General features: G+C 46.0%; 1 long non-coding RNA gene across 1 annotated transcript; it reads left to right on the plus strand.

The window, feature by feature from the left end:
• Window positions 1–21,631: 21,631 nt before the first annotated feature.
• On the plus strand, window positions 21,632–37,445 carry LOC118238795. Its single transcript, XR_004769946.1, has 4 exons — window positions 21,632–21,763; window positions 27,586–27,755; window positions 28,947–29,042; window positions 31,378–37,445. It is a non-coding gene; the product is annotated as an uncharacterized LOC118238795 (long non-coding RNA).
• The last annotated feature ends 34,644 nt before the right edge of the window (window positions 37,446–72,089 follow it).

The raw sequence follows: 72,089 nt of genomic DNA on the forward strand, positions 1-72,089 counted from the left end.
GACATTGACAATGAAGAGCAGTGGGAGAGCTGTCAAAGCTCACAGCTGTGTGGATATTTCCTTGATGAGGTGGAATACTGCAGTCTGCCAAGTGCATAAAGAAAGGGTCATGGGCAGCGTGAGGATGACCATAGCCATGGCCTGGCTAGACTCCAAGTTAAATGGGGGAGGGGAGGCTTTCCCTGGTGTGGGGTGCCAAGGAAGCCCTGAGCAAATGTGTACTGAGCAAATAAAGTCCTGAGGGCATGTATATTGTTGACATGGGATGGCCATGTCAAGGACCAAGGCTCCATGGGAAACTGGCAAAGCTTTTCCGAGGGTCAGGCTTAGAAAGACAAAGCCTTCTTTTGGTATGAGTGTGAGTGTTTGAGATCAATCAGTGTGGTACAAACTAGCAACTGTGGCTGTTAACAGCCTGAGACTGCTGCCTACAGAACCCTCCTACGGGACTAACTAACTCATAATAAACATGCTGAGGTTCTGAGTTGATGCATAGTTGGTGCCACTCCCACCGAACCCAGCTTTTCTGTCTCTACATCTTTGTGTTTGTCCTTTCTTCATTCCCTTGTCACACCTTGTCAGGGTTCCAGGACCAATCCACAAGGAATAAGGCATCCTGGATCCTGTCTCAAATAATGCTCTGTTCTCTTGACTTGGGATAGGACCGAAGTGAGGTCAAATGTCTTTAGGAATAAGGTATTAGGACTGAATAAAACCAAAGACCAAGGGAAATTTGAAATGAGTTTAAAATTAGAGTAGAGGCCCTCTGACATGGCAGACAGAGTAAAGTCAAGTTGGAACGGAGATGGCAGTAAGATTGATCAAAAGAATCCAGTCCTCTTCAGGTCACTGGAGTAGAGGTTTGGGTGTGTGTGTGTTAATTTTTAAAATATTACTATTTTATGAGTGTTTTGCTTACATGTATGTATGTGTACTACATACCTGCCTGATTCCCCTGGAGGTCAGAACATGGCATCAGATCCACTGGACCTGAAGTTAGGATGATAGGGTGATAAGCTACCAAAATGGATGCTGGGAATCAAACCCATGTCTTCTGGAAGAGCAGCAAGTATTCTTAACCACTGAGCCAACACTCCAGCCCAGATTTTCATTTATTTTTATTTTGAGTGTTTTTATTTTTATTTGAGTGTTTTTATTTGAGTGTTTTGCCCATGTGCATGTATGTACACCACATATGTGCCTGGTACCCTGGAGGCCAGAAGAAAGCACTGGATCTCCTGGAACTGGGGTTACACTTGTGAACCACCTTGTGGGTACTGGGAACCAAAACTGAGTTCTCTGCAAGAACAGCAAGTGCTCTTAACTGCTGAGTTGTCTCTCCAGCCCCAATGGATTAGGTATTCTTTTTTTAAAGTGCTATTGAATGCTGTTGAAAATGTTCATTTTGTCCTGAGCTTTGTTTATGACAAGTACCCGGAAATCTTTTGTCCTGTGAAGGAGTGAAATCATGTGAGAACTCCATTCAAACCCTTCCCTTTCTTTGACAACCCAAGTGGAGACCTGTCAGCTGAGCACCCCCTCCTGGGGCACGTGGTAGCCACTGAGACCACTCCAACCACTGCAGCTGGGACATTACAGACAGGACTCCTGTTCCAAGATGTCTCTCCTTAATTATGACCACTCTAGACCACCAGTGCCAGCAGTGGAGGGCCTCTCCAGCTGAGACAGGTCTCCCTGACCTTTAGATGCTCAGCACCCAGCAAGAAGCTAGCAGAACTTGACATTGACCTGTGCAAGGCCTGCCATTGGTCCATACAGTCTGCGATTAGAGGAGCTGCCAAGGGTCAGTAGTGGCTGTCTTTCCAGAATTCGATGTGGGAAGCCACCTCTGTACTCAAAGGCATGGGTAGCTTTCTTCTGTCAGAGACTCCTCCCTCTTGTCTTTTAGGTGTCACTTGGTCTCACTAACTCCAGGAAGCCTTCCTTCACTCAAGTGTCAACACCTCTTCAACACGCTAAATTAATTCTTTGTTCAGCACCCCTGCTGTACCCTTTGTTTCTCCATTGCACTGGCTAGCACACCTGTAATTACCCGTTCAATATCAGTTTGTATTTCTCACAGGTCCATAAACACCAAGAAGTCCAGGACTGTCTCCGGTACCACTTGAGACACTAAACACAGTACCTGACACAGAACACGTGCTGACCCAAAATGTGTTAAAGTAAATTGATCCATTTGGGGGAAAACAGTGTTATGGTTTGAACACGTGACTTCAAAAATCCAAGTATTTCATTTTCATGGGTAAGGAGGCAGAATTAAGGCACATGGCCTTTGCGAGATGGTTAGAGCCACGGGGGCTCTTAACCTTGTGGATAGAACTAAGATCCTAAGGGGTTTGACTGTCTGCCCCTCCAACCTTTACCATGTGATGACATGCGTATCTCTTCTCTAGAGGGTGACAGTCACGAGGCACTATCTTGAAGCAGGGGGCAGCCATCTTCAGACAACTGAACCTTTCAGTAGCTTGATCTTGGATTTCCCAGCCTCTCTGAGAAGTTAAAGAGTATGTGTGTTTGCACGAGTATGATACGTGTTCATGTGTGTGTACAGGTACAAACACCTGTGCATGCTCAGAAGCAGGGGAGAATGCTGTGTGTCCTCTATCATTCTCTGCCTTATTCCCTTGACACAGCCTCTTACTGAACCTAGAGCTAAGCTGGTGATCCGTGAACCCCGGTGACCCTCCTGGCTCTGTCCCCAAGCCCTTTCCCACCCCCCATCCCCACCCCCCGCCACAGAACTGGGCTTACAAGAATGTGTGCAATCATATTCAGATTTTGACGTGGATTTAGATTTGAACTCAGGTCCTCACACTTGTGCAGCCGGTACTCCTACCTGCTGAGCTGTCTCTCCAGCTTGAGAAATCAATTTTTGTTCTTTGCAGTGTTAGACCCCCCAGAAAACTCAGGTATCCGGGGTCCCAGGCCACGACCGTGGTCACCCCAATCACCAGGCGGATTCGAGAGCTTGATGCAAACTGCATGAGGATTTATTGTAATTTAACGAGCTAACCCCATGTTAGCTCCGGTCTTTCACCCACCCGCCATGGTGGATGGCTAGCAAAGACTCTGAGAAGCCACAGGACCGAGATCTTATAGGGCAGCATAAGGGGAGTGTCTAGGGGTATGCACAGGCTCAGGATTGGTGTGCCTCCAGCCTTGGAGGGATTGCCCCTGTGTTGATTGGCCAACTGGTTGTTATGGCCCATAGGCCCTCCCAGGGTGGTTGCTATGCTTTGCATCATTGCTGTGTGCTTGTCCGTAAGTACACCCAGGGTCATAAAGCATAGCGCCACCAGCTAACTACTGATTGGTTCCTTGTCACGAGGCAGGCATCTGACTTTCTAGTGTCCAGGACAAGGTCATACAAGCATGTGTTCGGCCGCTATGACTGCTGAAAGGGGAGCTGGTCCCTTCACCAGAGTATCCAGTCTCTGAAACTTTGCTATGGCAACACAAACAGACTGGGCAAATGAATTGGTGGATCACAAAGCATTTGGGGACCAGTGAACACACTGTGGGGCAGCACGGTGGTGGATGGATGTCACTATACATTTTTCTAAATCTGTAGACTATATAATGCCAGGCATGAGCCCTAATGGACTCTGAGTGACAATCATGTCATGGAAGGTTGTCTTTTCCACAAATCCAGCTCTCTGGTCGAGGAGGTTGGGAATGAGGAAGCTGTGCGCACATGAAGGATGGGAGTGTGTGCACAATCTCTCTACCTTCAACTCGGTTTCACTGCAAACTTAGAATTGCTCAAAAATTAAATCACTGATTAAGAATGAGATGTACAACCCTTATTTTCACAGACAGGGCATTAGATGCCCAGAGAAACTAGAGACTCAGGGCAGGGAGGCCATGGAAGTTGACTGACAAGATGGGGTGCGTGTGCAGTCCATGACACCCCACCACTCTCTAAAACAGCTGTGTTGGCCGCCTGCCCCCCACCCCTGACTGTCCTTGTGCAGAAAACCTGGCATGGAGAGGCAGTCAAAGCAGAGGTGCATCAGCCACACTCCCCTGATGGCCTCCGGTTTACTCTGCCCCATGGTCTCATTAGGGAGTCTTTGCTGACACTGTTCATTAAAGGTTAAAACCACGCTACATCACAATGTCCAGACCCAAGCCAAAGTGTCTGGCTGGCCTCTCTGGGGTCTGGGTTACCGATGAGCTACACAAGCTGTAGCCAGTTCAAAGTCTTCAGAGAAGCCGGGGCGCTCAGTGCATATTCACAGCACCCTTGATGGTAACCCCTGGTTTTATGTACAATGAATTCATACTACAGAATTACCATAGTGAAGATTTAGTGGAGACAGAAAGAAACTGAGTTTCGTGAAAAATAACTACTGCCATCAAGTTGATATAATTACCTGCGCTGGTTTGTTGAGGCTGCGATCTCATTTTATTTATAGGCAATTTTTTGATATGGTTTAAACTACACTGAGAATAAAAGGCCTGTTTTAATTTATTTCCATGTTGCCCTTTTAGTCCTGACTGGAACTGCAGACCAGTGAACTGTGTGGCTACTGTTGGGCCTGGCTCTCGCTGCAGGACCAGCCACTGCCCAATGTCCCTTTCCCTGGAGAAAGGAATAAATTCAGGTCTTTACCGTCAGGATTCCACTCTGATTATCTTTCTCTTTGATAAATCACTGCTCTCTGGTACACAGAATCTAAGAGAGAAATTGACTTTAAAGATTTTGCAAGGAGAAATGGGGAGACAGAGTAGGAAGAAAGTAAGGGTAGACTTTCTTTTAAAGATTTATTTGTGTCTCTATGTATGTATGTGCATTTGTACATATATGGCAGGTGTATGTGTGTGCTCACAGAGGCTAGAAGAGGGAATCAGATTCTAAGCCACCTAATATGAGTTCTGGGAAACAGATGGGTCCTGTGGAAGAGCTACGGGTGTTCTTTATACCTGCGCTTCTCCAGCTTGTATTCTAATGAAAATAGCCCGAGAACCACACACACACACACCTATGTTCTAACTCCAGGTCTCCTGCTAATTGGCCAGATGTCATAACTCACTGTATTTCAGATTCTGTTTGTGGAAGAGGCAATATCTAACTCAGAGAAAACTCAAGAGAATTCCATGGGGTCCATGTGAGCCCAGTTGTGAATCTGACACTAGAGGGTGGTTGATTAAGTGTTACTAGAAGGTGGAAGATGGATTAAGAATGGCTCTCCTCCTTAAGTGCCAAAGGGTGGGTCCCCAGGGGACAGAATGGCTACTAACAGTTCTAAGAGAAAGCAGTCCCTTATGGTGTGAGGGGTGGGGCCTGGACACACTCTGTCAAATGTTCTTCAAAGATCATAGCTGAGAGGCCACATTGACACCTCACCCAAGGGCAAGCCTTTTGTAGGTTGAGCATTTAGCATTCAATGAGATGGCTTAGCCCCAAAGGCTAGTTCAAACTAGATAGATGGATGCTTGCTTAGATGAGCCAAGTAAACTCTTCTTGTTTGATCCATAAGCACCAGTAAGAAGCAGCCATCCAAAGAGGAATAGAAATGTACACACACACACACACACACACACACACACACACACACACACACACCTTTGTTGTGGCAAAAGTGAGAGTGGCATACTAGAACTCTCAAGGCTGCAGCAGGTGGATAGGTATTTTATAAGGGGTTTCTTGGACTTGAAATGACTTTCCAGGTACAAAATTCATTTTCTGGGTCCATGGGGCAGGCCATATGGATTCCCTCTTTTTTTCTCTCCACCTCCCAAGTACTTGGATAACAGGCATAGATCACCAGGCCTGGCTCAATGCATAGTCTTACAGGCCTATAGGATTGTTTCAAAATCCCTAACAGGTATAACTCTGAGATTTAGAAATACAAAATTAGAAATCCAGGCAATCTTACGAATTATAAAAATTAGAAATAATTTTGAAACTTCTTAACATTCTTTATGCTTATTACTCATTATTATGAGTAATCTACATTTTTGTTCAATAATATGTTTGGTAGCCTTTACAATAACATTTCTAAAGTATTTATATTTTGGTAGCATTAGTTTAAAAAACCAATCTAAAGCTTAATAGCAAATATTTAAATACTGGAAATCACTAATGAACACCAGGGATGGATTTAAATAACTTAGCATAAGGTCTTCTAGCATGGGTAACAGCATCTGCAAGAATCATCTATGGAAATTGTCCATTTAAGGGCTTTTTTCTAAAGCAAGTTCAACCTTATCACAGGTGATATCTGCTACTCATATGTATGTATTAGCATCACTGTATTTGGAGGGACAGGTCTATGTCAGCAGAAGAAGGTGCAGGCACACAGGTTTCTAGGAAGGGAATAGGCACCAGCAAGAAATGAGCAGTGAGACTGCAGCCATGGGTCTCCTACGCTCCTGTCCTTGCTCCCAGCAACACTGACACAAGCCCTCGGCTCCATGGAACAATGCTTTTGCCCTTGTTTCTGACTTGCCATTGGTGGGTAGCCTTGGTCAGCAACATTGCTGTGTTAATTAACTTAAATTCTCATCTAATATGAGAGAATTATTTCCTATTTTTTCATTTTCTTGATGTTTGGAGTTTAGAAAGCATGACTTTCCTGAAAAACCATAGAGAACAAATTCCTTTATGAAAACATTAACATTAGGCATGTTGTTAATTAGTCATAGTTAGAATTAACTGAACAGCTGTGGGGAATTCTAATTCCTGGGCTGGAAGTCTGTGATCGGCTTAGCATTGGTTGGAGTTTGAGGATGCCTGAGGGTTAAGCTTGCTTGTGTTTTGCTTTTTTCTTTGAGACAGGGTCTTGTAATATGGTCTAGGCTGGCCTTGAACTGAAGATCTTCCTGCCTTGGGCTCCCAAGTGCCAGAGTTTAGGCATTGCTCCATTACTCAACCAACATTAGTTTTCTAACCAGTAAATCTACCTCAGTGTTTTATGGTTACTTATGTTAGTTTGGGATTGCATATTGTTATCATGATACCAAATGCGTTGCCTTGAGGTTATATGAGTTGTTTTGAAGGTAAATGTGTTTGTAAAGCTATTAGCACAGTACCTGGTACATAACATTTATATACATTCATACATAATGCATCTATAAATATCCATATGCACACACACAGAGTGAGAAATGTGTGATTTGTCCCATAGAAAGATGCAGATTAAATTTAAATTTTAAGGCAGCTACATTAAGGAAAATATAAATAAATAAAATTAGTTTTAATAATACATTTTAGACAATATATTCAAAATACGTGTTATTCTACAGGTACTCAATATATGTTACTAGTGGAGTATATATGAGTTTGGGGTCTTTTGGTTTTTGTTGTTGTTTTGGTACCAAGTCATCAAAATCCAGCATGTATTTTATACTTATACTCAACTGGGTACAAACTTTTCACTGAAAATGTCTCATCTGCATTTAGATTTCATGAAATTTACAGATATTACAGAGATTCATATGTTCAAGCTGTTTAAAAAAACTTTTAAGTTTCCCAGTAATGGATTATTGAAAAGCCATTTTTCTCTAACAATCATATTCACTTCAACAAAACAAGTTCATCTTTTTCTAAAGAGTAAGTACAACTTGGAAGGAAAAATATTGGCTTCAAAATTTTCTCTTCAAGTTAAGTAAGTGGACCGTAACTCCTCAATCAGTTTAGTTCAGGCATGTGGCATAAATTGAAAAGAAACTCTTAAGTTTGCAAAAATCAACAAAACAGACTTCAAATTTTCTTTTTTGAAACAAAGTCTCACTGTGTAGCCCTGGCTGGTCTGGGACCCACTCTGTAGACCAGGCTAGCCTGGAACTCAGAGGCCTGCCTGCCTCTGCCTTCTGAGTATGCACCACCATGCCCAGCCAAGTTTTCTTTTTGTATCCGGTGTCAGTGGGCTGCTCCAGTCAAGATCTTCTGCATACTGACTCATGATAGAAACATCCACAGTCATCATTACTGACTTTCAGTATAAAGGGTTTCAGTTCTAATGTAAATCTTCATACACTACTAGGCAGGTCATAAATAGGCTTTTCTAGTCTTGGGAATTTGAGGTTTAACTCATTCATGTATGGTGTGATAGTGCTGTATTTTGTTTGATTATTTAATAAGTGATCCTTTGTTTGGGGAATTTTTATTTATTCGTATTTCAATTAACTAATTATTTTTTAAAGACAAGCAGTTTTGACTGGCCTGAACTTGCTGTGTAGTTCAGGCTAGCCTCAAACTATGATAACTTCCTGCCTCAGCTTCTCAAGTGCTGGGATTAAAAATGCATGTCATCATGCCTGATTAAGACAATCTTTAGAACTAAGGGAACAAGCTTCGTAAAAATTTTCTGCTGGTCACCAATAAACACTGACAAAGAACTCAAGATAGTTCTTCATGTCCATAAACTGGCAATAATTCACCCTTGTGTGTACTGCATGAAGAGAATAGCCTATCTGTAACACTTTACAAGAACTCTTGTTAGAAAGCTAATCAGAAATACATTCATAAATGGAATTAGAATTCCAATCATGATTAAAACATAGATTTTAATTTAATATAACTGGCCCCTCTGACATGATAGGTGAAATTCTTATGTGATAGATATCAAGGAGAAAAGTTTTTTTTTTCTATCAGTCTATAAATAGGCATTTTTTTTGGTAAATTTGAAACTTTAAAAATGAGATTATCTATTTATATGAGTGTTTGCCTGCATGTATATATATGTGACACGATGTGTGCCTTGTGCTTACACAGGCCAGAAGAAGGTCCCAGATCTCTTAGAACAGGAATTACAGATGGTATGAGCTACCATGTGGGTGCTGGGAACCCAGCTTGGATAATCTGTAAGAACAAGAGCTCTTAACGGCCAATTCATCTCTCCAGCCCTTAAATTTGTAAATTTTGAGGTGAAATGTACAGAAATAATTAACAAGGATTGTACCTTTTATATTCCACAACTCATCTAAATGAAAGAAAATATTTGCTAAGTAGTGGAGAAACAGCGATTCTAATACCCTAGGGTAAAAGAGCAGGGTTTAAGGTAAATTCCTCCCTTACTTTCTTTTATTTTTTTTGCCCTTTTTGTCTTCTCGTTCCCCAGCTAATTGATTGTATCCATCCATGTTTGAGAACAGACATCCCCCAGTCAACCTGCCCACTCCCATGCCAGCCTTGACAAACACCATCATGTTTGCCAGTGTGCTGGCTAGTTTTGTCAACTTGACACAAACCTAGATATAACTTGGAAAAAGAATCTCAGTTGAAAAAAAATGCCTCTATAAGATTGGCCCATAAGCAAGGCTTCAGGTATTTTCTTGATTAATGATTAACATGGTAGGACCCAGCTACTGTGGTGGTGCCAGCCCTGGACAGGTGGCCCTGGCAAGAGCAAGGACAACGGCTGGACCTGAGCTCAAGAAGTAAGTCAGTGAGCAGCACTCTTCTCTTCTGTGGCCTCTGCTTCAGCTCCTGCCTTAGAATCCTGCCCAACTTGAGTTCTTGCCTTGGCTTCCCTTAGTGATGGACTGTGACTCAGGATATTCGAGCAAATAACATTTTCTCCCCCAAGATGCTTTTGGTCATGGTGTTAATCACAGCAATAGAAACCTAACTAAGGCAGCCAGCTAAGTATCCCTTAATCCAGTCAATTGACACCAAACTAACCATCACACATACTCCATCTCCCAAAGCTTGTAGGTTCTTCTCTTTCCCCATTGTTCTGAAATTCCACAGCAATTTCAGAACTGGTGCCTGGTATGAGCCTGGTTGAGTTATTTTTATGGGCATTTTAGCCTAGACATTTAGTGTTCTAAGTGTTCTAAGTGTCTAAGTGTTCTAAGTGTCTTAGTGTTCTAAGAAAATGCCCTCAACCTTTCCTTTGATACTACTTTACTCTCTGTCTTTCTGAAATTCTTATTATCTATGTAGTAGGTCTCACAGATTGATATCTTTCTTCACAAAATATGTATTTTTTTAGCTGGGTGTGGTGGCACATGCCTTTCATCCCACTACTTGGACAGTACAGGCAGGGAGTTTTAGGCCTGCCTGGTCTACATAGTAAGTCAGGTTAGCCAGGCCTATATATATATATAGCAAGACCCTAGCTCAAAAAAAATAAAAAAATACATATTTATGTATACATAATATTAAATATTTAAAATATATGTATTCTTCCTTATTTTCCATTTCTGCTTTTTGGGTCTTCTGTTCAGTAGATTTCTTCCCCTTAGATTTTTAATCCTTCTGTTGAGTCTTACATTTCTGCTTTCATGGTCTTAAGCCTCAGGGTTTTGAACCTGTTTTATAGGCTCCTGGTTCTGTTTCACAGATGCCATGAAGCTACTAAGGACAGTTTTCTACTTGTCCAGTCTCCTCCATACTCCTTTCTTTCCCTCTGTCTTGGACCATCGCACTGGAGGTTTCCCACCACTGCCTGGTGATCCTTTGTGGCCAACCTATCTATAAAACGGTCCTTAGCCACTGCTGTGGCTTGAATGTGTTCCCCAGGCTCCACATGTGTTCAAGAAAGTCCTCACTCCATGCCAGTACCTTGCCTGTGGATGTACCAGCTTCAGAACCATGAGCCCAGCAAATTTGTTTGTCTTTATATGAATTTCCCAGCCACAGTGTGAATTTAACCAGAAACTTAGGAAACAGGGCTTTGCCAATGGTGCTTTCTATGGCAAGGCCACCAGACTGGAGAGCTAAGGTATCAGTATGTTTTTGTATTTTCTCTTGAGCTGGTCCATTGCCTCAGAGAGTACTGTTCATCTCCTGTTTGAATGATATCCCTTTGAGGTTTCCTGTACTCAAGTTTCTGGATAGAGAAGAAAGTCAATAAATCTAGCCTACACTTTGCCAACTTCAGTTCTGTTGCTGTTTTCTGCCCTTGATCTTACCCGTGTTCCTCCAGTGCGGGCTCTTGTCTCTGGCTTGTTGGGAATCAACCTCCAGGCTTCGGCAGATGACAGTGCTGCTGTGTGGGCCAAGAGACCAGACTGAGATCCATCCATTGCTGTGTGGGCCTAGGGACTACTCTGAGGTCCATCATTGCTGTGTAGGCCTAGGAACCAGTCTGAGGTCCATCATTGCTGTGTAGACCTAGGGACCAGTCTGAGGTCCATCATTGCTGTGTGGACCTAGGGACCAGTCTGAGGTCCATCATTGCTGTGTGGACCTAGGGACCAGTCTGAGGATCATCATTGCTGTGTGGACCTAGGGACCAGTCTGAGGTCCATCATTGCTGTGTAGACCTAGGGACCAGTCTGAGGTCCATCATTGCTGTGTGGACCTAGGGACCAGTCTGAGGTTCATCGTTGCTGTGTAGACCTAGGGACCAGTCTGAGGTCCATCATTGCTGTGTGGACCTAGGGACCAGTCTGAGGTCCATCATTGCTGTGTAGACCTAGGGACCAGTCTGAGGTCCATCATTGCTGTGTAGACCTAGGGACCAGTCTGAGGTCCATCATTGCTGTGTAGACCTAGGGACCAGTCTGAGGTCCATCATTGTTGTGTAGACCTAGGGACCAGTCTGAGGTCCATCATTGCTGTGTGGACCTAGGGACCAGTCTGAGGTCCATCATTGCTGTGTAGACCTAGGGACCAGTCTGAGGTCCATCGTTGCTGTGTAGACCTAGGGACCAGTCTGAGGTCCATCATTGCTGTGTAGACCTAGGGACCAGTCTGAGGTCCATCATTGCTGTGTAGACCTAGGGACCAGTCTGAGGTTCATCATTGCTGTGTGGACCTAGGGACTTCTCTGAGGTCCATCATTGCTGTGTGGACCTAGGGACCAGTCTGAGGTCCATCATTGCTTTGTAGACCTAGGGACCAGTCTGAGGTCCATCATTGTTTTGTGGACCTAGGGACCACTCTGAGGTCCATCATTGCTGTGTGGACCTAGTGACCAGTCTGAGGTCCATCATTGCTGTGTGGACCTAGGGACCACTCTGAGGTCCATCTATCCATCATACAACTTCCAACCACCCTCCCCACTCTAGCCCTTCCTCATCTACACTTACAGAGCTCCCTAGTCTCACCAATTCTTGGTGCTTCTGAGCATCCTTCAATGGAAAGCTAGGCTATTCTTGGCTTCTCCAGTGGCTGTCTTCAAATTCAGCTTTCTCAGGTTTGCCTACTACTCATCCATCTGCTTCCCCACCTCTGGAATGTTGTTGGTGTCTCCTGTCCTACTCTTTGTCCTTATGCCATTATGCCTTTTAAATTTTTTTCTGTTCGTTACTTTAAAAGATATATTTATTTTGTGTTTATGGGTGTTTTGCCTGCATGTATGTTGGTGAACCATGGGCATGTACCTTCAGAGTCCAGAAGAGGGCATTGAATTTTCTGGAGCTGGAGTTACAAATGGTGTGAGCCACCCTGTGGGGGCTGGGACAAACCCCGTGTATTCTGCAAGAACAATATGTACTCTTAACTGCCGAGCTGTCTCTCCAGTCTTGTATTTCTTTTTCATTTTTAAGTAATATTTTGGGATGAAGAGAGGATTAATACATATATTCAACACATCATTTTAACCTGACATCCTGATCATATTTTATTTTAAAATATTTCAACAAATACTTCTTCTAAATAGCAATCTGTTCTTTTGCATTTAGAATAATATTTGGTTAGCCAAGCCATATTTCACAATCTTCATAAACTGTTATTTTTATGGCAAGCAAGGTGACCTTTGAAGTGACAGAAAATTCATCACTAGGAAAAATGGGGCCTGATCTTATTACAAAATCTCAGGTTTGGGTCTTTTTAAAGATTTTGATTTCTACAGAATTGTAAAGGTTTGCTATCTGGATGAAGAAATGGTATTCGTCTCAGAAATATAACTGGGAAAAGTCTGGTGGCTGTCTGTAGGGGTCAGGGGTGCTGGCTCTCCAGCAGGGTTGGACTTATCCACCAATTGCTTTATGAACAAGAGAGTGTGACTCAAGTTCATCAAGGGGGCTGACTGCATGTCTCCTGACCTGTGTGTGTGTGTGTGTGTGTGTGTGTGTGTGTGTGTGTGTGTGTGTGTGTGTGTGTGTGTGTGTGTATGTGTGTGTGTGTGTGTGTATGTGTGTATGTGTGTGTGTGTGTGTGTGTGTGTGTGTGTGTGTATGTGTGTGTGTGTATGTGTGTATGTGTGTGTGTGTATGTGTGTGTGTGTGTGTGTGTGTATGTGTGTGTGTGTGTATGTGTGTATGTGTGTGTGTGTATGTGTCTGTGTGTGTGTGTGTGTGTGTGTGTGTGTGTGTGTGTGTATCTACCGTGCCAGGGTCTGAAACCCCGAAACCCCATATGCATGCCTAACCACTGAGCAGCCCTTGCCAGGAGCCTGTTGGATCAAGTTTTCTTGCTTCTAAAGAGAGAGGCATGCATATGAAAAGAGACATCTGTCATTGCCCTGCATACTGTTGTTTCTGGATGTCCTGCCCAGGGCTGTGGCAGCCATCTGGCAGGCGGTCTTAGGATCCCAAAAGAAATGCAACAGCCAAGGAAAAGAATGAGAAGAACGTGTGTTCCTGGTGACATTATCGAGCTGTGGATTGGCCTGATTGTGGGCTTTGCCTTGCTGTGAACTCCAGTTATGGATGGGGATATATGTCCTTGTTTCTTTGCCAATTCAAGCCAGGGGTCTCTAATTGTTTGTAACTAAAGCATCCTTGCTCCATGTGCTGCCAAAACACAAGCCACATTCCAAGGCAGGAATGCATTCTTTTTTCAAAAAGGCATGTAGAACTGATTTATGGTCTCCGTTCAAATCATGAAAATTAGTTCAAGAAGAATGTGTTTAATATCTGGGCAGATAATGAATAAACACGTGACTTGCACTTGGTTGGGCTTGAAGGTTACTTTTCTGTAGGTATTTATTCCATTGCTCTGCATCTGCCTCTCCATCAGACACGATTCTGTCACATTTCCCCACTTACTTGAATCTTAGTACATGGAAAACAAAGCAGAGAATGGAAAGTGCTGAAATAAAATTTCATCAATAATTGGGATAGATGATGCTATTATTTTTAATTGCTTGTATCCGTTTTATTATTTTTTGAGGTTATCCTTTCAATGGGATTTCTTTTCAGAAGATGATTCCAAAAAGCACTAATCGACTTTCAAGGCTATAAATTATTCCCTAAAAGAGAAAAAAAATGTTTCTTAAAATGAGTCAGCTTTAGCAGAAAATGTCTGGTGTATGATGGGTCAAAATGGAGGTGAATAAATGTTTTAAATTAGGTGTGTTAATCCCAGTGGCAAGAATAAGACCACTACCACAATTTGAGCCAAATCTGAAGCAAGCTTGATGTTTTATTGTGGCGCACTCAAGAGCTGCCCAGCTCTTAAGTCGGGTTAAAGAGAATGGCCCCTCAAATTCATCTCTTGGGCCCCTTTTAAGAAGTAAAACCACAATGGGGCAATAAGATAAAACAAAAAAAATCTTTCTAAAAAAATCATGAGGTTACCCACCACATGATTAGGGAGGGGTGAGGTGGGGGGACAAGGAGAGCCAGGGTATTTTCAAAAACAAATTAAGATAATGGGCTGAGAAGGTCAGGTTCCAGTAAACAGAGAGCAACTCTCTCAACTTCACAGTAAACATAAACTTATTTTTAAAAACACACCATAATGGCTCCTGCCTTCAAAATGGAGCCAGGCAGATTCCTCAGGTGTCTTACTGCAGGATGGGTAAGAGCATAGGCTTTGAGGGTAGAATTGGTTCAAATCCCAGCTTCACCACTGATTAGATGAGTAGCACTGAATCAGTTACCTGACTTCCCTGTGCCACCAGCTTGCTCTCCTGAAGGTAACACCAGCCTCATGAGTCCTTGGGTAAATAAAGTAAATGAAGGATGTTGAACTTGTTTCTCCCATCCCCCAGCATCCATCCACTCAGACCATTTCCTCCTAGTTTCTTGGCCTCACTCTGAGCCTGGAAAGTACTTTTGTCCACTAATATTTGGATCTTTGTTGTCTTTCCACAGTAGGGGTTTTCAACTTCCAATAATGCATTTCTGCTCCATGTTTCTCCAAAGCTCCTCTGTCACTCAAACAAGCCTAGACAAAGGAGCCAGGAGAAATCAAGTCTTTTTCTAATATTACTTATTTGGATGGAATAGGTTGGGTTGGGAGTCCTTGGAGGACCAAGAAGTCCCTTTTGCAAATGGTATTTCTAGACCCTGAACACAGAAGGACACAAGGAGGTAAGATACACAGGCCTGGAAAGAGGTGACTCTAGAGCGGGGAGAAGACTTTGAGAACACAGAAGAGAGTTTTGAGTTCCTAGTAGACCATATGAGAGGAATGGAGACCTGGTTGAGCATTGGAGAGGGGTGAGTGTTACCAGCTTCCTGTCACTGTTACAATGCCTTGGATAAATCATCTTAGAGGAAAAAAAGGTTTTCTTTTGGCTCACAGCTTCTGAGGCACACCATCCATGGTCACTGCCCTGATTGCTCAGGGCCTGTGGTGAGCAACATGGCTAAGTATATAACCGAGGAAACCTCATGCCAGTCAGGAAATGAGGAGGGGCAGAGGTCACAGTACCTTTTGGAGACATGCCCCCAAAGACCTAGCTTCATTCCACCAGGCCCCACCTCCTACAGGCATCATCACCTCTTCAAATCAGCACAGTCTAGTAACTAAGCCCTTAGTAAATGGATTTGGGAGGGCATTTAAGGTTCAAACATAATAGAAGGGGAGGGGAGAGCACAAGCAAAACCACCATGTCCTTTCCTTCCCAGAATATGACACAGCCAACAAGCACTGTGGATGTAACAGACACAGGTACTCAATCTTCATCCCACCCCATCCATTTGTTCACTGTGGGACTCTGCCACAGAGTCCCTTTGTTGTTTCACTGGGGTTTCTGTTCACTGCCCTGTCACTCTGTGTGAATATCATTCTTGTGTCACTATACACAGCATGTAGGCTGATGACTACAAATGTAGGATTGGACTCTTGAAGTTGCAGAATCAATGAACATACCCCCCCCCATGTCTTGTTTTCTTCAAGAAATGATCACCTTCAAAAGCTCACTCAATGACCACCTCCCAAAAGAAAGGAAAAAAATGATATGAAGAAGTGTAGCTGAACCCTAGACCCTTCCCATAGTCTTAATTAGAACCCTCCTATGTCAAGGTGAGGTCATCACGTAGAGACTTCCTCGTGTGGACTGGGTACTCTGAGACACTAACCTCAAGCTGGGTGTCTGGTCTCTGACAGATGACAAGCCCAGCTTCCTCCAGTTCTAACAAGGGCAGCCAGCAGACTCCAGTACACAGAGCAAAGAGAATCAGGTCTTCAGTTCATCAAGGAATATGGCTGCTTTTGGGAGATCAGCCAGCTACTTCCCAAGGATGTGCTATGGTGACTCATGGCCAGCTTCCAGGAGAGAATAATCCAGAATCTATGGCCAACATTGAACAATAGCAGCAACATCGTCTCCTAGAAATGATGGACGTCACTGCCTCCAGAGGAAAAGGAGGTGGTCCGCCCAGCTGCATCCTACAGCAGGCTCCCTTCCTCTCAGGTGGGCAGCAGAGTGAGCAGGAGGGGCTGAAGTGTGGGTGAAAGGTTGCCATTTATTATTCCACAATGGGAGAATCAGTAAGTGTGTTGTATCTGTGTGGCCTTCTGAGCCTTGGGGCCCTTGAGTAATGAAAGGCTGTGTTATGTCATGCAGACTGTGGAAAGCCAGCTCCCAGACTGCTCCAGGGTAATAAAGAGAGAGCCTCAGTAGCAGGACTAGAAAAGATTCTTATCTGAGGGTTGCTAGACCTTTCTGTCTGTAAGGAAAACTAAACAAGCACACACTTAATGCTGGTAACCAAAGAAGAAAGGAACAGGCACACACTTTCCTGATGGTGACCTTCTCTTTATTTCAACTTAATCTCTTTCTTGGCAATCTCTCTTACATACACACATCTCTCTCCTGCCCAGTTACATATGTCAATATTCAGCTACAACATGCTGTTCCATGTACCTCTTTACATACACACCCGCACTGACTCTCACACTCATTCCACTCTCACACATACTTCTATAAATCATTCGTTCGTTCTTTGCTCACTCACTCTTTCACCCACTCTTTTCCTCACGCTTCTTCACGCTCCGTCTTCCTCTGTCACTCAGCGCACACACACACACACACACACACACACACACACACACACACCCTCCATATTCTGCAGCGGCTCTCACATCGTTCTACACAGCTGTCTCTCTCCACACCAATGCTGGTGCTGCCTCAGCTTCTCTCACAGCCAAACTCTGGACAATTATGTGTTACATTTTCAGGGCCCGATCTAATCTCACAACACATGTTAAGTCACGTAGTTTCTCTCAGGCTAGGAATGTCACAATGACCCATGCACGTAGCTCTTTCCCAGACAGAAAATGACATTGGAAATCAAGACTTAACAATTAATTAGCTGCACCTTGAGTGGTAGGGAGTATGGGCAGACTAAAGTTGCTTCAAGCTCTGACCTTGAATCAATAAAACAACACCTGGGAAAATGACCTGGTGAATTTGTCTCTAGGAGCAACCAGACTTCTTTGAATCTGCCATGTGTAAATTAGCTGTCTGTGTAAAAGAGCTGTCTTTGTGACTGAGAATCCTATGTCCATCTTCCTGGTCATCTTATGGTCATCTTCCTGACTTTCCACAGCTATGTGTGTGCCCAAGTATAAAACACACCACAAAAGGGCTGTGGAAAGAACCCCACAGATGTTCTTATTAGGGAGGTATTGCAGGGGCACCCAAGAAAGTTACGGAACAACGAGTCATCCAGTCAATAACCCTGCTGCTTTGCCAAGTGAGACTCCCCAAGTGAGTCAACTTGTTAAACACTAGTTGTCATTGCTGTACAGTTCCACGGCCCTCTGTGGTTATGCAATCCTTAAGTCTCTTCGGAGCTCAGAAATTCCTAAATGCTGAATCTTCCAGAGACCTTGCCATATCCCAGGGATGTTCCTAACCCAGAAGCACAATGCAAACTTGTAAATTAAACGCACAGGTCCCTAAGCAGAGGTATGATTCTTCCTGATTTTTCTCTCTCATCTGTATTCAAAGCTGGCCTTGTGTCCTGGCCACCGCCGGCTTAACTTCTCTCATTTACCACTTAAAACTATTGGTCAGAACCTCAGCTGATATTTGGATTTCTAGGAAAGAGGGCCCTGAGAAACCTTCTCCTGATGTCACTTTCATATCTGGGCATCTCATAAGAGATTGTGCTTTAAAGATAGAGGAATGCAAGGATAGCTCGCAGACTCACTCCCAGCAAGGCAGGATGTGATGCCAGTGGCCTTTAACCTCTTCAAGCAGCCCCTTTGCTGTTGCCTCTCTCCTAGCTGGGTCCCATACTCAGTCTGGTCAGAATGGACTGCATTGTCATGTCCCCTGCAAACCTGCCCTCCTCCCTTGCTCTCTACTTCAAAGCCCCTGTAAGGATCATCCCTGCCCTCCCTAGCATCTGAATTCTTCCTATTTGAAGGAAATTCTAGTTTCAGGATATTCCCACTTTTGCCTGCAGTGCCTGGGAGTATGCATATAACAGGGCATGAAGGTTCAGACTGCAGCTACAGGACTTCAGTTCCTGAGCGTGGCACCAAGGCTAGTGAGCATTCGTGCAGCACAGGAGGGTGGATGCTATGGTTGTTCTTTTGCACTTGGTGGGCAGGGTCTTACCTTAGTATGTGGACCAGGCTGGCCTCAGACTCTGAGATCCATCCATCTCTGTCCCCTGATTGCTGGGATCAAAGGTGTGAGCCACCACTCCCAGGCCATTATGACTGTTCTTGTGGAGTGACCCTATTCCAGCCTCTCTTGGTTTCTGTGTTTCTCCTGAGTTTGCTTTTCCAGCCTTCCCATTGACCTGGTGAGATCTGATACTTACACAGCAGGTAAACCCCTTTCCTTCCTTGAGATCCAGAGTCTGTGTTCACTGTTTGCAAGTCCTACCCATCCTTCCACCCCCCAGTTGGTGGGGCCTGGGGGCTGGGAGGCCTTCCTGATTGTCCCTGTAACATTCACACCACTGTCCCTAAGACCCAGTGGTTCTGCCTGTCACCCACGATCACACCAAACAGGCCTGGATTACACACATCTGTATTCCTGCTGTTCCATTGGTGGGTTCTCTGGCCCTTGGTGAAGCTTCAAAATCCAGGGCAGACTACTGTCCACTTTATGGGTAGAGAAGGAAATGGAGAAAACTGGCGGGCAGAAAGTTGCGTGAGTCTGAGAGGAGGGACGAGAGAAGGCAGGTGTGTGACACTGGTGCGCCTCAAGTACTCCCATGAGGCCTTGCAACTGCACCAGCTTCTCCACTGGTGCCACTGATCCTTATTTTTCTATGCTCAGATCAATGGAAACATATTAATTAGCCTTTAAATGGGAATAAATTAACTTAAGAAGATGCGGTTTTATCTTGCTTTTATGGCAGCCAAGTTCCCGGAGGATGCGTTAATTGATTTGAAATCCAAATCAGCCTAATGCACTTGGGCACTTTGCCCAGTGGGAGTTAGCAGTGACTCCTGTAAAGGAAACGGCTTTATGCCAACTGGTTTTACACATTTTTATCACTGCGGATGAGGTAAGTGCAATTATGGGTGGAGAAAGTCCATTAGCACCACATCCTTGGTGCAGTTAGTAAATATTTATTGAGCATCTACTTTATTCAAACACTGTGCGAAGTACCACTGCGCAAGGCTGGATGACTCATATCTGGCCCTGAGCACCCTGAAATCTTACTGGAGGCTTTCTAGAGTGTCCCCATCCTGCCTGGCTGGAGCTGACTCTCACAGGTGACCTACAGGAACCAGATAGTGGGATATCAATGTGCTTCATGGAAATACTGGGAGATGGAGTGACGACAGCCACAAAAGGGTTCTCTTCCATCTCTCCAAGATGTTGCTTCATGAAGACACAGCGTTTCAAGTTTTCAAACCATCGTCATACAAAGCAGAAAATGATTAGATAGCAAAGGAACTATGAAGAAGAGGAACTCAGAGGAAGAGACCGCATTTACGTTGGTGGGTGGGAGTCCTGCAGGAACCCTGAGAGAGGTGGCAGTCACAATCGACAGGATTCATGACACATAAGTAAAAAGGTCACTGTGTCCCCACAGCACTGGTGTGTATCTCTGAGACCCTTCAGAATTTGGATGTCACTACAGAGCTCCCAGCAGCCCCAAGAAAAACTGCCGTTGACTTCCCAGATGAAAGTTTGGGCTAGTCATGACCCAAGAGAGAGCCCAAAACTGTAATAGAAACATTTCAGAAAGGGCATGTCAGGTGGGGCAAATGGCATTTACTGCATCATTAAAGGTAGCTGTGTGTTTAGAGATGCAGCTAGATGCTGGGGCTTGTGGCAGGTGAATAGAATAGCCAACCCAGAGGTCTATCAGGGGGAGGGTAAGGGTACACTTGGCATCTCTGGGCATTCTCACTTCTATTTGAAAGCTGGGACACCTGTTCTTGCTGGAAGCAGGCTTCCTTTCAAGGGCCTGCCTGGGCACAGTAGCTGCTCCTGAACCTTGGTAGACACTGCGCTAATGAAGGAATACCAATCACATTCACCGTCAATATTTAGCCACCTGAATTTTGAGCAGATAACATTTCAGAGCCTGCTTTATGCTTGCCTGCATTAAGTGAGGCCAAAGAAAGACGTCTCATTCATCGCCTCTATGTGAACAAGGGTAAGCGCTTTGCAGAATGCAAACATTCACAGAGCAATAGCTGAGCCCAGCCCTGATAACACCCTGAAGGTAGCTGGAGAAAAACACCCTGCTTGGATTGCCTGTTGGCTGAGCAAGTAGCTAAGAGAACCTTCTCTTGGGACTGGTGCAGGGGCTCTTTGGCACGTGATAATGCCATGGGAATGGCTCAAGAGGCAGAAATGGTACTCAGAGACGCCCAGAACTGAGGGCTCTGGAGACAGAATAGCTGATAGTTAATTAATGCTCCCCAGCAAGTCAGACAGACGGCTCCAGCTGCCTCCAAGCTGGTCTATTAGCAGGGTTAGGCTCCTCTTGCAGGCCCCAGCTCAGTGTGGTGCTGTCAGGAAATGTTTTTGAGAAATTAAAGTGACATCGCTAAGTGGGTACACACACCAGGAGCGAGTCAGCCTGCCTCTTCCCTCCTCCTGCTCTGGGGGAGTAATGCATGACAGTGTGCCTGTGTTTCTGCAGGAACTTAACCAAAGCTAGCTACCAGATAGAGCCAGCCTGCCTGAATACCATTTCAAGTCAGGCAGGAGCAGCTCCCAGACCCTCCTGGGTTCACTGACCTGTGGAATCTGCCCCTTAGACTCTTCTGGACCCTGGGAGAAAAAGAAAGCCCGAGCTTTTACCTCCACTTATTTCTCCTGGCAGGGGCTCTCCCAGCTCTCCCAGTCTCTCCCACCTGCCTGCCCGAGTGCTATACACCTTTCTGAGCCCTCTTCCTTTAAGGTCTGAACCTCCCCACAGTTTCACCTTCCCTGGGCCTCCATTATTAACTCTAGCAAGCCACAGCTGTGAGTGGAGTGACATTGTTTTCGTCAGATACTGTTGTCCACTGCAAGAGCAAAACACCTCCCCTTCCCTTCCTACCAGGAGGCTTCACTGGAAACCACAGGAAGGGGTGTGGTGGCTGTGGCTGCCCAGCTGAGAGCTGGATTGGGGGAAATCAGGAAGTCCAGGCTCCCTTCCAAAGCAAATTGGAAAGATCCGCAGCAGCCAGGGCCGTAAGACAAACAAGAGTCCCCAAATGCAAGAGTAGCAGAGGATGTTTCCTTTCTATGAAAAGGTAAAACTTTTGTTTTGAAGCACAATCCTACCAGTGAGGACAGATCATTTTACTGGTTATTATACTGCATGGGAAGAATCAAAGACAGAGGTCAGGAGGTGAAAGCCTCCGTCCTTCTCCCTGACCCCACAGACCCACTTATCAGAGGTAAAGTGTGAACAGTGTCTGGGGCCAGCTAGGATTGGAAGAGTGAAACTGCACATTTGACAAAACTCAGTAGTGTTTGGGATGGCAAAGGAGTGTGTGTGTGTGTGTGTGTGTGTGTGTGTGTGTGTGTGTCCACATGTGAACTCATAGATTACACACCGGTATGTGTGTGAGGGTAAACCTGAGCCATAGTTTATTAATACAGACTCATCCATTAACCACCTATGCTCAGATTCTAGCCCCTTTCCTTCTGTGTGCTAAGTCTCTAACAGTTTATTCGATTTTGTTTCCTCAACTGTATCATTTGTATGGTATGATACTTATCTCTCTGTGCAGATGTTTTCCAGTTCATGAAACATCTGTAAACACACAAAGGGTTAGTATTCTGTGCACACAAGCCTATTAGTCCACCTCCTTCTAGAACTAATGGCGACGACTGTATGCCTCGTGCATATTGAACCACTGTGTAGTTTGTGATACACACTGCAGCCCTTGGGGGTGTAGTATCCTCTAAACAGACACAGAAACTAACATGTGGAGATTTGCTCAAGGGCCTAGATGCTGGAAGCAGTAGAGCTGGGTGGGAATACTACCTGCAATGCTTCTTCAGGCTCTAGGACAGTGGTTTTTAACCTGTGGGTCATGGCCCCTTTGGAAGAGGGGTGGTCAAACAAACCCTTTCACAGGGGTCACCTAAGACCATCAGAAAACACAGGTATTTGCATTATGATTCATAATAGTAGCAAAATTATAGTTATGAAGTAGCAATGAAAATAATTTTATGGTCAGGGGTCACCCCACCGTGAGGAACTGTATTAATGAATCATAGCATTAGGAAGGTAGAGAACCAATGGCCTAGAAGCTGGAGGCAGTGAATAGGGGTACAAACACACCTGCAATGCTTCCCCAGGTTCCAGGGAGGGCTGAGCCCATGGCATCCGGCACAGGAGACTCTCACAGACCCTAATGCCTTCCCCTACTCCTTAGGATTTTGAGGTGGCCACAGAGACAGTAAGCCACCTTCTTGCCCAGGCCCCTCTCCCCTGCTTTGAGATGGCACAGTTTCAATCCATCTGTCTGACCATTGTACTTTAAATGTTGTATCACTCTTCTTGACAATGACATGATGCCTGTACACAGTGTAGGAAATAGAATAAGAAGAAAACAAGACTCAACAGCAGGTAGACATGTTTTCAGCTTTCTTGGAGTTTCCCAAGTAAAGTCACCACTAACAAAACTCTTGAGCTGGGGACTACCCTCAGGCCCCAGCTTTAGGCAATAGCCATCAAGCATAGGAAAGACCAAAATTCAAGCGTTGTTGGTGACAAGGATGGTTTAACCTGCATGTGAATTTTGTCATTAGACAACAGTGGGACATCGTAGTTTTAAAGGCTGCATTTTAATTTTAAAATCAAGTTGAAACCCCCTATCCTTTGGGCAGAATCCAACAAAGCTCTCGGAAAATTGGGCTTGGCCCCTGCGTCTGGAAATGCCTCTGCCTCGGTTCTCTTTGATGCTGTTATCAGTGGATTCTGCTATCAAGAAGACAAGCTTGCTCTAGGGTTTCAGCAAATGCCACCATGTGTGCGTCACAGAAGCCACAGAGCAGTAGAAAGACAGAGGCAGGTAGGCTGCAGCTGCAGTGCCAGGCATCACAGAGTGCCAGTGTGGCTGTGTGTGCTCAGCCTGTGGGAGTGACACCCCCTAAGATGTCACTTAGGGGAGAAAGAGGCTGGGGAGGCTGAGCACTCAGCCTTGCAGGACCATAGGGGTTTTACAGCCTATTAGGCAGCAAAATGGCTACATGGAAGGAGGTTTGGCAAGTAGGTAGGTGTAGCTGGAACACAGAACTGGATGTCTTCGGGTGGTGTGGACAGTGAGGGTGGGAGGAGATGACAGAAGCTACAGATGTGGCAGGAGGGAGGGGTCTGAGTCAATGTGTGCAAGAGCTGTGTGATGTGCAGGAGCTGTGTGATGTGCCAGGGGCTGGGACATTTGTTTTGTGCTGATTTATTCTTTCTAGGGCTTTGCCCCTACCTGGTCCTGTGTGAGGGCTAGTAAGCTCAGCACCAGTGGGAAGCAGAGGGATGGACACAGCCTCACAACATCCAGTGGCAAGAGCTAGGCTTTGAGTAGAAAAATAAAGCAATGTAGCTTGAGAGATGGGGAGGCAGGGCCGTGTCACATTCTTATTACCCTTCCTTCAGGGGTTCTCTGCAAAGTTCTCACCATTCTCTTACGTGTCAGTCTCCAGCCAAGACATTCATGCATATTCACACACACACACACACACACACACACACACACACACACACACACACACACAGAGAGAGAGAGAGAGAGAGAGACAGAGACAGAGACAGAGAGACAGAGACAGAGAGAGACAAAGACAGAGAGACAGAGACAAAGAGACAGAGACAGAGACAGAGACAGACAAACAGGCAGACAGAGACAGAGAGAGAGAGTCTACTGGTTTACTGTTACTTCCCAAGAGTTTTAATATGGGAAGGTGGGACAGCAGACAAGGGCACCAGAGCAGGAAGTGACAACACAGAACAGGGAAGTGGGGCCCTAAAGCAAGCTTTGACTTTCAGCTTTCAGAAGATTTTCTTCTCTCTGACTTGAGGACCATGGAAACGGAAGGCCAGTGCTTGCTTTGGTGATAGTTATTTGTGCTTTTCTCGGGTGGTCTTAACCATCTGGGTTCCATTGAGGTAAGGAATGTCCTCAGCAGCTCTAAGAGCCCTAGTGTTCCCAGAGTCCCCTAAATGGATCACAGGGCAAGGGAGGGCCATGCTGGGCCTTATTTCCCTGCCTGGTGTCCCTTACCCTCTACCACTTAGAAGGGAGCTAGGAAGTCCCAGAAACAGCTGATCCTGCACTGTGTGGTAGCCTCAGAGCATCTGGCCCTGGGCTGTGAGCTGCTCAACCTGCTGGGATTGGGAGATGATGAAGGACAGGCCTGTCAAGGGAGGAGACAACCAGTGACTGTCAGTGCCTTTGTATTGGCCTCTGGCTTCTGTGGCTGGAAACAGCCCTGTTCTCACTGATCCTGGCTGTTAGAGGGCCATGTGGTAATGGATGAGGAGTGGGCAATGACATTCACTTTTTAGCAGGCAGGAGAGGGGAAGGACCTGAGGACCAGGCAGCCTGATTTGTCTCTGCTTACTTCTGAGTCTCTAAAGTCAGATTTATTCCTAGAACATTCAAAAGATACAGATAGGTGGAAGAAAAGGGGTTCTGCCTTCTGTGGCCATCACCAGTCAAGTGCCAGGGCCCATGTTTTCAGACCAGTTGGAACCACCAGTTTAGAACTCTGAGCACTTTACCAACAAACGCTCTCTTAGTCTCCCTGACCACTAGTCTGTCCAGTCTTAGGAAAAAGAGTGGAGGCAGCTTTGAGCCCAGCAGTGCATGGCTGGGCCAAGGATCTCCCCGGATCGGCTACTGTGCCGGGAGTATGGTTTGAGTGCCTCTCACAGTTTGGTGTGGTGAAGAATTGAACAGATGACAATACAATCCATTGTTTGCAGAGGTGGGGCCTTTAGCAAGTTATTAGAAATAAATAAGGTCATGGGCAGGGCCTGATTAGGAATCCTAGTGGCTTTATAAGAAGAGAAACAGGTCAGATATGCACCATACTTATAAGGGCCCTAGACCTTATATTTTAGCTATAACTGTGACAGAAATAAACCTCTTTTCCTTATAAAATAGACTGCTTCTGATATTTTGTTATAGTAGTAAGTCAATGAATTAGTATCAAATACCCAAGGATTTCCTGTCTTACTAGAACCCAAGAATACAACCAATGAATGAGTTTGGTGAGTTTGGTATGGCACTCTGGTTTTCCTTGGGAGCCCCACACTTCTATCCAAACTTGATATGAAATGTGAAGATACATATCACCCCCCTCATGTCTTTTACCAGCCTCTGCTGGAGTTACTTGCAGGTAGATGGGTCATTTCTATCCTAGGAAATGTTCTAGTTTCCAAATGAGGACCATGTTGACTTCAGCTCTTGATCATAGTGCCCTGGTGCATTACGGGAGCTTAGATGGTAAAAGGGCACAGGTGTTGCAGCTTAAAGACTCACGTCAAATGGTCCTCCAATAGCAAGAGGTCAGTCCTGAGGTCATGTTCATACAGGTAATGCTACAGGGACTGAGCAGGTTGTATTTGTGTATTAAGGAGTGTGTGTGTGTGTGTGTGTGTGTGTGTGTGTGTGTGTGTGTGAGAGAGAGAGAGAGAGAGAGAGAGAGAGAGAGAGAGAGAGGGCCATGAACTTGAGAGTGAGGAAGGAGGTACATGGGAGAGGTTAGAGGGAAAGGGAAATAATGTAATTATACAAGAAATAAAAAAGTTATTGCATAAAAGATACCCAGTCTACCTGTTTGTTCCTCGTATGGCTAAGAAACCCAGGGTAGTGGTCATGTGCCCCGTCACATGTGTGTCCTGCAGCTTAGGGTGGCATTGTAGATGTGCCTGGCTCCCTGCAATGAGTCTATTCCTCCCAACATTGGGAACTAAGAGTATCTAGGATCAGATCTGGGTCAGACTCCAACTGGGCATGTCACTTAGCTGTGACAAGTTTCAGCTTTGAGGAGTGGAATCATGGGTAACTTTTATTCAAATGCATTCAAGAAAAACATTAGGCTAAATGTGGGGCATAGGAGCCAGGCTCAGCATGAGCTCTATCAGAGGCAAGGGCTGCTGAGAAAGTGGCTGTGCTTGTCTTAGTAGAGCTATAGCATCCACTATTCCAGAAAATGTCCCACAGACTTGTCTACAGGCCAATTTGATGGAGGCATTTTCTCAATTGACGTTCCCCTTCTCAGATAACTCTAGCTTGTGTCAAGTTGACAGAAAGCAACCAGGACAGCTCTTAAGAGAGAATAAAATGAAATGGGTGCAGTTTTCATAGTTTAAATTTGCTTTGTAAGTCTCTGGTTTCCAATTACCCTGTTCACAGACAAAACAAAATACATCACTCACCTGCCACTTGGCATAGGTGTCCTCACCAACGATCCAATATTTGGTGTAGGGTAGTCTCAAAGGCAAACATGTAAAAACGTTTAGTAGCGCACGGCCACCATGTGTCATGGATGACAGTAATGGGTCATTAATAAGCCAGTTAACAACTCAGAGCCTCCGGTTCATTCTGTAAACTAGCAACAGTTCAAGTGTCTGCTCTATAGGGGCGTGCTGGTTAAGGGCAACAGGAAAGGAGAACGCAGTAAGTGCCCAACGAGTTGTGACTTGAGCTGTGTTGCTGACTGTCTGTTACCCTCTCCCCGAAAAGCCCATCAGAGATTCAGTTCTTGGGGTTAACAGAGCATTAACTCCACAGGGAACACCCTGGTTGCCTTGCTTAGTTGAGAAGAGCGAACTGTCCTGCATGTAGTTACTTCTCATCGTGTTAGACCAATGGCCTTCAGGCTGTGCCTCTCCCTGAGTGATTTCATTTCTCAAAGCAACAGCGCATACTGTTTGGAGTATAAGCACTGGGTCAAAGGGACTTGGTAATGTCCCTGGACAAGGAGGTAACTACTGGGTGCTGGACACCCAGAATTTATTGGAATAAAACCCCATCTGTCCGGCACAAACTGTAAGGTACAGACTGATGCATAATTTATTGAAGCAAATTAAAATGACTGCCTATTGATTTATTAAATTAAGCCAGGAAGACACGGGCACATGAGTACAACAAAACTACGTCAGAGAACCTAGGCCTGTGAGCTTGGCAAAGACTCAACAGTGAAGGATGCTGTCACCTCTCCAGGACCATGGGACGGAGTGGCACCTAAGCGGGGTGTGAAGACACCTGCAGACTGCCAGCCTGTCTTCCGGTAAATTCATCATGGAATCACAGGCAAGGAACTCTTCCTTTTGTCCCCGGAGCTTCAGTGCAGAGTGACAGCCCCCTTCACTACCCACTGGAAGAGAGATTTGGAGGAGGGTAACTCTATGCCTTGAACCAGCCCTGCCTCAGCAGCTCACCTCTGAGGAGCTCAGGGACTGGTTCATTAACACCTTTTCTAGCCATCAACAGGGATGCTCTTTGGTCCCGTCAGCTCTTTGCTTTCCCCTTCACTTAGACCCCCTTTATCAACACTGAAGTCTCTGTAATCTCTTCTTAGCCATTCTATAGTCTATTATTGTTTTGTGAAATGTAATATGGATGTGGCCTGAGAATTATTAATATTGGTAACTGAGATTGGGACAGAATAAAAGAATCTGTGCTTAAGGATGATCATGAGGACCAAATGAAAACAAGAAAATCAGGCCGGGTGTTGGTGGCGCATGCCTTTAATCCCAGCACTCGGGAGGCAGAGGCAGGCGGATCTCTGTGAGTTCAAGGCCAGCCTGGTCTCCAGAGCGAGTGCCAGGATAGGCTCCAAAGCTACACAGAGAAACCCTGTCTTAAAAAACCAAACCAACCAACCAACCAAACAAACAAACAAGAAAATCTATTGGCTTAAAGCTCAGGAAAAATCTATACAACTTATGAATTTATTATTGTTCAATGCATTTTGCCACCATAGAAAGACAGCCATATCTGACTATGTTTCTTACATAGCTCATTCAGAGTATCAGTTTAACAATGCTGAATAGAGAACTAAGAGATTAGAGCAACAGCTCTGTGGTTAAGAGCACTGGCTGCACTTCAGAGGACCCAGGTTCTACTCTCAGTGCCCACAGGTGCTGCGCAACTGTAACTCCAGTTCCTGGGGAACCTGTCTCCCTCTTCTGGTCTGTGGGGGTACTGCACACATGCAGTACACAGTTACATGTGCAGATAAGACACCCATACACATAAAAATAAAAAACAATAAATCTTTTTTAAAAAATGATTTACAAAGAAAAGTAAGTGAGTATGTCGAAAGAGCTCAAAGGAGCAGTTTCTGCATCTGCAGATTTGGGGCCCTCAGGGGGCTCCAGTGAGATCGCAAATGAGCCTAAGAGGTGAAGACAGCAGATCTAAGGGTGCTGCCACTCCCTTCTATGACAGCAAGTGCCTCCCCCCTCTTCCCTCCTAGCATCCCCATCATGGTGCCCACAGATCCAGTGGGAGAAGCAGGGAGGTCCACAGTTTCAGGCCACACGAAGGTGCACGTGTCAGGATTATCTATAAGGTAATTATCTATAATAAGGTAAAGGAATCCTTATTATCCCTTCCATGCGGATTTATCACCAGTGCCAGCCAGGCCAGGCTCTATTGAAGAGGGAAGGTGGACTCCACTCCAAGGCTTTGATTTACTCCAGCTTTATTCTTGATTTCTGACAGTTGTGCTCACACCCGCTGCCTTGCTCTGCCTCCTCCATGCCCCAGCTTCTCCTGCTGTCCCTTTACCTTACCGTTAATTAAGCTCAGAGCACTGATCCAGAACACAAAGCCTGACCTGACGAACAAGAAGCCCTCTGTGACTCCTTCCTCCCTGGTTGATGCTCTGTCTCTGTCCACTAACACTGTGGATACTTACCGTCTGCCTGGCACCTTGGCTGGTGCTGGGGACAGAAGTGGTGCCTTGGTTGCCCTTGGCTCCTACTCATTCATAATTACTGAATAAGAGCTCTGTGACCTTAGGTAAGTCCCCTGTCTAGATCGGTGTGCTTCTTCCCACCCTTGTCTCTGGCAGCTAGGCATTCTCCACACTGGGATCTCTTGTGGTCAAGCTGGCAGCTGAAGCCTGAATGCCAGAATGGAAACATCAGTTGTAGTGATAGCTCAAGGACCATCAGACTCACGCCACTCCTCCCGTACAACTATGTACAACTATAAAATACCACTTCCTCGGGTCCAATTTATTTGTTTTCTATTTTTATAGCCATTCCAAAAGCAAACCCTAGACATTTGCATAATAGACATGTAAAAGTTCACTAGGCGAAGCCTCAAACCACCTCTCAGTCAGTGGTGAAACCAGCTTCTCCCTCACCAAACCATAGGAGCCAGCCCTGCAGGAGAGCTTGGCCCAGCCAGTCACCAGGGGCACAGGCAGCCGGTGGGGTAGTCTGTTCCAGGGCAGCACCCTCAACAAGAACCCAGCACACACAAGCTGCCTTGGCAGCCAGCATGAGAAGCCTTCCAAAGACCACATTCTCCCAATGCAGACCCTGGACAGGAGCCAGACCTGTCTTCTGCAGGACAGCACAGCCATAGGTCACTCCAGGAAGCCCATCTGGAGCCGCTGAGACAATGGGAGGAGTTCTCTAGGCTTGTCTTAAACCTGTGTTTGCAGAGCATACACACTGATTTCATTTATATGATGTGCTATAAATCAATAAAAAGCAATCTTCCATAAAGATGCATGTATTCACACTTTATACAAGAGAAAGGGAACAGAATGTCCGTGCCATTGTGTTGGATGACTGAGCAGGTGGAGATGGGTGGTGATTCCATAAAGGCCACCCTAGTGGGAGGGGACCTGGTGAGGGTCCCGGAGATGGCTCACAGTCCCCCAAAGTGATAGTGCGAACTTGGGTACATCTCACACCACTCTCAACTTGAATTTCCTGATCTGTAAAGTCAAACGGATGTTCCCATCACTACTCAAATCAAATAAGCCCACAGGGATGAATGCCTTTTGTGAAGAGGGAATCATGCAGATGTAGGCCACAGTGGCCACTGTGATCTGTTACCCGAAGGGGACTAACCATGCAGTAAAGTTGCCCCCAGTCCCCATCTGAGGCCACTTCCTGTTTTTCTCTACTTCCGCTTTCCTTAGTCAAGACCCAGAGTTGGCACCTGGCAGCCTGCTGGGTTGACCTAGCAGTACTTTGCCAGTTCATGACCTCAGATGTCCCTTGGAAGCTGTTGTGCTAAATCTAGTCTGTTCTGACTCCTCTTTGACAGGAATGTTAGTTTGTACGTGTCCTGTGAATAGTGAGGCTGGATGGGAGGGTGGGACTGGGCTTCCTTATAGCTCTGAGCTGTGGCTCTGGCTACAGAGTTCAAGTCTCACAGGGCCCGACTTGGACACACCCAACAGCCTGGGGCCATAACTTCAGAGCTGTCCAATGGCTTAGGGTGTTTGCTGTTACAAAGAATCTTCTTCCCCTGTGGCACATGTCTTGGCCTTCTGTCCTGTCCCCACTGCTGATTGCTGAAATGCCTACTTGAGATGGCTTCCAGAAATAACTAATGAAAGCCAGCTCATTTAATATATATATATATATATATATATATATATATATATATATATATAGGCTCAGAGTACCCAGATCCCCCCAGTCATAGTACAGATGGGAACCAGGTGCCCAGGAAGAGAAGTGGCTCTCCTGGGTTGTGAATAAGTGTGCTGTTGGGAGAATCTTGACAGCCGTGCTCAAATGGGTCACTGATCCTCAAGTTCACGACTCCTGGTACCCATGAATATGACTGCATTTCTAAGAAGACTTTTTCTGGGTATAGTTAGTTTAAGTCATATGGGACTAGGTTAACCCTAAATCCACTTCCTGTCCTCATCACAGGAAGGCAATGGGAAGACATCGATACACAGAGGGTAAACACCAAGCGAGGCCAAGGAATGGTGGTACCAACAGAAGCTGCAAGAACCAAGGAAGGAGTCTTCCCTAGAGCCTTCAGAGGGAACCTGGCCCTACTCACTTGATTTCAGACTTCTGGCTTCCAGAAGGGTGAAAGAATGCATTTGTGGTTTTGTTGTTGTTGTTGGACACAGCGTTTCACATAGCCTAGACTGGCCCCAAAGTAGCTATTTAGCTGAGGATGACCTCGAACTTTGGTCTTCCACCTCCATTGTTCAAGTGTTGGGATTATAGGCACGTACCACCATGCCTGGTCTTTGTGGTGCTGGGCAATGAACTCAGTCCTTCATGAACTAACTCCAAAACCAAGCTTTATCCCCAGCCCAGTTTCTGTTGTTCTAAACTGCCCAGTTTGTGGTGCTTTGTCATTGTGCCCTGGGAAGCAATGAGCAGGCAGGAGTAGTGTGGTGACACTGGGACCTTCCTGGGCCCCTTGTGAAGCCTGAGCTGAGCTCCCTCCCCTAAGCTGCCTTTCAGATCCTCACAGCAACTGAGGAAGTGCGGTTTCTTCCTAGTTGTGATTCTGAGTATCAATAAAGACACATGGGAGGAAACCACGAAGCCACTAGCAATGCCCCACAGTGAAGTCTCCTCTCTCCCTCACTACCCAGCCTTCTCCTCTGGGGTAGCCCTGGGAACTGGGTTCTGCTAGAGCCTTGCATAGGTACGCAAGCCACAGTGTCTGCCTGCCCAGCCTATACACCTGCCTAAGCACAGATTTACTAGGCCAGATGCTGTCTGCTTTGCCTCACTTCCCAATGTAGCTTGAGCTTCTGGCCTTATTGGCAACACAGAACTCAGACTGCATCCTGACTTCTTGGAAGTCCACTCACTGGGACCGAACACTGTCCTCTGTTTACAGTGGTGCTTCACTGGCCATCTCTCTTCCTGTTCTCCACAAGGTGATTCCAGCTTACCTTACTTTCTTCCGCTCTCCCCAGCTCTCCCCTTGCTCCCTCCCTTCCTCAGCATTCTAGCGTTAGCAAGTTGCAGCACCTTTGTGCAGAGGCTCCAGCCAGCTGCCCGAGGTCACCACAGACCCAGTGCATCTGAAGACTGTGGCTCAGCCCTGTCTACTTCTCCCTAACTCCCTGCCTGTCTGCCTTCACCTCTGACCTGGTTCCTTCCCTGACACCCTAACCTCAATTCAATCCCCATGCATTCTCCAGCCAGCAGCCAGCATGGTCACTGGACACTTTGGTGACTGCCTGCTCCCTTTAGTCAAGCCCAGTGTCCTTTCCTAACTTCTAGAATCACTGCCCATCTCTCTGCCTCACCCCACGCCAACTGCTTATTCCCCCAGGCTCTCTGGTCTTCGGAGTTCTTTTGAAGGAACCAGGAACTTTCTGCTGTGGAATATTCCTGTACACTCCATAAATTATGTTCTGACTGGTTTAATAAAGAAGCTGACTGACCAGTAGCCAGGCACGATAAGGTTAGGTGGAAAAGCCAAACTGAGAATGATGGGGAGAAGAAGGGCGGAGTCAGGGGAGATGCCAGTCAGCCACCAGAGGAACACAGGTAAAGTCACGAGACAAGTGGCAAAACATGGATGAACAGAAATGGGTTAATTGAAAAGTAAAAGCTAGTTAGTAATAAGCCTGAGCTGTTCAGCCAATAATTTTTTAATTAATATTAAGCCTCTAAGTGATTGTTTAGAAGCAGCTTGGGGATGGAGCGGGACAGAGAAACCTCCGTTTACGCTTTATGGTCCCAGGGCCTTTGCATATGGGCTCCCTCTTCCTACTCCATTGGGTAGCTTCTTTTCCTTCAAGGTCCCAGGAGGCTTGACTCCCCCGTTGTTTTCTGCCTCTACTCATGGCTTGCCTCTTTTACATTATGGCTCCAATATGACTGTTTCTGACACGTGATCTCTATGATAGACCATGTTACTGACAACACCTGACTCAGGACAGACTTTTCACTAGACTGTGCTCGGTGACTAAGCAAATGACAAACGCCCATTCCAGAGACCCAGCTTTAATGAGAGAAGCCCGGTGAGAGGTGAACAAATTGTCACGGTGTTCTGTTACTTTTCTTGTGACTGTGACCAAATGCCTGACAAGCAACTTAGTTGGGGGAAGGTTTATTTTGGCTCACTGTTGGAGAGGGTGTGGGTTTAGGGGTGGACAGACTTTGGCAGCAGATGTGGAAGGTGGCTGCTTACATCCCATTGGCAGTCAGGAAGCTCAGCCCTTCCTTGGAAGAAAGCAGGACTGGCATTGCCACAAGGCCCACCACTCAAGAACCTACTGTCTTCAGCCAAGCCCTCCAGGTCCCTAAAGGCTCTGCAATTTACCAAAATAGTAACACAGATGGGAGCAAGTGTTCAAACATGCGGATTTCTAGGGGACAGCTCACATTCAAACCATAAAACATTCACTCATGTCTTCCCTACCTACAGTGAAGACATAGGACCCACAGTCATCAAGACAGTGGGAATCCCACCTCTCCAAAGGCCTGATCTCCTGGGGAGGCAGCTCAGAATCGTATCAGGACTATCAAGAAGTGGGGTGTTGCTCTTACAGTGTTCTCTGTCTGCTTTAAGTCCCGCTGTCTCTGCTCTCAACAAGAGATCTTTTCAGATTGTTGGTGAAATCTTAGTCTCACAGAAATCTAGACTAATAAATATTCTCTGCCCCCCTCCCCCAACTCACTGAAAAGTCAGCCTTTGCTAAGCACTTGATCAACCTTCCCTGAAGGAAGGAGCAGGGACAGGAACCTGGGGCTTCAGTCCAGAGTCAGCCTTGGGAAGGGAGACCTGGCCCTTGTTCAGCCCCAGAAAGGAAGTGCACAGGGCCCTGGAAGCGCGACACTTAGCTTCATCTTCTGCACTGCTTGTTTAGAGTTCCATAAGCAGTGTCTCCTCAAGGAGTGAAACATAGCCGCTCCTCTAGCTTCTCGGTTTCTTTTTAAAGTTCTTTCTGAAATACAAAACACACAGAGAAGCTTCACCCTTTGTACATGACGTGGTTGAGATGATTATTTGCAAATATTTACCGCCCGCCCGACTCCACTCGTGCTGGATATAGACTGGGGGTTTGCTTTTGCTAACAGAGTGTGGGAAGCTGTCGAGCAGAGTTCCAAGTAGAGACCCAAGGAGACCTGGTGCTTCCTTTGACCTTTCTTCATCTTATCTCAGATGGATGTCAGTTAGAGGAGGAGGAGTACGTGGGACAGCCATGCCTGCAACCCTCAGACAAGCTTGACCCAGAGCAGCTGACTCCTAAACCCACAAGCCAGTCAGCAAGAAACATGTGCTATGGCAGCAGCTAACGTCTTCATAATTTCTCATATATTCTATATGCGTCTGTAGGCAGTATAGATCAGATAGAACATCTCCAGAACCCTTGGATCCGAATTCCCTGTCTCCTATTGGTTACTGAACCCCTTCCTAGGGAGCCACTAGCCTGACTTCTCATCTGGGACCTATGATGGATAATTTTTGTCAACTTGATACAAACCACATTCATCCAGGGAAGAGGGAGCCTCCATTGGAATTGCCTCCGTCAGATTGGCCTTTGGGCATGTCTATAGGGCATCTTCTTGATTAGTGATGACTACGAGAGGACCCATCATATTGTGGGAAGCCCCCCTCCCCCCCGCAAGGGTCCTGGGCTGAATGAGAAAGTAAGCTGATCAGGCAGTGGACTCTCCCAAGGTTCCTGCCTCCAGTTTCCTGCTTTGAGGTCTTTTCCTGAATTCCCTTTCCTCAATGATGAACTGTAACTTGCAACCTGAGATAAACTCCTTTTCTCTGCAGCTTACTTCTAGTCAACAGTGTTTATCACAGCAACAATCAGCAAGCTAGATTTTTAACTTTAAAAGAAAGTAAATGTACAAAAACAATCCTCAATTAGGTCTGCATTCTTTAGCTCAATATCCCCGTTATAAGATTTCCTCAAGGGTGCAGTTTAGTTCACTCATTCCATTCTATTGTTGAGTTGTTCTTATTTTCAGGTATGATAAGTAGTATTGCCATTAAGTCTCATGCAAGAGTATGTACTTTGAATAACATATTGACACACTCTGTTTGCTCTATTCTAGGAGGAAAATTGTAGAAAGATAAATGTCGATGGCATTTGTTGGCTGCACTCCACAGTGAGGCAGGGGCATATCCAGCTTGAGTAACTGCTACCAAACAGCTTTCCTAAGTTCTTCTGCCAGTCCACACTCCTAGCAGCTTTGAGCACTCTCACTGGTCAATATCTTTGCCAGTACTTGGTGCTTCCCACCTTTTTAAATTTAGTCATCTGATGGGTGTGTACCAAAGTCACATTATGGTTTTTGAGTTTCCCAGATGACTAATCGCCTTAAACAAGTTCCCACGTATTTATGGGCACACGTGTATATGTGTGCTCAAGCCTTTTGCTTATTTTTCTATTGGATTGCCTATCTTTTTCTTATTGGTTTGTAGATGTTCTGTATATATTATTGAAATGATCTCTACTACAAGTCTTACAGAAATCTTTCATTGTGTGTTCTCAACTATATTTTTTGTTGAATAGAAGTCCATCATTTTAAAATATAGTTCTATTTCATTTCAGAGTACAGTTCAATTTATAAATTTTTTAATCTTTTATAGTTATAGACCTTTTTTCCTGCCTAGGAATGTCTGTCTACTCGGAGGTTATGAAGATGCTCTCTTGTGTTTTGTTCTAGAATCTTTATTGGTCAACTGAAATTAACATATGATATGGTATGAGGTAGGAGGTTACAATACTCCCCACTCCTCTGTATAAATATCTAGTTGACCCAGAGCTATTTAATTAAGAAGGCCACCATTTCCCCCACTGCACTGTAGTGTGATTGTTTTGCCTTTGAAAACTGATGAACAATGTTTGGTGAGCATGGTCTCAAACCAAAGGTACCAGGTTCACATCCTAGATTCAGGCGAGAGTTAATTCCTATCTGAGTCTCGGCTTTCTCACCTGTGTCCAAGAGAAATAAACTTTTCACCTCTGCCTGGAAGGCATCAAAGGGGAAAGAACATCCAAAGCATTTAGCGCCAGGCAGTGGCTGTGCTCTGTCACCTCTGTTGTTGTCATTGTCACAACCTCTGCCTTCAGGACCAGAGCTTAATTCAAGTGGTTAATTCTGATCCAGGAAACAAATTTTCTGTCTGTGCTCAGTTCTATTTCCAAGTCTCTGCAACCCCTAATGCAGACCAGCTGGCCACTCCTGGTGAGTCCTTGTTCCTCTCTGTGTCCCTGTCCCATCCTCAGGCACCATCCCTCTGGGCCCCTGAGTATTGCCAACCCTTGTCCTCCTGAGCATTACATAACCCTGTGTATTTGCTGCTTGTCCCAGCTCACGGCTGTCCTTTGAAGGCAGAGGCCAGCTTCCTACGGAGCAGGCATCACCCAGCATAGTGTTCTGGTTTGTTTGTGACACCCAGCCAGCTGTTGGACTGTCCAGTGGGGAATCAGAGGATGCTTCTCTGTAAGACAACATCCTGTCTTTGTGCAGCTGCTTTGTGGAGGGACAGCCATGGGAGAAACCTACTGGCTAACATCTTTGGCAGTGAAATTTGAACCCAAAGCAAAGCCTAGATAAAATAAACACCAGACATTTTGCATTCAACCTGGTTACAGTTATGTGACCTTGATTATTAACATTGTTATTTTGGCACCTCTCCTAGGGAAGGAGAGTTCACAGTCCTGCTGATGCTGGAGTGACTAGATTGGAAATAAGGTCCCCTGGGGTTGGGCTTCTATCTATGGAAATGTCAATGGTTTATTCACATTTAAAGAGGGCTGCAAAGGTCACCATTTGTGATTTTCAAAGTCACAAAAGCTAAGTGTTTTTCAGGGAACCTGTAACTAAAATGCTTGAATCTTTTCCAACCTGCTTGTGATTGTCAAGGCTGGTACCTGGGCCTTATTTGTTTAGTCTGCACACACCCATACAGTAACATATTGTGTCTGGCCCTATGCTAGCTTTGGGGGCGGGTGCTCAAAAAGACAAATGTTCTGCCTTTTGAAGCTGTTTCACTTACACACACAAACACACACACACACACACACACACACACACACACACACACACACAGGGAGGGAGAGACAGAGAGAGACAGACAGAGAAATGTACAGTATTTTGTTTCGTGTTTGAAGTATGTCTGTGCACATGACAGGGTGGTGATGCTTGAAAATGAGTGTGCACATACATGTGAGGACCAGAGGTCGATGTCCTGTGTCTTCCTCAAGCAGGATCTCCTGAACCTGCAACTCACTGGCTTGACCAGACTGGCTAGCCAGCAAGCCCAAGGGATCCTGTCTTTCTCCCCAGTACTGGCTCTCAGGCAAGCACCACCACGTCATAACATTCACACTGGAGCTGGGGACCTGATCTCGGGTCCTCACGATTGCACAGCAAGCCCCTTGCTGACTGAGTAACTTCCACAGCCCAACAAATATAAGATAGGTAGATATTTCCAGATCAAAAGCCTGTCTTGTTTTTCAACATCTTGTGTTGTGCTTGTGTTTCTATTCTTTCTGATCAAGGCACTTGCCTTGGCCTCTGGCCTTGGGAGCTGTTCTCCCTAGTGAGGACTGTACCCCAGGTCCCTGCTGAGTAGGTGTGTTGGGTTTGGTTTGATAATTGATGTTTCCTACTTTGATTCCCTCCAGGGGATGTCCCTTTAGTCCTGGCACTTCTTTTAAATGAAATCAAGTATAAGCTGTTTTCCAAAGTCTTCTTGCCCAGTTGAGTTGAAATCTGTGGTAAGCTGGGAACACCTTCTCCAACTGACCTTGGAGAGGTTTAGAAGTCGAATCTCTTTCAAAAGAGCAAGCATTTACTGGGAACTTTTAATCAGATGCCAAAGCCCCTTCATTCTGCTTCCTGAATTTCAAAAGGATTATGCATGTATTTCAAATTGTCAAGGTTTTTGTGCCCTGAGTCGGCTGCCAGCCTATGACATTAAACCCTTTGCCGGTGCCTAAGATAGATTTATATCAAATCACATCATATCTTTTTGTCACTACTCTTCATGCCAGTGGTTTCAAGCTTTCTTGAATGATAAATATTTTCCACTGGTTAAAAAAATGTTTAGCATCTCTTTCCCAGAATGGTCTATTTCTTGTTTGTCATAGAGAAAGTAAATAAGAAAACTGACATTCTCAGAAAGCTATTAATATGTCAAGGTGGGACTTACTGATCGCAGCAGGACACAGCCAGGGCCCATCTCCCCACACCCTCAATAAGGCAAGCCCAGCAATTTCAAAGTTCACTGAATTCAGAAAATTCATAAACGTTAAAAAGGTTTTTTACTCTCTTCTCTGCTTCCTGTGAGGGAGGGCATAGGAGACATTTAGCCTCTTCCAAGCCAAGGAGAGAGTCCATAAGAGAACCATTGAAAACACTGGGGAGCTTTGTGAAAAGTGGATCACAGAACCACTCCTTACCCTGATGCTGGCCTGGCCACTGGAGGATGAATGGTATGTTGGGAGAGAAGTTTCTTGAGAAAAGTAACAGCATCCCGAGGTGTTGGGGAATAGGTAACACGATGATTGGAAACTATTACAGATTCAGATATCCATGGCAGGCAGGGAGGCTGGCTGCTTTCTGTGATGCAAGATGACAAGAGATCAAAGGTTGGAGCAACGTGCACTGATTCAGGCTAGCTGGGCAAGAGTGCCTGAATCCCCCACAGGTCAAAAGAATCATTTAGAGGACTGTCAGGTCCATTTCGAGGGACATCTCTCAAAGGGCAGCTGTGTTAGCTAGTCTGTTTGCCAATTGCTATCACAAGAGACCTGAAGCATGAAGTCAAATAGTCTGACATTGGCTTTGCAAAGGGCTGCCTGGATGTGTCACATCATGGCAGATGGCAATGTGGTGGAGCCCATGCAAGAGAGAGACGGAGAGACAGAAAAACAGAGTCAAGGACAGACATACACACACACACACACACACACACACACACACACACAGACACATACACACACACACACACACACACACACACACACACACACACACACACGGGGAGGGAGAGACAGAGAGAGATGGAGACAGACACAGAGACAGAAAGATAGAGACAGACAGACAGAGAAACAAAGAAAGGGACAGACAGACACACAGAGATCATATGATGAGTCAAGAAGCTAGAGAAAGACTCAGTAGTCAGGCATGTTTTCTTATAACAACCTTCTCTGGTGGGAACTGACTAAACCCCACCCACAAGAACTATGTTAATCTCTTCTGCGGGTGCTGCCCTCAATTATTCAATGGCCTTGCACATATCCCACCTCCCAAACACCCACTTTTTGTCCATATCATCACACTGAGGACCAAGCTCCCAACTCAAACCATATCCAAACCATGACAGCAGCTTATAAAGCCAGTAAGACTGATATAAAATAAAATAAAATAAAATAGGTTTCAGGAGGGGGGCTTGTCCAAAGACATTCTCCTAGCACACTGCTGTTTCTGGGCCGTGAGAAGCATGTGGGTCTCCACAGAGGCGGGGAGATGGAGGCTATCCCCACCAATACACAAATGTGACCCATGAACCAGATAGGACTGATGGTTGCCAAACTCAACAGAAGGCATGACAGCCAGAGGAAACACAATAAACCATTATGCAAGACAGCCTGGCTTCTGTCCGTGGCCCTTTCCCTGCCCCCAACCAGGGGAGCTACAGTAGGAGGGAGTGCAGGCATGGGAATCAGGTGGATGGACAGACAAATAGCCAAGACTTATGTTCCTCTTCCCCAGTGAAGATGCTCATCGTAGCCAGGCCTAAGAAGAAATATGAGTATTGAACGGGATTTGAAGTTGAAGTTTTGGCCTAAATTTTGTTAAGATTTTTTAAATTACATGTATATATATGTCTGTCTGTGTGGTGGTGTGTGCACATGTGTGTGGTAGTATGTGCACATGTGTGTGTCTGTGTGGTGGTATGTGCACATGTGTGTGTCTGTGTGGTGGTATGTGCACATGTGTGTGTCTGTGTGGTGGTATGTGCACATGTGTGCGTCTGTGTGGTGGTATGTGCACATGTGTGCGTCTGTGTGGTGGTATGTGCACATGTGTGCGTTGGTGTGGTGGTATGTGCACATGTGTGCGTCTGTGTGGTGGTATGTGCACATGTGTGCGTCTGTGTGGTGGTATGTGCATGTGTGTGTGTCTGTGTGGTGGTCTGTGTGGTGGTATGTGCACATGTGTGTGTCTGTGTGGTTGTATGTGCACATGTGTGTGTCTGTGTGGTGGTATGTGCACATGTGTGCATCTGTGTGGTGGTATGTGCACATGTGTGCGTCGGTGTGGTGGTATGTGCACATGTGTGCGTCTGTGTGGTGGTATGTGCACATGTGTGTGTCTGTGTGGTGGTATGTGCACATGTGTGCGTCTGTGTGGTTGTATGTGCACATGTGTGTGTCTGTGTGGTGGTATGTGCACATGTGTGTGTCTGTGTGGTGGCATGTGTACTTGAGTGTACTGTTAGAGGAGGCTGGAGGAGGGTGTGTTATATCCCCTGGAGCTGAATTTGCAGGTGGTTGTGAGCTGCCTGGCATGTATGTGGAAACTAAACTCATTGTCCTCTGAAGAACAATGTGTGTTTTTAACTGTGGAGCTGTCTCTCTAGCACTGGCCTAAACTTTTAAAAACTTGAACCCCAAACTCCGCCATGGACCAGAAGGTGACTGGAAAGCTGAGGCGTCTGTCTCGGATGACAGGGAGGACAGGAAAAGGGGGTGACAGAAATGTGAAGCGGCACCCAGCGTGTACCCCACAGTTGCCAACCTGGGCAACTGCAGCAGAAAACCAGCAGTCTCCGCCCACCTCCCTTTGCAGGTAAAAATAAATGCAAACAGAAATCCTGAGGTTATAAACAGATGTTTCCTGTCCCAACCACCCCGTCCCAAATACCCGACTCAGAGGCTGAATATGAATTACAAATGCTTGGCCAATAGCTCAGGCTTATTACTAGCTGACTCTTATATTTAAATTAACCCATTTCTATTAATCTATGCATTGCCACATGACTTATGGCTTACCTCTCCTCTAACATGTCTTGTTTCCTGGGCATCTGGCTGGCATCTCTTCCTGACTCCACCCTCCTTCTACCCATAATTCTCAGTTTGGCTTTCTCACCTAACTTCCTGACTAGCTACCAGTCTGTCAGCTTTTTATAAACCAATGAAAGTAATACATATTCATAGTGTAGAAAAGGGTTGTCCGTGTTCGACATGAGGTGGTTATTTTGGTTAAAGCTCTTTGTTCAGTTCTCTCAGCTGAACTCCAACTGTAGCTCCCAGGCATACTAGCTCCCTGGAGATTACCACTCTACCAAGTTCTGAGAGCTTCCAGGAAATGTGCAGCTGTTCATCACCAGCCTCTGTATAGCTCTCCTCCTCCTCCTCCTCCTCCCTCCTCCTCCTCCTCCTCCTCCTCCTCCTTTTGTTTTTATCAACTTGGCACAAGCCACAGTTATCTGAGGAAAGGGACCCTCAATTAAGGAAATGCTTCCATCAGATTGGCCTGTGGGCAAGTCTGTGAGGGTATTTTCTTAATTAATGGTTGTTGTGGGAGGGTCCGGCCCATTCTGAGTAGTGTCACTCCTGGGCTGGTCCTGAGGTGGTATAAGAAAGCAGGCTGAGCAAGTGTATTAGTCAGGGTTCTCTAGAGTTACAGAACCTATGGAAAGAATCTCTCTCTCTCTCTCTCTCTCTCTCTCTCTCTCTCTCTCTCTCTCTCTCTCTCCCTCTCCTCCTTCCTCTCCCTGTATGCATGTATATTATAGGAATTTATTGGAATGGCTTACAGGTTGCAGTCCAACAATGGCTAGCTGTGAATGGAAAGTCCAAGAATCTAGAAACTGCACAGTCCCCCTAGGCTGGATGTCTCAGCTGGAGTCCCAAAGAAGTAAGCTCCAATGTCTGTGAAGGAATGAAGGTGCTGACAAGGAGAGGGCAAGTTGAGGACAAGCAGAAGAACACCCCTTCCTTCTTCCATTGTCCTTACACAGGCTTCCAGTAGGTGTGGCCCAGATTAAAGGTGTGCCTTCCAGCCTCAAGATCCTGGTCACAAGTATGCCCTCCATTTCTGGATTGTGGTTCATTCCAGATACAGTCACGCTGTCAACCAAGAATAGCCACCACAGCAAGCCATTGAAGCAAGCCAGTAAGCAGCACTTCTCCATGGCCTCTGCTGCCGTTCTTGCCTCTAGGTTCCTGCTTTGAGTTCTTACCCTGAGTTCCCTCAGTATGGAGTATGACCTACACATGTAAATTGAAATAAATCCTTTCCTTTCCAAATTGCTTTTGGTCATAGTCTCTATTCACAGCAGTAGAGACCAACAGCCTGGATTAGTCACTTACCATTCATGCAACAGTTCTTGCCTGTTCCCACATGTCAGGCTCTGTGCTCTACTTTGAGAGTCATTGACAAGTAAAACTAGTAAGCCCCATCTACTGCTAAGCTTACAATCTCATAGTAGAAAACAGACTAGGAGTGTGTAACATGCCCCTGCAATGGTAGTAGTGGCAGTTAAAATGTGGTATGGGGCATGAAGACCCTGGTAACCCTCCTAAACCACTCAAGCAGCTGAAAGGCACATAGAGTTGGACATGGTGGCACATGACTCTAATCCAAGCACCTGGGAGGCAGAGGAGAATGAGCCTATAGAGTGAGACCAGGTTTAAAAACAAAGCACAAAGGCAGAAGCATGCATTTCGAAATGAAAGTGAGAGCAGAGAAAGAAAAGGAAAGAAAGGTGGAGAATGGAGAGATGAAAGGGGGAGGAAGGAGAGGAAAGAAAAGAAAGAAAAGAGACAGAGATAGACAGCTAACAAGCATACGAAGAAGATCTACTTTTACTAAGGCAAACAGGCCCTACAGGGCTGGGCTGTCAAGAGATTTAGTAGCAAATGTCAGCCAGAAGCGTCTTGGCCAGTCTGTGGGTATTTCAGAACAGCAGAGCATCTCTGAGCCATGTGGGGCAGGGCAGTAAGTGTGTCTGGCCACCTGCCCCTGTCCCTGAAATGTCTGGACTGAGAGCAAGCTTGGCAGAGCTTGGACAAAAAGCAGCCTCAGAGGGTGTCACAGGATTGATTTAGACGTCTCTTGCAAACAAGTAGCCACTTGACACGGAACTTTGGTGTTAGTTCACTGTTTCCTTGGTCTGCTTGCTTCTCAGCTCGCTCTAAATCATGAGTGGTCGGTTATACTGCATACCTGTTCTATGCTGGACAGCTTCATGGGTGACATTATATGCAGGAACCTCTTGATGTAGGCACTAATGACCCCTTTTTCTTCACAAGGGAACTGAGTCCCAGCTGTGCCCTCTCCCCACATCCACAGAGCCAGCTTCCTGAGGGATATTTGTCTCACTGCAATGCCCACACATTTTCCTCCACCCACAATGTCTGCAAACATCACTCTGCATCTTGGTAGTTGAAACCAGGTACCATGTCCCCCAAAGCCCAAAACTGTGAGGAATGACTACATGAATTAATTCATTCATCCTAAATAAATATTGATTGAGCACTAATTAAATATTTACGGGCACCTGGGCACACAGTCATTAAATCATTGAGAAATGGGGCGGGGAGGGGGAGCAGAAAGAGAAAATGAGAACACAGTGAGAGGAAAAACCTAATTGTACAGTGGGGCTCGAGCAGGGGCTGGGTGGAGGAGGGCAATGGGTAGGCAGGAGAAGCCACAGAAGGTGGCCAAAGCCTGTTGTTGCCTCTCTGGGCTCCAGTATTTGCAGAAATTTCCACTGCCCTAGGTAATGTGGGGGCATGGAATTTTCAAAAGTCAAATAGCCAAGCCATTCCCTCCCCTGGGGTGGCCTTTCCATGGTTTGAGTGGGCTCTGCCTAAAAGAAATGATGTTTTGCACGAGGGACAAATGGCTTTGCAAGATTAATGCATGAAGCTTGTTTAGTACTTACTGTATGCAAGATACGAGCACAGCGAATGTGGACCAACTGATTGGCTGGAGCTGGAGAAAGAAATATGAATGCAATTTTTAAAAATCCTGCGTTTGAGGCCCTGTTTTGCCATAACTTATGGGGCAATTCTGCATCTGTTATTCCCTTCTCTGGGGCCTTAAAGATGCTCACTATTCAAGGCTCATAGCACAGAAAGAAAGCACATTTTTATGATAGTTCAGTTCATCAAGCACTTTCATGGCTTTCCCCACCCACAACAATCTAATAAAACAGTACACTTTCCCATTTTGCAGATTAAAAATTGGGATTCAGAGAGAGAGTGTGTGTGACTAAACAAGGTCAGCCTGTTCCTAACAGGATTGGATCTGGAGCTCAAAATGTTCAGTGTTCCTTTCTCTATTATAGTTGCCACTCAGGTTTTAGGAGGCTTTTCTGTGGGACACAGATTCCCAGGACCAAAGATCCCTGAATTACTTGAATGGGAAGTAGGGAAGCCTAGGATGTTCCCAGTGCCTGAGATTCTAATACAAATACAGCTAATTCACGTTTTGTGGGAATGGTGAACCCAGGGAAACCATCTCTAGAGGGAAAGATTACTGGTTCGTGGAAGAGATAAATTGGGGTGTCACTGGCTTTTAATGTGATCTTGAGTTACTTAAGTTTGGCAGAAGGGTGTGGAGTTGTGAAACACCTAGAGCCACTGAGTGCAATGGGGGTACTTGCTGGTGTGATGAGGACAGGCTGGGGGGCCTCCTGCACCATTATGGAGATGAACAGGTGCTGTGTGGTGCAGCGCCGCAGCTCTCCAAACGTGCGAGTCTCTCTTTGCCAGATAGGCACTGACTATACATCTCTGGGGAATGGAATGACTCCATCCTGTGTTTGGTGGGTTAGCAAGGAGTGGCAGGAGAAAGCCCACCCACATGGCCCTCCCAAAGTCTCAAGTGTGCAGATAGTTATGCAAAACATCACATGTTCTCGATGGCTTCATCAAGACGGAAGATGGGTAGATGTTGGTAGATTTTTCCCCCCTAGTTATATGGTGGCTGGTTGAATGCTGGAAGAGGACCTAGAGGACGGGGATATGAACAGAACAACTGATCCACATGGAGAATAGGTTTGGGGCCTCTCAGTCCTTTGAGGTCAGCCACCAGAGAGCTGCCCCAGGTTTCTATGTTTTTCGGGGAAATCCTAAAGGTGTCAGAATATGTCAGTACACAACTATTAACACTACTAGAGAGACTTCTGGGTTCAGGGACTGGTCTTATTAATGCAACAAGTTTTGTTGTTGTTTTAGTTTTTTGTTGTTTTGTTTTTGTATGTGTTTTATTTTGAGACAGGGTTTCTCTGTAACAGCCCTGGCTGTTTTAGAACTCACTTTGTAAACCAGGCTGGCCTCCAACTCTTGGAGATCCATTGGCCTCTGCTTCCCAAGTGCTAGGATTAAAGATGTGAGCCACTGCACCGGCAAGTTTTTAAAAGTGCTATTAAGTCAGTTACCTTTCTTGTCACTGTGCCCTAATATCTGATAGAAGCAGCTTACTTTGGCTCATGTTCAAAGGACATCAGTCTGTCATGGTAGAGGGGGCACAGGGTAGACTCCATCCGTAGCTGCTACTGAACATGACAGCAGTCAGGAAGCAGAGATCGAGAGCTAATAGGAGGCAGGGTTACCAACCTGAAGACCCCATTGACCTACTGCTTCCAGCAAGGCTCTACCTCCTACAGGTCCCACACCCTTCTAGAATAGCACCACCAACTAAAGACCAAGTGCTCAAACATTTGGGCCTATGGGGGCGTTTCAAATCCAAACCATAACAGAGAAAACAGCTAAGGTTCCAGATCATTTCTATTTTTATTGAGACAAGGTTTATGTGTAGCTCTAACTATCATCAAACTCACTCTGTAGATCAGGCTGGCCTCAAACTCACAGAGCTCCACCTGCCTCTGCTTCCCAAATGCTGGAATTAAAAGCATGCATCACCATGCTTGACCCAAGAGAGAATTTGCTTCCAGATCTTTGCTGTTTTGTCTGCCACCACCCAGAACAATGCATGCTATTGCTCAGGGAAAATGTGGACTTTGGGTCCCAGGCAGCCTTGGAAGGAGCTGTCTGACAGGGGGCCCACAGGACCACCCACCCTCCTATCTCCAGGGTTTTGAGCTTCAGGTGCCTTCCAGGCTGAATAGCTCCAGGCTATCCAGTTCCTCAAGAACAGCATTAGATGCTCTCTTGGAAACCTTTGTTTCAACCCTTTGCCAAGACCCTGGACATCTGCAGCCAGAGACAATGAGGCCAGCTCTTGCTGAGAGGACCTAGCATCGGATCCTACGTTACCTGCTGTGTCCACATGACACCATCACATCACTTTGATCAGCAATATGAAGTGTCTGCTGTTATCCACAGTTTACAGAACCAAGGTGCCCAGGTAGTTCACCCAGAAGGTGACAGAAAGCAATAGAGGGAAGAGCTAATCCTACTTGCTCAACATCCTGAGCCAGGCGTTCCAGACACAGGCTGCTCTGTTCCCACAGCATAGGACCGGTCCCTGCCTGACTCCAAGCAGAACAATCCCATTAATGCTGCCTGAGGTGTGCTGCATTGCTGACACAGAACCAGGAGGAGCGAAATTAAACAGTGTGTTCCAAACCCTGTGCTAGGGAGTTGTGATCACCTGTGGGAATAGAACACCAAGAATCAAATCCTGCCAGAGAGTTACACAGTTGGGGAGGGCAATTTTACCTTTCTCACTCTTAGTCATATCTATAAAAGGGGTGTAACAGCGGGGGCAAATACTTCTTGATAGTTATTGTGAGGATTACGTGATATGATGAGAGCATGGCTTTCAGTAATTTCAACATTATCACACATTCTTCGTTAAACAATGCTAAAAGTCCTTCACACATCTTTTAACAACAAAGCCTGTAATTCTGTCTAAAATATACCCCATATCTTCCTCTCACTGTTTTCAGAGCAAATCCCGTCTCTCCTTTTGAAAATAGGACTGTCTTTCCCTCTTCTCAACGTCAGCCCCTTTTTCTAATTCTCCAAAACCATCGCTTTGCTTTAGTGAGGTCAGTAGGGCCTTCAGCAATCCTGAGCCATATCCTCTCCCAATTCATGGAAAGTAGTAAGCGCTTCTAGGAGCTCTCATTTGCTCACTCATCCTGTATTATTTAGCATGCATTACGTATTATACTGTACATTATTTAGCACCTGCTGTGTGAAGTGACCTAGAACGCACAGGCATGAGATTATTTAAAGGAACCATGCTATTCCCAAAGAGTGCACAGATTAGGGGGAAACCAGAAACAAGGTAAAGAATGTTCCATACATGAAAAGCAGCATCTCCAAAGAAGTGAGGCATCCAGAGAAAAGGGCAAGCTTTCAGGTTAGGTACTACTATAGCTTGGCTGTTGAATATCTCTCCATGGACATGTCTTTCCCATGAAGGGTGTTGTGAGATTCTGGATTCTCCCTCTACTTTGCTCCCACTCTTTGATATCACTGCCACACTCTCCTGACTGTCATCTTGCACAGACCCAAAGCGATGGGGCTGACAGAGCAGAGAACTAAAACACTCAAAACTGCTAAACTGCAAATAAACCATTTCTCTCTATATGATAACTTCTTGGGTTATTTTGTTACAGTGACAGGAAGCTGACTAACGCTGGCATGGGGAAGGATGGGGAGGAATAGGAAATGGGACAACTGATTTAACCTTTCTGGAATCTGGACAACTTTGTTGACCTTTGCACTAGTCGTCTTTAAAGAGTGGGTGTGGTTTCGTGGATCCAGGCAGAGAAAGGGGAAACCCACAGGACACAGTAAGTATCTGTCTATCTGGTTGGAGCTTACACATTTTAGGCGACAGGAAAATGAGGTAGTTCACATGGTGCCAGAGTGGAAAAGACCTGGACATCATGTGCCATTATACTTCATGGAATTCCAACACACGAGTGGAGGGAACCCAGCCCAGCTGTGACCTGTTAATCAGAAGTAGAGATAGGGCAAAGGTCACTGAGACAGAAGAGGGTAACAATTGGGTTTGCTACAAGAAGTGGCCCTGACCAGCAGCTTACAGCCTGAGCTTCTGTGTTCCCAGTCAAAGTCTGCTCTGCAGGTCCTCTCTCGATTTCCCTGGGCCTTCAGTCCAGTCTCATAGCTGGGAAGGAAAGAGGCCTACTACAGAGTGAGGTGGCCTCCTCTGACACCATCAGAGTTGATTGTGTTTGTTCTGGCTACCTATTGTGACTGGGCAGGTGAGAACTGCTAGGTAGTGTCCGGTAGTTGTCCCTCCACCCTGGCAAACCACCCTGCCCATCTACAGCTCTAGCCACATTCCCAACAGTAGGCGGGGTTTCTTTTGTAAAGCCTCACTAATCAAATCAGTTATGTTTGCTTTGACTTCACAAATCTTCCTGAAGCAAATGATGCCAAAACAAAGAAACAGATCAATGGGACAAAATAATAAAGTCCAACAACACAGAAGAATGTTCTTTTATTATGAAGGTGACTTTTGAAACCAGTGAAGAAGGAATAAATTCAACCAGCAGGCCTGGGGCAGAGGGACTGCTTAGGAAAAAAATAGTGTTCCATTCTACCTCACTTTCTGAACCAACATTAATGCCAGGAGGTTTGTGGGGGTAGGGAATATAAAAGTGAGCCTGAGGAAAAAATAGGCATTGTTACCGTGATTTGGGGCTAGGAAGCCTTGACTTTCTTCGGTGAGAGTGAGGCCATTAACAACAGGACTGATATTGATTGTACAAACAGTAAAAGCTCTGTGTCCCTAAACACCATACCAATTTTCCTTTCTGAGTGTCTCTGGAAAGAAATGGAAGTCACTTATAACCATCTCAACAAAAGGGGTGAAGTTACTAGAGAAAGAAATGAAGGGGCCGGGCATTGGTGGCACACACCTTTAATCCCAGCACTTGGGAGGCAGAGGTAGGCAGATCTCTGTGAGTTCAAGGCCAGCCTGGTCTCCAGAGTGAGTGCCAGGATAGGCTCCAAAGCCACACAGAGAAACCCTGTCTTGAAAAACAAACAAACAAACAAAAAACAAAAAAACAAAAAAAGGAAGAAAGGAAGGAAGGAAGGAAGGAAGGAAGAAAGAAAGAAAGAAAGAAAAAAAAAAGAAATGAGGGGAACTCATTAGCAACACTTTAGGAGGTCAGCTGTGCCACAGGCTAGAGTAGTGGCTATGACAGAAGAGACCCCCAAGAGCTGTTGCCAAGAAGGCTGTGACCCAGGGCCTGTTCCCCAGCCTGGGCTTCCATGTCTGGAGAAGAGTCTGGGGGACGTTGTTTGTCTCCCCATCCCTTGGTCTAGTGTGCTGAAGGTCCTACTTAGGAAAGGAAACAAAGATATATCATGTCACTTGGCCCCTTTTACAGCTTAGTGCTGATGGTCTGCCTAACTGGCTGGAAGCAAGGGATCTACTCCTTCTAGACAGGGCATATAGCCTGGGGTGGAGCCCTCGGGGCCTTCCTAGGAACCCCAGGAGTTGTCTTTCCTGCCCGTATCACAAAGGGGGGACTCAGAGACACACTGCCTTCCACAGCCAGTGGCTTCATGCCAGGCCTCAGTGCCCATAAGAAACATGATTCAACCTGCTGCAAGAAACAATGGGGCCACCAGCCTCACAGACAGAACTACTTGAAAAGTGGCTGGAAGCCTTGCAGCTCCCTGGTGCCAAAAGAGCTCTTTCTGTCCCTCAAGAGGCCGGGGAGGTATCCTGGCAGTCCCTGCAAATGTCAAATTTATAGCCCCCTTTCTAAACCCAGGCTACCTTTTTGAGGAGTAGCAGTCTTGGAGTGGGTTCCTGGATCTGCAGTGACCTCTCTAGCAAATTCACTCATGGCCATGGTTCCCAGAACCAAGACTTTTAAGGATGACAGATAGCTGAGGCTGATGTGGCTTCTAGGAAAGAGAACACATACATGGGGTCATCTGAAAAGTGACCCACAGAGTCTACTGGCAGACAGAAGGGGTGAGCCCCTGGGGATAGAACCCCTTCTACAGGGAGGAGGAGTAAATCCTGCAAAGTCCCATTGCTGGAGGTCATGAATGACTCTGAGCAGTATCTGGGATTCCAACTTGGGCTCCTGCACAGGCCTTGGAGATCCATGCCTGAGCTCCATGCAGAGTTGAGACTCAAAACAAAATGAACCCAGAGTTCTGTTCATTATGACAGAGTGTGTCGGTAATGGATCCTTGTGCACAACGAAAACTGATGCTGGTTTCTCAAGCCAAAATGGAACAGTGCAAAAGGACAGTCTTGTGACTCATACCATGGCCAGCTAAACTACAGAACTAATGGAAATGGAAGGCCACTGTACAGTTGAGCACAGCAACAGAACCATCCTGGAGAAAAGGCTGCCACTTCCCATGCCATGCCTAGCCGCTCAGCATGCCTAATAACATCTGTCTCAAACTCTGGATGCTACTTGTAACACCATCACCACTGCTTCCCCATGGCCACTGATTCCACCATCACCATCACCACTAAGAACCGAACACTACGCCTTGAAACAGTTTGAACCAGAATTTACAGTCTCTGAGTTTCAAGCTCCTCTTCCATGACTGTCCAAGGTAGGGAAGGGTTGAACTTACCAACTGAAATTGACCAAAAGTGTCTCCAGATATTACCAAATATGCCCGAGGGAACAGAATTGTCCCAGGGACTACTGTTGCTCTAACACCATCCCCAATTTTTTTCCTTCTATAGCCACCAAATTGCCTTGAAGTGGGTAGAGTACTTTTCTGGATTCCATCCTTCGATGGCCACCTGAGAAAAAAAGCCTAGATTGTCCCTTTTGAGAGGCTGGGTTCCTACCAGGAAAGTAAAGAGAGCTATCTTACTCCCCTTGGACCTGTACAACCTCACCTATCATGCAAAATCTCTTTACTTTCCCAAATGTCACTCCTGTCCTCTTCCCATGGATTGCTCAGCAGCTCCCTTTTTGACTCTCAGTGCCATCATCTGATGCCATGTATGCTCTGCACTGTGCACACACACACACACACACACACACACACACACACACACACACCTTAGCACTCAGTCTGATGCTCACTACCATGTATACCCACTTAGTATTCGAAACCTTCTTTATGGCTGATTCTCTTAGGAATAGTGTATTATTTCCTCCTGTCTTTTTCTCTTTCTCCTCCTGCCTCTTCTTTCCCCTTTCCTTCTTCCTCTCTTCTTCCTCCTAAAAGATGGCATAAAGCAGGAAACCGTTGCAGTTTACAAAGAGCTCCCTTGCTGGGTGGTGGTGGTTCACACCTTTAATTCCAGCATTCGGGAGGTAGAGACAGATGGATCTCGGTGAGTTTGAGGCCAGCCTGGTCTACTAAGCAAGTTCCAAGATAGCCTCCTTGAAACCCTGTCTTGAAAAACCAAAAACAAAAAAACAAAAAACTCCCCTCTTGGACCTTTCAGTATTCATTTATACTTTGGCACTTAATTTTCCTTTAACAAGAAAGAGCCAAGAGTAGGGGAAATCAGGGGCTTTGACCTCCAAAGTGTGTGCGCTGTTCGTTTCTGTTATATAATCACAACTCAGGTTGAGGGGAAAGGGGCCATGATGCATGGTCTCCTTGGTCTTTGTCTTACTTGGGATTTCTATTGCTGTGAAGAGACACCATGACCACAGCAACTCTTATAAAGAAAACATTTAACTGGGGCTGGCTTACAGTTCAGGGGTTCAGTCCATTATCTTCATGGTGGGACATGTGCAGACAGACGTGATGCTGGAGTAGTAGGCGAGAGTCCGATATCTTGCAGGCAACAGCAAGCAGACCGAATGTCACACTGAGTGAAGCTTGAGCAAAGGAGACCTCAAAACCCACTCCCATAGTGACACATTTCCTCCAACAAGGCCATACCTCCTAATAGTGCCACTCTTTCGGGGGCAGTTTTTCAACACCCCCCACAGTCTTATTTGGGGCTTTATGATCCAGCCTTGTCAGCTTTTCACCTTCTCTCTAAAAGCACCCTCCTTTTTCATCTATATCCTCCCACATTTTTCTCTGAGTCTTATTCATCATCAGGAGTAAGGTGATGGTGAATCTTGAAATTGTCTTCTCCATTCTCCATGGAGAATGTTAGTACCTTGCTCCATGAATTGTTCTGAGAGTAATCCCATCTGAACATTCTGTTTTAGGGACCTCCCAAAGCAGCTCTGATCATCATTACCACCCCTGTAGATGAGGAAGCTGAGGCTAACACAGGATTATCAATAGAGTCTGAACCAGAAGTAGCGTATGGTGCCAAGAAATCTCTGGGTTCACACAGCCCTCACCTCAGGCCCTGAAGATGAACCAAATGCAATTGTTATTGCCAGTACATGTCCATTCTCTCCCTTGTTCTTACACATATGGGCATTATCTGAGGATTCACTTGGGCTCTGCCACAGCCTGACAGGATTTTCTCTGTCAGTGAAGTCTATGAGTGGAAAATGCCAAGAAATTCTGAGCTCCCCTGGGAAAGAGCGAGTGGGCCAAGTAGAGAGGGCTGCAGGTGTCCATGGGCTCCCCCTTTTAAGGAACTGCCTTTGGGTTAGGCAGGGCTGGGCCCTTCTGAGATGGGTTGCATCCATGTGTATATAGGAGACTGGGGCACAAAAATGAAGGGTAGGATTTTTCACGTTGCTTCTTCTCTTGCTTGCAAGAGATTATGGCTTAAAGTTCACGTTGTCCTGGAAATTCTAGAAAAACTGAGCTTTAAAGAAACTTTTCTTGAAATAATGTTTTCCTGGCACTGAGGAACTGAACCCACCACCCTGGCTTTCAGACACCTCTCACAGAAGGTAGAAGAAGGTGTTTTGGAATGACCAAGGGGTCAGAGCAGTGCTCCTCCCCTTCAGTACTTCTCAGATACCCGGGGACCACCTGGGAACTTTGGACAAATTCTGGGGCTTGATCTGTGTGCTCAGACCATGGTGCACAGGGCCACTGCCCCTAGATCTAGATCAGCTCTGAAGAGAAATTTCAAGATTTGACTTGAAAATTTGCCATCACCTTACTCCTAATGATTAATAAGATTCAGAGAAAAAAATTATCTGCTGAAAGTCTGAGGTAAAAATGTTCTACCATTGATGGATGAACGTAAAAAGAAAAAGGCTTTGATTTGCTCCAAGTAATCCTTCTGGATGGGTTTTTTTTCCTCTCCTTGCCTCTCTGAGAGTGCTAAAACGCTCTGAAATGAATTAGATTCTAGCAGTAAAGGTTGATTAAATGCAGGACCTAGGGAGGAGCAGTTGGAATTGAAACCAGAAGGCTCTGGTTGCCTTGCCTCTTGAGTGGTTTCTGTATTTTTCACAGATACTTCTGCAGCGGTATTGAACCCATTTTTCCTCACCACTCCTCCCTCGCTGCCTTAACCGAGGCCTGGTATCTTCTTGCTGCCATATAATAGTTCCCTAACTAATGTCTCTGCCACCAGCTTTCTACATCTCCCATCATTCTTTGCCTCATGTCCTGAGAGAGTGTTCTAGAGCAGGCATTTGGTCATGTCACTCTCCAGCTTAAACATCACCCCGCCCTGTGTTTGATTCCTCGCTGCATTTAAATTAAAATGTGAACTTCCCAGTAGAAGGCATGAAGCTGGTCACTATCTGTACCTCCTCTGTGACCGAAGACCTCAGTCTCTACAGTCTCTGACTCTCCTTGCACTACATGCCAAAGCCAAGTAGAACAGCTCACAGTTCCCAGTCAAGTTGTGCTCTCTCATGCCCCTGCATCATTGTTTGGAGGGCTAAGTGATGGAAGACACTCATACCCGGGCCAGGTGTGCTGGTGTTCACAACAGTGGCTTGACTGTCTGATCTTTTCATCCTAACTGACACTGTGTGTGCTCACAGTCCTGCTTCCCGCTGAGGTCTTAGAAAGACAGGCGCTTTGTAGATAACATAAATTTAAACCAAGACTCCCTAGGAAAATGTTCCAGTAAATCCTCCTTTATTATATGTGTGCTTGTATATTTTATCATGGTGAGTATGTGTATGGACATACACTCATAAGGACACATGCGTTAAAGAAAGAAAGAAACAATGGGGAAACAAATACAATAATAGCCAGAAGCCAAGGCTGGAGAGATGGCTCAGAGGTTAAGAGCACTGACTGCTCTTCCAGAGGTCCTGAGTTCAATTCCCAGCAACCACATGGTGGCTCACAACCATCCGTTATGAGATCTGGTGCCCTCTTCTGGTGTGCAGATATACATGGAAGCAGAATGTTGTATACATAATAAATAAATAAAGTCTTTAAAAAAAATAGCCAGAAGCCTTTTTTTCTCTCTCAATAAACATTTAATGTCACTACTTACCTAGCTTTGTGCTAGGAATTGGAGATGATTGAGTAAATGGGGAGCAAAGACATGACTGAGAACCACCCCCTGTCTTGCGTACATATTGATACCGCCTTTTTATTCTTCTGGTAGCACTTCCAAGTATGTATTGAATATGTGTTTCCCATTGAACATGTCTTCTAATGTGAAGATTGCCTGTGTCATAGTCAGGCATTGGTGGTGCACTCAGGAGGCAGAGGCAGGATGATCTCTGTGAGTCTGAGGCCAGCCTGGTCTACAGAGCGAGTTCTAGGACAGCCAAACTACATAGAGAAACCCTGTCTTGAAAAAAAAAAAATGCTTGTGTCTGATTATGTGATTTTGTGACCCTGAGCCCAGACCCAGGCAAAGCTAAAATTTTCGAATTAAGGCATGGTTGATTGGATGAAAGAATGGGTCACTAAATGAATGAGCAAATTAGAGAAAGTGTATTTCATTAAATATTTACCATATCTCTATTACTCGTATGTACCATTTGCATTCTCTTCCATTCCATAACAAGAGTTGCTAGTATTTATTATTCCTCAGATGCCATGCAGAAGCTAAATTTTCACTCCCAATAAAAACCTTACATTGGAGTTTGTTTGTTAGTTGAATTTTGTTTTGTTTTTACAAGTCAACACCTCCCCAAGGCTGGTGTAACAGTGAGTGTTGGTACAGGACTTATTGTACCAAGCATCTTCAATAATATGTGAGAGTTTTACATTTTGGCTTTAAAGACAACATTTTCAAATGTGTCTCCAAACTTTTAGCTTAACATAATTGAGAACCGGACACTTCCTGGGCACCTGCCCCAGGTAGGGTGGATCACGGAGGGGTGTGGAAGCATGAGACTTGCCTTCTGGCGCCTTGAGTGTCACGGTATAAGAGGCAACACCCCCAGCTGACAACAGTACTTTTCCATGGCATTTTATTAACCTTGGGGAAATGATACCATGTAGTACAAAGATTTATTTTCTTGGGCCCATGCACACTCACTACTCTAGCTGCCTGTGTTGGTGAGAGGCAGTGAGATGGCATGAGTGCTCTTGGCCCGTTGATGTAAAACCACATGTGTGTGGTGGGTTGGGTTGTTCAGGGGATGTGCAGGGGATTCAGTGTAGAGCAGACAAGTAAACAAATGCTCAGAACACGGCGTGATGAGAATAGCGGCAAGGTCTCTGCTGGGCCACCATGGGAGCAAGCTAGAAACTTGTACTTCAGTGGAACTCCCCAAGAGAGGTACCCGGAGGACTTAGCCCTCCCAACAATGATGCAGGGACATGAGAGACCACACTTGACCCACAACTGTGAGCTGTTCTACTTGGCTTTGTCGTGTCATGCATGGAGACTTGGAGACTATGGAGACTGAGGCCTGAGGTCAGAGAGGAGGTACAGAGAGTGACCACCGATTTATCCTTTCTACTGCAAAGCTCACGTTTTATTTTAAGGGCAGTGTGGAATCAAACACGGTGGGTGGGAGGGGACTCTAAGCCAGAGAGTGACATGACACTTTCACTTTCAGTAATGAAAAAGTATCTCCATCATTTGTCCAGCCCCTGGAGAGAAAGAGAAAGGGCATCACACCAGGTTTCAGGATTTACCAGCAAAGGGTAACCCAGATTGGGCTGCCAGTGCACGGTCACCCCTACTTGATGACCCCATGATAAGGCCTTTGTTCAATGCAGCCTCCTATGAGCCCCAGCCAGGCCCAGCCAGGAGACCCCTGACTGATACTCACTTGTTCGAATTCATAGAAGGGCTGGACTAAATGTGAGGGAGGTAGAGCCTGGAAGGCAGGCTTTTGAATGTCACTGTGACCTTGGCTGGGGCTCTGTTGCCAAAATGAGTCACCTGGAAGACAGTGCCTCAGTCAGCTCTGCTAGGTTTCATGCTACTTGACAGTACTTGAATCCTGCAGTAGCTGAGATGAGCTAACCATCGCTCTTCAATCTGCTGGAGTCTTCTGTGGAAGCAGACACCCAGACACCCAAGGCTCCTTTGAGAGCTGCTACAACTCTGTGCCCTCCAGCCAAAGGGCTGTCTGAGCTGAAGAAAAGATTCAGGACACAGGCTGGAAGACCTGGGTCAAATCTCAGCTCTGCCACCACACCCTGAGTGGCCTTGAACGCATCACCTTTCCCTGTGGTCTCATCTATAGAATGAGAATCGGCTGAGTCCAGAAGGTGTGACTTTGACACTCCTTGTGTAATGCTCACAAAGAGTGATGGTCTCTGTGATTTCAAAGGGCCAAGTCTCTAGGAAGAGCTCATTTGGCCAGAGAGCATCTGCTTTCCACTAGCATGCTGTAACTGCCACACTCTGGGGCTCTTGTGCTGACGAGAGACCTTTACCAGCATTCATCCCTTTCTTCAGAAAGTAATGAGCAAACTGGGCTAGAGAGATGGTTCAGTGGTTAAGAGTGCTTGCTGGGAAGTGAGGGGAAGGCTGGAGAGATGGTTCAGAGGTTAGGAGCACTGGCTGCTCTTCTAGAGGTCCTGAGTTCAATTCCCAGCAACCGCATGGTGGCTCACAACCATCTCTAATGAGATGTGGTGCTCTCTTGTGCAGGCATACATGCAGGCAGAATATTGGATACATAATAAACAAATAAATCTTTAAAAGAGTGCTTACTACACAATCCTGAGAACTGGAGTAGAATCCCAGCACCCACAAGCTGGACTTCGTGTGTATGCATGTAACTCCAGCCCTAAGAGAAGCAGAGAAAGGAGGCTTACTGGGCGGCTAGCTTCTAGCCCAGCCCTCCCCCCCCCCCCCCCAAAAAATACAAGTCCTGGGTTCAGGATGACCCACCTCAAAGGAGTAGGTCGGAGCAATAGAGGCGTTCACCCAACGCCTTCTGGTCTCCACATGCATACCCGTGTGGGCATATACTCACGGGGAGACATACATATGTGCAATAAAAAAGCAAAATAAACATAAATTTTAAGGAAATAAGTTAATTTTAAGTTGTTTTGGCCTTTTTAGTGTACAAAACATTATAAAGGTGAAACGAGGACAAAGGCTGTCCTTTGAAAGCATCACAGGGGGTGTCTTATAGAACCCAGTGATTCTAGGATAGGCTGGGAAGCCCAACTCCCCTCTCTCCAGTTACTTCCTTCATCCAAAGTAACAGCATTCCTGGGCCCTGGGATCGGGGTTCACATCAATTTCCGCTAGAGGGCTGGTTCCTCTGCGTGTTCCTCTCAGAAAGGGTGGGGGGCTTGGCGTTGTGAGCCTTGTTTGCTCAGGGTGAAATAACCAAGTGAAATTAACTTTTCTCATTGCCACACCCTGAGTGGCCTTTCTTTTCTATATATATATATAAAAGTACCTTTCTTTTCTATAATATGATGTCTTTATCTATCTAGAGTAACTTCTACCTGTTGGATATGATTACCTGAGGGGAAGGGCAGGTGTGGGGGATAGGGGAGAGAGGAAAAATGGTGGTGCAGTAGAGTTATGTGTTCTTGGAATCAGAATGCCAATATACTCCCATTTATCCGTGATACGTCTGCACACATTATGTCATAATCTTCTCCAAGGTGTAGAGTCTGGCACATGACATAGATATCCAGCATTATCCCCCCGCCCTCGCCCTTCTTCCTGGTGAAACCACAGAGTCTGGCTTCAGGGTGGGTACTGATGCTTTGGTTTCCCAATGCCTAACGAGGTATGTGGTAGGGGCTGCTGGATTTGGGAAGAGAAGAAGGATGCTCTGAGAAGAAGGATGTTCCGAGATTCTTCGTCCAAACTTCTGCAAGTTCAAAATGGATCCTTCAAGGAGAGTGTCTCATTTCAATCAATATTTGTAGAGTTCCACGTCAAAACTAATCCTACCGTCATTATCACTGTCACTGGAAGATAAGCAGTTCATTGTCCTGTGGTGGGCAAAAACATCTTTCATATCCATTACATGATTTGTGTGTCATAATTGCCCTGTAAAGCAGGCATAGAGGTTTTCTTTCCATCCCATCTCTCCGGGTGAAGATGCCATACCTAGCAGCCTGTAGAGAGCCACATCTTGCCCAAAGATACCTGGAACATAGGCCACACAGGACTAGAACCTGGGTCTCATGAGGCCCGATCAATGTTTCTTAGAAAGCATATCTAAAGCTCCTTGGGAAAACCGAGACCAAGAGAGGGAGCACTGCTGGATAGACTAGCTCTCAGTTCATGCTATCAAAAGAGTAGAGGCTCTGAGTCTCAGGGAGGCGGCTGCCTGATGGTCCTTATTACTCCAAGGGAAGCAAGCAATTTTCTGGTTGACTTGCTTTGCCGATTACAAGTAAGCTGAATCTTCAGGTTAAGTTAGTCACACACATACAGAACATGGTAACGATTGAAGATACCCCTTCTGCTGTGTCTGGCTGGGGTCTACAGGACTCAGGACACTCAGGGATCACTCCCTCTGAGGCCAGCCTTGCCCTCTGGTTCTCCTCATGAGACTACAAGAGTCCCCCTTATCTTCAGCAGAACTCCTCAGGCAACCTCTCCTTGAATCGGCACAGCCAGGCTTAGAAACGTGAGTGTGAAGTACCAACAGGTCCAGTTGTGATCATGGATGTTCCTATCCCAGGCCTCCAGCAGGCATTTTGGACTCCCCCACCCTGCTCCTCCATCCTTTCTGCCTCCACCTGCAGCCTAGCAAGTTGCCACTCTGCCAGTGCCCACCCCATGCCTGGTTGGCAGCTCCCACCTTTCTAGTGCAGTACCCTTATAATTGTCCCACACCCCACCCTAAGAAACCACCCAGTCCTCTGGCGTCCACCACTTCCTACCACTAACTTCCATGCATTCTAGACTGCAGGGTCATCTGTTTATTTGCTAGTCAATTTTGAACAAATTGCCTCAGGGGATTTGACTTTTGAGTGTGGGTTCTATGACTGGTCACTGTACAGCATAGAAACATGTCATGTGGGTGTTGAAAGGGACCTTGAACAGACCATTTCCCAGCTGTAGTCACAGGGCTGGGGAGGAAAAGCCAGTCACTTCCAGCCACACAGATCCCTGTCCCAACTTCCTCCTTAAGTGCTCACTCTCTCTCTCTCTCTTTGGTGTTCCCTCTTTCCTGGTCTTCCCAAATTTGAGTCAACCCCAAATCAAGAGTAGAGAGTTGATGCTTCTGGAGCCTGAGGTATAGGTAATGAAAGCAGATATGTCATCGCAAAGGAGACAGGGGGATTCTCACTTGCCTCTTCATCATGACGGTTTTCTGCTAGCTTGGGCTCTCAGTCTCAAAAATAAACTGGTATAACTTCCCCAATCTTAGCATACTTCCAACCACCTGTCACATCCATTTAGGCCCTCATATTTCCCCTGGTTCTTTGTTCTAGCCTCATACAATTGCCCATCCTTGAGCACGCCACCCTTCTCTTCTGAAACAGTCGGTGGCTTCCCGTTACCTGCTGGTCGCCTGCAGCTGGCACCACAGCCACAGCCCTTCACTCTGGCTGCCAACATCATCCCAGCTGTGTTATCTGAAAACTTTTTTCCTTAGGCATCTGGGACAAGGTCTCCCCCACTTTCCCCAAACATACCTCATACTTCCCCGGCCTATCCCTTTTGCCCAGACAGCTTCCTTTACTTAGACAGTCTTCCTGCCTCTTCCAAAAAGGCTATTCAGTCTTTAAGGGTGACCATAAACACCACTTTCCCACAAAACTTTCTCCCTCAGCCCACGAGATGCATCCGAGGTCTGTGTGGTATCTTTCTTCCCACCCATGAGGCTCCCTTTTCCTTTACAACCATCAAGATCCATGTCACCTGTCTCCACTGGGCTAAGGGTGAGAAGGCAAAGAACTGGACTTTTCCAGTTTGGCATTTGCTGTGCCCAGCTCTAGAGCCTACACGAGAGTTGCATGCATAGTGTTTGTTAAATAAATAAATTCTTCAAAGTGCACTCATTGCAAGGCTGTCTCTGGATTATCAAGGTTAATGTTGGTAATTAAGTTGAATTATTAACCTCCAAATGATTACAATGAATCTAGTCTGGCCACTGCCCTCCATAGAGTTGGACTCTAATGACTTCTGGCCTAATTACCCTCTGGAAGCTGGAGGCTTGGGTTCTTGTTACAGGAAAGAACCCTGGGAAACTAGCCCAAGAGACACATTTAGCTCTCTCACATTTTCAGTTGGCCGCAAGAACGTACTGAACACAGAGGTGCCTGGTGGTTGACAGACACAGGTGGAGGCTAGCCAGGAGCAGCAGGCCCATGAACTGGCCCGCACTCTGCCTTGTGTGGCCTTTTAAAACAGCAGCGCCTTTGCCAGTGGCTGTGGCATTTGTCCACATCCGGCCTTTCTCTGCCTCACTCTGTGGTTCCAGAATAACCAGCCAGTGTGCTGGGAGTAGTGGGGCTGCCTGCAAGTGAATGCTGTGGAGGAATCTCACACTTTAGATGTAAAACATCCTGTCCAGCAGCCCACTTTCAATCCTGTAGACTTTTGTGTTCTCTATCACAAGTGACAGCCAGGCCCAGGCCCTCTCGGAGACGTTCCATCTGAGTCAACAAAAGCTCTTTCAGACTCTTCGGGTTGGGTCTCTTGGGGGATGCCAAGGCACAACTTGCCCTCCCAGAACTCAAAGTCACAGCAGGCAGCCTATGAGAGCAAATCAAACCCAGAGGGCAATCTAGCTTGACCTCCATTCATAGATGTGGGCTCTCAGTGGAGCCAAACACAAACATTTAGAGTTGGAACTGGATGGATAGTGCCTGTTGACTTTGGATGTGGATTGCAACGGGGCATGCCCCGACCCCAGAGCCTCTCCTCTTTCCAACTGGGCAGATCTCAGCACACAGCTACACAGCGTGTACCCTTCCGGAGGGTATCTGAAAATATGGGGCAAGTGTGATCTGCAATCCCATAATCCAGCCCCACTGATGGCAGGACTGGATCTCCCTTCCATGAGGCTTGCTTTTTCTGCTTTACACAGAGGTATCTTCTGTAATATTTGACAGCTTTGATGCCAACAAGACCCATGTCCACAGATGTGGCTATTTCCCTAGGGTCTACTCTGAGGATTCACCTGAACTGTATGGTGTGCTATAGTTCCATGTCCTCCCTCTCCCCCCCAACCCCCCTTGCCTTTCCCACTGCCTCTCCCCTCCTTGGATAGACCTTCCATTCACTCCACGATGGCTGCATCAGCCACTCCTGTCTCTATGGTCTGATGGCCCCTAGCATACTCTTCTCTTCCAACATGGCATACTAGATGACAGTTTGATGCGGCTCCTGAACACGTCTTGCTTATTGACCTCTGTTTCCACAGCTGTGTGAAGGAAGGAAGCCACCAAATGTTGCCACATAGATCCCGCCTCTCCACTGTTCCCCTCAAGTCTCACCCCTACCTCATCCCCCCACCTACACCCTCACTGATTTCCCATGGATTGTTCCCCTTTGGGACTCTTCCCAAGTCCTATTTACTTGTTGAAGCCTTGCCTCCCAAACCCAATCAATGGACTTTCGCTTATCTCTGGAGCCTCATGCAAGCCATGGTGGCAACATGGCAGCTAATATTACCAAGACCCCAGCAAGGGTCAGACTTCTAGCCACCCACCCCCATCTAGGAAGCTACTGATTATTCCCAAGACTGTCAAACAGATCACCCTGACCACAGAATTTTAAGCAACCCCTCCCCCCCCCCCCCCCCGCCCCCGCCACTATTATCTTACCATTTCTACAGGTTAGGAGCACAGGTACCACCATCTGGTCTTCTGCTTAATGCTGTACAAGGCTGAAGTCAAGCTGTTGGCCAGGCTGTGTGCTCCTCAGATAGCTTGACAGGGGTACAAGCCACTTCTAAGCTCCCTCAATGGTGTGGAACTAGTTCTCTTATCTTTTGGAAGGCTGAGTTTCCTGATGCCTAGACAACTCTTGACTCAATCTCCTTTAGTTCCTAGGGCCACACACAGCTTCTATCTCTACTGGCCCCAAGTCACATTTTACCTTCAGGGGATCTGCCAGCCAGCTCCAGTTTTCATTCTCTGTTGTAATCCTCTCTGGGCTGGTTCGCATCAATTCACTGCCACCTGAGCCCTTTTCATTGCAATTTTGAAGGCTCCGAGTCATGCTTGTCATTGCTGCTTGGGTACCTGTGAGTTCCTGCCTGTGACTGTGTCCTAGCTAGATATGTGGACTGATGATGGTTATGACTGTGTCAGAGGAGGCCATGACCCACGAGAAAAGTCCAGGCTACAAGCGGGACACTGCGGTTTTGCAGGGAGGAGGAGGAGAGATAAAGGGAGGCTGGATGGAAGGCTCATAAAACATGGTATTCCCTATGCTCCAATTAGAACCCAGCAACCAAGGGATGCTTCCTGCCTGCCCTTGGGACAAAGCAAGGTCCTCCTATGGACCTTGATACTTTTGCCCATGTGGCCACTGTCCTTTCATGCATTCTTTTTCTGGGGACAATATCTGTCATTTGGTCATATTTTCTTTTTCCCTTTGCCACTTGAAGTCTTGTTTTGGACCAACGAGCTCTTTCTTGGCCCAAGTTTGGTGATTTAATGCCAGTCCCCTGACCCCTGACTCTGACACTTGGAGTACTTTCATTTCTGAGATCATCTTTCCGTTTTCCTCTCCCGATGCACATTTTCCTGTAACCTACCCACTGTGAAAATTTGTGTTTCTATTACTTAAGCTCCTAAATTTACTGTGTAGTGATCTTCTCCCCTAAGAGTACTGGTAAACAGGAAATGTTAATTTGAGACACCAGTCAGTCCCATTTTGTTTTGAGACAGAGCTTTACTATATAGCCCAAGTAGATCTCAAAATTGATCTCAAAACCTCTTAGTGCTATGGTTGTAGACGTGTGTTTACCATGCCTGGCTTGGTCTCACTTTCTACTGAATCACTGTGCATGCGGTTCACGATATATTTTCTTGGCCATGAGCAATTTCTCAGTTTTATTTACTTTTTCAGTTCAGTAAACAGAAGGTCAGGGCAACAAGGTCAGTGAGCTGAATGAATGAGAAAGACTCAGGCTCACAGTCATGCCTCTGAGGCAGGGTTTGATGCCGGGGTGAGCCTTGCACAGTTCAACCTTTAAATCTTACGTCATGTCCATTTTATCCTTGATTTAGACAAATAAGCAGTTGCCTAAACCTAAAATGCCGGAGCCATTTTTGATCTTTCCTTCGCCTGACCTCTGCATCCCACTTAGCCCGGAGTCCTGCTTAATCCATCTGGAAATATTTTTTTTCTAGTCTCCCCCCAAACCCCCCACTCTTCCCCTCTCATCCACTTTGAACTGTTTTGCTCTCATTCCTTTCTCTCTTGCTTTTTCTAACATCATCAGGTAAACTGCTTAAAAACCTAAATCCCATCATGGAGCTACCATCATTAAAAGCTACTGACAATTCCCCATTACCCTCAAAATGCAGCTCAAGCCCTCGCCATGTCCCTGGTTTGTAAAGCCATTTGTACCTGCCCCATCCCTTGTCTTCTTCCCAAGGTCAGGTTCATTCCCATCCGAGACCATTCCAGATGCTGATCCCTCTGCCCAACTCGTCATCCAATATACCCTTTCCCAAGCTCTTCACTGAATGAATTCTCTCCAACCCCTGGGTCTCAACTTGAATGTCACGTTTCTCAAGTGGCTGCCCATCTAAAGCAGGTAGTTCCCATTACCCATATGCCCTTGCTGTTTTGTCTACCATGTCTCTTCCCCTCTAGGCTGAGTTCCATGAGAACAAGAGAGAAGTGTTTTGCTAGGTGCTGTGTAGCCAGCCCCAAGCTCAGTACCCAGCACAAGGGTGTGAGATTTTAAGAAGGACAAATGAATGAGGTATCCTGGAATTCTTTCTACATGGGATCTCCCAATTTAGTTTAAATATTATATGCAACCCCATCCCCTCGTTGTGCATTTCCTGGGTACCTTCAAGCATCCATAGGACTTTTCTAGCATGGTAACAGCTTGTTCATCCGAAAGACATTGTCTCACGTCCTCTTCTCTACAGAACTCATATGAGAAGTTAGAAAGAAGTGAGAAGCACTCTGTAGTAATCCCTCAAGCTTTGAGATTCCAGCTTTTGTGCGTCCCCCATGTAAGCCAATCTCTGATATTTTCCACACATGTAATAGGATGAGGGTTTTGGAAACCCACAGCCAGTTTATTGCATTGATTTTGTTGTTGAAAAAGCATTCTGCCAACCTCCATCCAAGGACTGCTATCTTTCCTGCAAAAGGTCTCCAGAGAAGAAGCATATTCAAAAGACAGAGAATCCCCTAGTCACAGTCATAGCGCATCCCCTTCCCCCACTCCCACACCACCCCCAGCCCTGCTCTCTCCAGCCCATTTATCTACAGCCACATTCGGATATGGTAGGGAACTGTGGGTCTACTTTCCTTGGTGCCCTGTGGTGCCTTTATGCCAATTAGATTGCTCATCCAGAGCCTACCCCTCCAAAAGCCTTGGAGACGAGATCCCAGGAGCTCACCAATGAAGCATGGAGTATTCTCTTCAGCATCCCTGGTCTTGTCAGAAGGCAGATGCCCACGCCTACCATTCTATAACTTCTGCAAGGTCAAAGTCGGGAAATTGGGGCATTTGCTTTTTCTGATTGTTCATTCATTCACATTTAGTGCCCGCATCAGGCAGGCAACCAATAAACAGGGGTACAGATGATGTCCACAGGATGATCTTGCCCCAAGAACAGCCTTACACATGTACAGGAGCCTACTCTGGCTCTGACATCTTATTATTACTTATTTACAATTTGTTCACCTACATCCAAGACACTCCTGTCCTGATTTACAGCCAGATAGCTTGCACCTTGCCTGTTTTTTTTCTGGCCCTCCTGGAACTGCTTACTTCTGTAGGTGAGTACACATGGCCTCAGCTTTGTCTTGCAGACTACCAAACCATGTGTTCCTTAGAGGCACTTCACTGTTAGCAATTGCTTTCTAGATGTTGTCTTTGGAGTGTGGGGAGAGAGGGAGTGGGGAAGGGTATTCCTAATGTAGTGGGGAATATATGGTATATATGTTTTCCCCACTACATTATAAACTCACCAGCATATAGAAAGTAAGAACCTATTAAGTGTTTGTTGTGTCAACTCATTAAGGTTGCAGTGCCATAAATCCCAGGCTTAGTGCCAGCCAGTCTTACCATAACAAAAGCCCTCCCAAAGGAAGTCATGTGGTCAGAATCCCTTGCACAGTAGGTCGTGCCATGTCTCTCTCTATCGCACAACAGTTTTCCATGTATAGCTGTCTACATTGCTCATCTCCATGGTCCTTTCACCCTCTTCCAGTGAGAATTGCACTTATTCTTCTGGGTTGATTATGGGGATGCCAAAGGTCCAAAAGTTCCTCTTAAAAGCACTCAAATAGCATGGGGACATAATTAGAAACAGGAACTGTTTTGAGGATTTGATCCTCACAACCTAATTGTCAACACCTCCTACCGATTTCTCCTTGACCCTGCTGGGTCCCGTCTTTATTTCCTCATAATTGGCAACCCAGGGCTTCTCTAGAGCATTTTTTCCTACACTGCTGATAGGTTTGCTGAGTTCCAAAGACTGGGGATGGAAATGTGGCTCTGAGTCAGGCCCTGGGAAGTATTGAAAAAAGAGTCAAAGTCTGTGAAAGATCATAAAGTAAAAGGTATTATAACCCTCTAGAGCCTATACCCTGAGGCCACAAAATCCAGAGCTAGCACACAAGGCTAGGAGGTCTAAAAATTATTGCCAGGACTCCAAAAATGTATTTATGAACCAAGCATGGCCTTGAGACTAAAGAAGACCAAGTCTTGCAATGCTACCAAGCTTTTCAAATGTACAGTGCAGCTGTCATTGTGACTAACAATACAGGGATTTGTTTAAATGGCTCAAAGTTCAACACAGACATGATCACACACTTTTCCGCTAATGGGGACAACTGCAGAGAGTCAAGAGGCACAGAGACTCAATCGCAATAAGGCCAGACCCAGGAAAGATGGCTGGTGCTGCATTCTTAGCACCTTGCTCAAGGACAGCCATGTGCTAAGGGCAAAGATATTTCAACATTCTGGTTAAATTTTCCTTTAAAAAAGACAGACATTTGAAAATGTTAGCAGCCACTGAATAATCAAAATATTTAACAAAATGACAGCTTCATATTTTAGAGCCCTTTGCGTTGAAAAAATGCTTGCACATATGTTACTTCATTTGGCTTTCAAAAAGGAAGGGAGAGGGAGAAGGAAGGAAGGAAGGAAGGAAGGAAGGAAGGAAGGAAGGAAGGAAGGAAGGAACAGTTTTCCAGGGTGATGGGGAGGTCCTTCTATGTATATAATTGTCTTATTGGCTGATAAATAAAGTACTGTTGACCAATAGAAAAAAAGTTAGGTGTGACTAAGAGTCAAGGAGGATTCTGGGAAAGGTAGGAGAAAGCACAGAGTTACCATGTGAGCCCAAGAAGACAGGATGATTCTGCTGGTGTCTGATAAGATAAGTCTTATAAAATATATAGATTTATGATAATTAAGACTGAGCTAGCAGATAAGAAATCCTAGTCATTGGCCAAGCAGCATTTTGTACCTAATATAAGTCTCTGTATGTTACTTGGGACCTTGACATGGCAGCGGGCAGAACTTGGGTGGCCAGGCAGAAAGACTTATTTTACACCAGGGAACTGAAATGTGGGGGCTCAGAGGTTCTTCGAGGCTGCATGACTGTCACCGGTCACAGACATAGGATTCCAGAGGCACAATGAGTACTGACATCAGTGTTACTCTTCTCTCTCCAACCGGGAGCTGTGATGACTCAGATGAGTGATCCAGACCAGGTGTGGTCCTAAGACTGTGTCTAGAGGGGCAGTTCTCAACATGTGGGCCGTGACCCCCTTGGCAACCTCTTATCTCCAAAAGTATTTACATTATGATTCATAACAGTAGCAAAATCACTGTGATGAAGTAACAATGAAAATAATTTTATGGTCAGGGGTCACTACACGTGAGGAACTGTGTTAAAGGGTCACAGCATCAGGAAGGTTGAGAAGCACTGATCTAGCCGATCACCGGGTCAGTTTTGTTATGGTGAAGATTGCAGAGCTGGTATAGAGCTTTCTTGTTTAAAAGGATGAAGGAGGCCGGGAAGTCACCTGACAAGCTACAGCTGAGGACCAGCCTTTGTGTCTTTATTGTCCCCTACCTCCTCTTTTTTTATTTTTTCCTCCAGTGCTAAAAGAAATGAAACAGTAGAGGCCAAATAAAGGTCAGCTTGTAGTAAGTAACTCGGAATGTGTCTGCCTTGCAGTGTTTTTTGTCCACAAGGTTAGAGCATGGCAAAAGATGCCGTGACGTGAAGCACAACGTGAATCCCAATCAGAAGGCGGAAGACATAAAGTACATCCCCACGATGGAACTGGACACGTAACTAAAAGGGTACACATTTGTGTTTATGGCCACAAAATTGACTAAAGCAAGCCAAAGCATGGCTTATATTATCCGGTGAGTTTCTGCTTACATAAAATTGTATGCACTCTTACAAGTACGTAAGACAGTTGCCTGGAATCAATGATGGTCACCAAATGCTGAACGGCTCTGTGTGGTAAGATGACACACAGTGGAGGAGATGCTGCATGCAGATGGTCTTCCCTCGAAGCTCAGTTGCCCAGCTGTTTCAGAGAGCACAGGTCTTCCTTTCCAGCAGGAGCTTTTAGACCTGATGTTCATGTAGTGTCCAAGGCTGATCGGAGCCACCATCCTCTTGATAACTAAGGAAACCTAGACTGGCCTCATGGTAAGATCCCTCCACCAAGGGCTCAGAGGCAGTGTGCATGTGTTCTGGGTGCTGCTCTTGAGGGTGTCCTGGAGTAGAGGGGATCTCTGAACGATATGCAGGTCCATGCAGTCTCTCTCTCCCACATGCTGAGTTCTGGGTCTCAGCACTTGTTCCTTTGTCCCTCAGATGGAATTCATGAAGAAAGACAGAGGCCATGTGTAATGACAAGTCTTTACTCCATCTGTCCGAGCCCAACCACCATGCGGGCACCCAGAATAACACAGTCTTATATTAGTTTACAATGCTGCTGGCCAATTGACTAGGATTTCTCATATACTAGCTCAGTCTTATCATAAATCTATATATTTTATAAGACTTATCTTATCAAGGACACCTTCTGCTGGATTCCTCTTCCCCAGATCACATGCCGGCTCCAGAGCAGAGAGCAGGAGGAAGAGGAAGAACAAGAGAACAATTTCCTGCTTATATTCTGAGTCTGCCTGCTATGTCACTTCCTGCTTAGATCTCTACTACATTTCCCAGAATCCTCCCTGACTCCTAGTCCCACCTATCTTGCTTTCCTATTGGCCAACAGTACTTTATCAACCAATAAGACAAACATATACACAGAAGGACATTCCCCATCAGCCGTGCCTGTCTCTTCCCAGCAAGCTAGGTCCTGAAGCACTTGTGGCTATACCATACCCATTGGTCATCTGTCTCAGCCACTTTAGAGATTGACTTTTGCCAGGGGCTCAAGACATTTGGGTTCCAGGACCATGATGCAGCCTAAGTGCTCCTAAACTGTGAAATGGCAGGCAGCCTCCATGGTTTCTGAGCACTGGCTTCATTACCTGCAAAACTGGAATAACAATATTGCCTGGGAGGAACTCCAAGTGAGATGAGGTTTATAGAATGCCTTGTGGAGTTTAAATGGTCTTATGGTAGAAAAACTGGCTTTGGGGGTATCTAAGTTAGGATTTCTTGTGATGAAATTCTATATGAAATGCTATGACCAAAAGCCACATGAAGAGGCAAGAGTTTATTTCACTTACACCCCCAGTCCATCATTGAGAGTAGTTAGGGAGTCTGGCTGGAGGCAGGAGCTGGTAAGCATTGAGCTTGATCCCCAGGACCCATGAAAAAGCTGGGAGCAATTGATAGGCCCCAGGTCAGTGAGGGACCTCTCAAAACAAACAAACAAACAAACCCACCAAGGCAGACAGGCCAGAAGTTAAGAAACAGTATCTAGGATTGTCTTCTGGCTGTCACATGCTGTGCACACATGTGTATGAGCACCTGTAACCTGCCCCAAACATACACACACGCACACAGAGAGAGAGAGAGACAGACAGAGAGAGAGACAGACAGAGAGACAGAGAGAAAGACAGAGACAGACACAGAGAGAGACAGAGACAGACACATACACACACACACACACACAGAGAGAGAGAGAGAGAGAGACAGAGAGAGAGAGAGACAGAGAGACAGAGAGAGAGAGAGACCCAAAAGTAAAATTAAAAAATAAATAAATAAAAGCTGGCTTTGGAATTAGGCATGAATGGAAACCCCACCTTGCCACAAATCGACTATACAATTTTGGCAAAGTGAAACAGCCTTGCACAGCATCAGTTTCCCCTTTGGTTTTGTCTGCTTTATCCTGTCTGCCATCTGGAAACTCTCCAGTCCCCTCTAAGCAGCATTGTGATTTGTCCAAGGCCCAGAGAACCAGGGCTCACCTGAGCCTTGTTAGGGGCAGTTTTCCAGATGTGTGGGGATGGGGTGACCTATAGTTAGAATGTTTGTATTTTTACACTTCTGAAGCTCTAAACCAGCTGTCTGAATCACTTGCAAACAGACCAAAGCTATTTTCATGCGTCACACGAGGCCCCACTGGAGCCAGCCACGCCTCGGGATAAAGCACTAAAAATATCCTTTCGGTTCTATTTTTAAGGCTCCGAGGGCTACAAACCACAGTCCGAGAAAGCAGAGTTCTTCACAGTGTGCACACACAGGGCATCAAATCACAGTCCAGTTCCCTCTGGGACTGTGGGTCAGTCCAGGAGCTGGACTTAACTCCCCCGTGCTCTTCTGCCCTGACCACCAGGAATCTCACTATGCAAAGGCTTGTGCTGCAAGCGCAGCCTTGACCTTCTCTAGGTACTCTGCTAGGCACAGAGGGCTAGACACGGCCCACTCTAACGGGACCTTGTATCTGTTGTGTGCCTGTTTCCGAACCGGGCATTCTCTGAATTACCAGCACTGAGGCTTCCGCCATCAGGGATGCTGGCACTCCCCTACCATGTCTGAACAGTCATTTACAGTTTTCTAAGCATATTCATACCCATGAGCCTCACTGATCACTGTAGTACCTTTATTCAAGGGTTATTATTACCTATAGGTGATAGATTGGGAAGCTAAAGGAGTATTTGTGCCCTGTTATGCCCATGGTAGTGTCATAGAATGCAAATGATCTCAGATGTGTCCAAAGGTGATGACCTCAAATAACCCCACATACTGGTTCAGCATCTTCTTTCCCCTGCTTTTCTTTCCTTCTGTAGTAACATCAGTCACCATTCATTCATTCATTCCCTTGACAAGTATTTTCCTCAGTTCATAAGCTGAAGCCCCTCTGGATTAGGCTAAAACATAAATAACACTGTCCCTATTCCAGGAGCTGACAGTGCCAGGACTGCAAGAAGGCTTCTTCAGAAGAAGTAATCCTATTGTGGGCCTGAGGACTAAGTAGGATGTGTAGGCGAGCACCTCCAGCCAGGCAGGAGCTGGTGAAGATTGAAAGCAGGAGTGAGTGAGTAAGGGCAGAGTCAGGGAACCATGAGGGCTGGATGGTAGGGGTGCATGCTGCCTGCTAGTCCAGGGAGTCCAGTGGTTTACAGCAGATGTCAGTGCTATCACTGGGTCTTAGGAGAAGTCCCCGTTGGGGCTCTGTGGAGGGCAGAGTCGTCCGACTTCAGAAAAGGGAGCCTGCTGGCAGACCATTGCAACAGTTCAGGTGGCAAAGGACTGAGGGAGCAGGAGTCAACAAGAAAGATTCGATTTTAAAGGTATTTAAAAACAGGTGTGATGAAAAAAGATGGACTGTGTAAGGCAGGAGAAAGGAAGAGCCAGGTAAGCCCAGGCTTGAGCCCTGGATCAGATCCACTGAGGACAGATTAGTGCGCCAAATGGCAGGGAGAGGACCAGGTGGAGGGTATATTGAGAAGTGTAGTAAGCAGGATGCTAGATACACACTTGTGGGGCTCCAGGAAGAGAACATGCTTGGACACACACAGTTTGGGAGGAAGTGAGCTTTTTTTATTCCTCCATTTTTTATTAAATTGGATACAAGATTGTTTTACATGTCAACCCCAGTTCCCTCTCCCTCCGCTCCTCCTTGGAACCCCACTAACACCCTACCTATCCCATACCCTTTCTGCTCCCCAGGGAGTATGAGGCCTTCCATGGGGATCTTCTGAGTCTGTCATATCCTTTGGGATAGGACCTAGGTCCTCCACCTTGTGTCTTGGCTCGGGGAGTGTTCCTCTATGTGGAATGGGCTCCCAAAGTTCATTCCTATGCTAGGGATAAGTACTGATCTACTACCAGAGGCCCCATAGATTTCCAAGGCCTCCTCACTGACACCCACATTCATGGGGTCTGGATCAGTTCCATGGTGGTTTCCGAGCT

The sequence above is a fragment of the Cricetulus griseus genome, chromosome 4 (genome assembly GCF_003668045.3).
Source record: "Cricetulus griseus strain 17A/GY chromosome 4, alternate assembly CriGri-PICRH-1.0, whole genome shotgun sequence".
Taxonomy (NCBI): domain Eukaryota; kingdom Metazoa; phylum Chordata; class Mammalia; order Rodentia; family Cricetidae; genus Cricetulus; species Cricetulus griseus.